The sequence below is a fragment of the Eschrichtius robustus genome, chromosome 10, assembly GCF_028021215.1.
Source record: "Eschrichtius robustus isolate mEscRob2 chromosome 10, mEscRob2.pri, whole genome shotgun sequence".
Classification (NCBI taxonomy): Eukaryota; Metazoa; Chordata; class Mammalia; order Artiodactyla; family Eschrichtiidae; genus Eschrichtius; species Eschrichtius robustus.
The window spans coordinates 30,454,195-30,526,283 of NC_090833.1; positions in this window are offsets into that span (position 1 = coordinate 30,454,195).

Below are 72,089 nucleotides of genomic sequence, written 5' to 3' on the forward strand. Positions count from 1 at the left end.
TCTAACACAGATTGTGGGTTTGCTGGCCTCGTTCCCAATTGAGTGAGGGGCACAGTGTCTGAAAAACAAGCCTTGCAGCTCGGGCTATCCTCTCACAGTGCCACCAGGGTGGCTGGCAAGGTTTCTCCCATCACAGCTGGTATCACCCTGAGTTACTCAACCAGAGGAAAATTGCTTCTTAATGGAAGCTTAAGCCCTCCATTCAATTTTCCCTTAAGGTCTGAAGAGTTCAATCCCAAGGACTCAAGCTAAGCAAGGCCTCTTCAAAAATTATGGTCTGTGTTCATTTAAGAGTCAGAAATTTTCAATTATATAGCCTCCCAGGATACATTTTAGGGAAAAACAAAACACGATTGTTTTTGCTCACTTGTTAAACACTAACCATTTTGCTCCTAACTCCATTACTTTTTCTTACTTTATCCCTTTTATGCAAATAAGCAGCCCATTTTCAATCTTCCTTGAAATAGAAATGTAGGCTCTGTATATGGGAAATACGTGGTTTCGGAGTTTACTTTAAAAATTATCTTTGAGGGACTTCCCTGGTGGCGCAGTGGTTAAGAATCCGCTTGCCAATGCAGGGGACACGGGTTCGAGCCCTGGTCAGGGAAGATCCCACATGCCGCAGAGCAACTAAGCCCGTGCGCCACAACTACTGAGCCTGTGCTCTCGAGCCCGTGCTCTGCAACAAGAGAAGCCACCGTAATGAGAAGCCCACGCACAGCAACGAAGAGCAGCCCCAGCTCTCCACAACTAGAGAAAGCCCACGCACAGCAGTGAAGACTGAACGCAGCCAAAAATAAATAAATTTTTTAAAAAAATTATCTTTGAGAACAACCTGACTTTCTTCAACACTTTAAAGTTTCAAAAGTGCCTTCACATCCATTGCGTCATTCGATTCTCACCACAAGCCTGCAAAGTAGACAGGTGTTATAACCCCCAATTTACAGACTAGAATTCAGAGATCACCTAACTTCTTAAAATCGCGTTGCTGAGAACAAACAGAACTGAGACAAAAACCAGATTTTCTGACTTTAGTCAGATGCTGTGTCTCCTCTTCCATGCTGCTTTTTAACTGTCAGGAATAGGCATTCTCAATTACTTTCTTGATCCCAGGGATATTTGCTGTATTATTATTTTTTCACTCAGGGATCCCATGAACACACAGCAGGACTTAGCGACACCCCATTTAGTGTCATTCAGGGCTAGCACTGCCTTTCCGTACTTCCACATTCTCTAGTAAGGACCCTGCCTTAATTACATAATCCAGACATGTTATTTTACCAGTGTGACTCCACGATGTGCTGGCGAGTCCCCAAACTAGCATATTGGTGCAGTTTATTTGGATTTTATTGTATCACCCTTATGCTTTATTTCTATTGCATTTCAAGACAATCTTTAGCATGCGTAGTATCACTTAAATAAGACATAGCGCTGCAAAATAAGAGTTCTCTAAATATCCTCTGTGCAACCACAAGAGGCCCTTTCCAAACCAAAAAGCTGTGAATCTAATCTGTGCATTCTGTTGTAAATTTTGATCTGGAGGCATAGTTTAATAGCTTTTCAGTGACTATCATATAGGGAATATTTACTTGACATGATGGCTGCTTATATTATTTCTTTGCCAAATTGCTCCCAGCAACTAGAAAATCTGCTTCTACCTCTCCACCAGTATCCTCCCTGGAAAGGAGACATTTTCTTTTGTGTACTGCATGAAGTATTTTATTTTACTTGATGATCTTTAAAGTTCAGCCAGAAGGACAAAGAGCACATCCAATAATTCTCAATCTTTTCACCACTAAGGATATTTTTGTTATTTCACTCCTCGATATGAAATATCTCATCTGCCAAACTTCACATTTACCAAGAAATTCTTTATTTCCCCATTTTTAGTAACAATAAACATATATAATAATAGCAAACACACAGAGTGTTTAATGTGCTGAGTGCTGTTCTAACGATTTAACTTCTTTAACTTTTTTGACATCATAGGAGGTAAGTACTATTATCTTCATCCTACATACAAGGCACAAAAAAGTTAGGCAACTGGCAGCAGGTACTAGCTAAAATTTAGCACAGGCAGCTAAGCTCCAGAGTCAGCGTTCTTAACCTCCACATGTGCTGTTTCGCATTTGTAATACGTATCCAGTTAGCACAGATCAGAGAAAACATGTGGCTCTTTCAATTTCAGAAAGGTAGAACCAGTGAAGGCATGACTCTCTCCAATGGGCAGACACCCCAGGTGGAAAAACCACTCTCTTGGAGTCAGCTGACTAAAATCCAAGCTCCCACTCCTCCCTTTGTCAGCTTTATAACCCTGAATACATCTTTTAAATTCACAAGTCTCCAATTCTTAGTGTGAAAATAAGAATATTAAAATTTATCCTATCTCATTCATTAGCTTAAAAAAAAAATCCTTCATAGCACAACCTCATATGTGCCAGGTACTGCTAATAGATCTGGGCATGCAAAGATGAATGGGGTAAAATCATTTCCCTGAAAGAACTGAGTCTAGATTGGAGGTATAGGAAAGGAACCACATTTACATACAATGTGACAGGTTTATGCCATAGGAGTTATTGAATAAGAGGGGATTGGAGAGGAATAAATGTATCACATTTCTCCAGAGTGGGCAGGAGGGGGAGGCAATGTCAGGAAAACATCATGGAAAAGACAATCCCTAAAAAGAGCCTTGAAAGATCAGGAATAGTTCACAGGGCACATAATGATGGGGAAACAGGATATGTGAAAGCGTGAAGATACAAAGAGAAAAAATATGCCCTAATTTCAAACACTTCCAAAAATGTGGAAGACGTCACTCCTGGACAGTTAGCAGGAGAGGACACTGACACATATATACAGCAGGAAAGATAGGGATTGGGTGACAGAATAAAGCATTTTATAAACTCCGAAGCATGCTATAAATGGACAACAGTATTTAGGATGGTCATTACCAAGGACACCAGTCAGTACTGATGGCTCAGTGTGCTCCTGAATTCCAGACTATCAGCACAGGCACAACTCTGGACAAACCTAGAATACAGGAGCCCCCTAAACTTAACGGAAGCTCTGAAAAGTTACTCCTGAGCACTGCTCCAGAATCATGTGAGGTGCTGAAACCATGACTTCTTTACCCTCTCTCTGCCAGAATTTCAAATGATACATTGTACTTCTCCATCACATGCTTTGTTTTTTGTTGTTGTTTTTTTTTGTTGTTTTAAACATCTTTATTGGAGTATAATTGCTTTACAATGGTGTGTTAGTTTCTGCTTTATAACAAAGTGAATCAGTTATACATATGTCCCCATATCTCTTCCCTCTTGCATCTCCCTCCCTCCCACCCTCCCTATCCCACCCCTCTAGGTGGTCACAAAGCACCGAGCTGATCTCCCTGTGCTATGAGGCTGCTTCCCACTAGCTATCTATTTTACATTTGGTAGTGTATATGTCTATGCCACTCTCTCACCCTGTCACATCTTACCCCTCCCCCTCCCCATATCCTCAAGTCCATTCTCTAGTAGGCCCATCAGGTGCTTTGTATCAGGAAAAGCCAAATCCGTGTTTCTGACAGAGCTTACAGAAATCCAAGAGGCCTAAAGCATCCTAAACACAGAACGTTCAGCTATCCCCTTTTGCAGAGACATGAGGGCCTGAGACGGAAAGCCTGGATTATTTAGATAATTGCTTCAATTTTCTATTTCACTTTGCTTTTGTAAATGAGGGAGGAAATGATGAGCAGAATAATTTAATCCAGCTCTCCTGAAAACACATTCATTCTCCCTTCCCTCATTCACTCTCCATCTTACTTTTTGAGAATTTCAATAAAAAAATCAGAATATGCATTGTCTGGGGAAATCACACTGGCATAATAAGTTGATGAAATTTTCAATGGGGCACAGGTGGGAAGAAGACAGCTGTTGCCCCTTTAGGCAAATGTGCTTTTTTTTTTTAAGGAAATTGTGTATAAATTGACCAAAATAACAGCTTTCCTGAATAACTGAGATTATTGACACCAGTCTCCTTTTTACTTTGTTTATGTAAGCAAAAGTTTTGTGGTCTTTAAAGATGCTGTTATATTTCTATTGCCGTCACTTTCTCAGGTGCACGAGGAGGATATCCTTAACTGCATCTATACAAAACTCACGTGGAATTGACCATTTCATTTAGAAGCCAAATCTTAAAAAAATAATGCAGCTCTAGATTGTTTTGTTATGTGTGTAGGTCTATGTTACCTTGTGTCAAATATCAAAGCCAAAACAACGTTCATGGAGCAGAGATTACCTGTAAGGCACCACATTAGGCTTTGGGTGGCAAAAGAGAAGTCCAACATCATCGAACCAGCTTTCAATTAAAGTGGGGATAAATGTGTAACAAGTTTGCAACACTAACTCATACTTCAACGGGATGTGGAGAAATACATAATTTTTAAGCTAATTTGATGTTTATCTAAATCCCCAATCTGATTAGTGATAATAATAATAATAACTTTTATTCCTATCGAACTTAAACTTTGGTTGGAGCCAATATTATAAAGAGTCCCTATTTTCTAAGTAAAATGTGTTTAACTTTCTCCAGTAGTTTCCACTTCCCAGTTAGTCTTCCCAAGATAGTATCAACTATACAGGGAAGAGGTGTGATAGGACAAGGCTGCCAAGGGTGGGGAGAGGTGGAAAATGCGACCCCTGACCTCATGCCTGTCCTCAGACTTGCACTGACTCTCATATTCCGAGAGGGGCTTACCTTCTGGCATTTTCAGCTGCTGGTATAACTCTTGATATGGATTCTTTCAACTTGGTCAGGCCCAGTGTTAATCACTGGAAGACTGGAAGACCTCCCAGCACCTTCCTCTACCCAACCAGCCCTGCGGTCCACGCCGGCCTTCACTCCAGTGTCCCTCCCCTCCTGTGCCACACAAGCCCTGTGGCAGGCCCATCACCCCTCAGCTTGGAATTAGTAGCACACAGGAACCCCAGAGATCTCCGCAGCCCATGCTCACACCCCACCTGCCCGCCACCTGACAGCACTGTGCTTTCAGTCCTATGTAACTCTCACCTCTCTGAATAAAACACTTCCCTGATGCCTGAGCCTCAGCATGAAAAGAGGAAATCAGAATTCCTCTCTCTCCCAGTACCCATGTATTAAACAGTGTGGAAAGATTCTAACTAGCAGCAAAAGGGTGTTCTTTTATGATCAGTCACCACAACGGAAAGATGTTCCAGGGGCCAGACGTGTAACCCTCAGTCTGCAGGGTGCCCCCTCCTCCCTTCCAAGAGCAAGAGGTCATTGCCCACATTCATTTAATTCACTCAAATCATGCGTGACAGGCACTGGTGTAGGCCTGGCATCTCAGAGATGAAACGCAGTCAGGCCATCAGAGTGTTCCCTCTCTAGGGGAGAAGACAGAGAAACAGAGGCAACCCCAGCACACAGAAATCGGCTGTGATGGAGGAAGCACAGGGCACTGGGGAGCGCAGAGGGGGACACCTAGCCAGGCTGGGGAGGCCAGGGAAACCTGCCTGGTGAACCCGTGCCTGAGCTGAGTCCTGAAAAAGAAACAGGCGCTGCCTAGGAAACCACAGCAAGAACATGTCACGAGAGGAAGCCGCACTGTAGAAAGACAGGGAGCTGCAAGAGACTGTGGTTCATTAGCGGCCCTGCCGAGTTGCTTGGTAAGGCTACCCTGCACATATTACACATTTATCTTTCCTTCCCTCTCCTGAGAGGCTGTGATTTCCCACAGCTATGAACAAAGGCTTAAACGCAAAGCAGAAATGAACAGGGTCATAGGAAATGAAAAACTTGTAGATGGGTAACTTTGGAGATGAAAGCAGAAACATTTTATAATATTCCTTAAAAGAACATGATTTTGCTTCTAAAGACTTCAGGCTGCCTCTTGGTTTCAAACAGCAGAGTAATTGGCTATTGTTGTCGGTTTCCTTGTTTTCCCTATCTAAAAGAATTGCTTTTAATATTCTCTACCAATTACAGAGTGGTAGGAAGGTAAATCACACAGGAAAATTCCAGAATTCATAAATGCCATAGAAACAAAGCAGTCTACCTAAAGAATGCACTGTTTAAACTATAGAATAATTGGAAAAGAATAGCATTGAATAGTCTTTGCTATGGTGGACTATCTGTCTTTGTTCCTACCTTTATGTAAATGAGGATTCTTTAAAATGTACACATCCTACATTTATTTAGGCCATGCAGAAATAAATAATATAAATTACAGAGAATGATACCAGCACAGTGGATAGTCCCAGCACCTCACAAGAAAATGTTGAGGGGATGACAAAGCAGTAAAGGTTGAGTATATTCCTAAGGTACAATTCCTAGGAAATCGTGCTAATTGGAGTCATTTTCCTTGGAATGGATGAAGCTACCTCTAAACTTAGAACTGGAAATATTTATGCAGCTCACTAGAACTACCAAGATTATCTATCTACGCACTATAGTTGAGAGAAAATATTTAGGAAAAAGGTAAACAAATGCTTGCAAAAATATGTTAAATATCATTTCAATTAGACAAGGGAATTCCACCTGCTAGAATAGCATATAAAAAGGTTTAATTTGAAATCTTGGATCTTTCCCTGCCAGCTAATAATAATAATAATAATAATAATAATAATAATAATAATAATATTTATCCACACAAGAATGTATCAGCATTTCTACATTTTGGAGAAAAGAACTCCACCCTTTCCCCTCACCACACTAGTCAACCTCTTTCTTCAAACGAGTACATCTAACAAGTACTACTCATTCTTCTTCTTAAGATGTAATTAGCTGAAGTTTCCTTCAGGGAAGTCCATGAGACATCCCTTCTAACAGAATTAGTCTGGGGTGTTGAGGGGAGACAGGGCATGGAAACCAAGCTGAGTGAGTGTTTATTTATGGAGTGAGAGAGTTTCTTACTAAACTAATGTGATTATTTCAATACCATTACTCCAGAATTCCCAGTGTAGAATATGCTCAGTGTTTCTTAAGGATTGCTGGGGCTAGTGCCAAGAGATTAGTTTACAAGAAGGACTTTGAAATCTCACTCATAAAACTTTATCCTCAAAATAGAGAGGGTTACAATGGCACACAGGTTGGAGACAGGAATGATAGGCCAGTGATAGAGATTGGATGAAGAGGGGAGAGGATTCTAAGGCCAGAACAGTGCCTGTCCCTGAGATCGTTTTCTGACCCAGCCTTGATAGTCCAAAACATGAGTTTTGGGGAAAGGGCCAAAATAGGAGAGCTGGTATCACTATGCTCTCTAAAACACTGAAAATAAAAGTTAGTGTCTACAGGAGCTTGCTCCAGATTTCATTTGCTTCACAGGAAGCTTACAGATGTTTCACTTAAATTAATAGGCTCAGCATGGCATCAGGACCCAACATCCTCACCACCAGTCACCACCGTGGGAATCTGTAGACAGAAATGGAGACAAGGATATAGCAGACAACGTATAACATGGTTGCGTGTTCAGTGACACCTACTGTACTAAGCTCTCCTAAGAGCACTAGTAAGAACTTAAAGAGAAGAGAGACTTGGAACGGGGCTGAAGTTGCTGTCATTATAGAACGATGCAGAGAAGTGTTATTTTTATTGTGAGATTATTATACATAGTTTCACTCCCAGGCTGATGTGAGCTGAGAAGTAAGAATCACATGGTAAGCTTTCTTCTGTGGCATTCAATCATGTCTCAGAAATGAGAGTTTACCGGCTATGCGATCCATTCACACTTCATTATCTCTTTGCCTTCTTGTGAACTGATTCCCAGAAAACAGGAAGAAAAAAAAAAAAATCAGAGGACACAATAAAGATTCCAGTTCCTTCTTCATGAAAAAGACCTAAGTTCCAAGTATACTCATTTTACTGGGACTTTAGAAATAATAGTACACTCCAGGGAAGTGATTCCTCTCTGAGCTGTCATGAGATGTCTCATGAAACCAGAAGACCCAGTTTCCTCTTTTGGCTGTGTTGGGCTCTGCCCATCAGAAAACTGACTGGGCAGTACTTTACATGGACTATGCAGCAGACATGCTCTAGAGGAAGAAAGAGATAGTTGTTGATTCCACATTGAGACTTAACTTCAAACTTAGTGCCCAGAGCTGGGGTTCTCCTACTTGTACTGACCTCAGTTTTCTCACCTCTAGTCCTTCATGGTTTTTTTTCTTAAGGATATAACAGAACATTTGAGGTGATATAACAGAATTCTGTGTGTCATTCCTCACTAAGATGGATGGGACATTTTTGCTTTGTAACTGGAGAAATGTAGGAATTTGCTCCAGGGACAAGCACTGAGAGGAGAATGACAAGGGAAGGAGAAGTCCCCATCTGGCTCCTAGGCCTGTGTTTCAGATCTATTATTAGAGGGATGAAGGACCAACTGTTAGAGACCTGTCTTCATGAGGTTCTAGTCAAGAGGGATGGCTGGAATTTTACTCATCCGCTCAAATGAGACTTTTGGAGACAAGAGAGCTGCTTTGAGGGCACTGATGACAGAGTGGGGCCATAGTCAAGGCGCAAATAGATCTTCCACCTTCCTCAACTTGCATGGAACTCAGAAGTCTGGTCCCCTGAGGACTGGATATCTTAGGAGCAACTGGAGTTGGCATCCTTAACAAGGACACTGGGGTTCTCAGGGGAAGCAACTGGCAACACCTTGGGTTCTCTGAGCCAGGTGATTTAGTGGGTGACAGCTGCAGGAAAGTGGGATCCAGAGCAGGAAAGGACAGGCAGCATGTCTGCTAGGCAGAGGTGACTGCAGCTGATCCACTGCAGGCACAGAGAGGTCCACCTTCCAAAACTCTCAAAATAACTCCCATCAGAAAGAAAACTGTGTAAGAACTTGGATTTGTTCTCTATTCAGTGCCCCCTATTGGGTGCTTGGTAGGTGCTCAATACATCTTTGTTGTGGAATAGATTCAGGATGCTTTTAAGGAGGCTGATTTCCACAAGTTAGTTCACTAGCACTACTTGACTAGCATCCTTTGATCATTAAAATATTTGTGACAGGGGAGACTTTCAAGATGGTGGAAGAGTAAGATGTGGAGATCACCTTCCTCCCCACAAATACATCAGAAATACATCTACATGTGGAACAGCTCCTACAGAACACCTACTGAATGCTGGCAGAAGACCCCAGACCTCCCAAAAGGCAAGAAACTCCCCACATACCTGGGTAGGGCAAGAGAAAAAAGAAAAAAGAGAGACAAAAGAATAGGGACGGGACCTGACCAGTGGGAGGGAGCTTTGAAGGAGGAAAGGTTTCCACACACTAGGAAGCCCCTTCGCGGGCGGAGACTGCGGGGGGCGGAGGGGGGAAGCTTCTGAGCCATGGAGGAGAGCACAGCCACAGGGGTGCGGAGGGCAAAGCGGAGAGATTCCCGCACGGAGGAGCGGTGCCGACCAGCACTCACCAGCCCGAGAGGCTTGTCTGCTCACCCGCCGGGGCGGGCAGGGCCAGGAGCTGAGGCTCGGGCTTCGGTCAGATCGCAGGGAGAGGACTAGGGTTGGCCGTGTGAACACGGCCTGAAGCGGTAGTGCGCCACAGCTAGCCGGGAGGGAGTCCGGGAAAAAGTCTGGAGCTGCCGAACAGGCAAGAGACTTTTTCTTGCCCCTTTGTTTCCTGGTGCGCGAGGAGAGGGGATTAACAGCTCCCCTTAAAGGAGCTCCAGAGACTGGCGCGAGCCACGGCTATCAGCGCAGACACCAGAGACAGGCATGAGATGCTAAGGCTGCTGCTGCAGCCACCAAGAAGCCGGTGTGCAAGCACAGGTCACTACGCACACCTCCCCTCCCGGGAGCCTGTGCAGCCCGCCACTGCCAGGGTCCCGTGATCCGGGGACAACTTCCCCGGGAGAACACACGGCAGGCCTCAGGCTGGTGCAACCTCACGCTGGTCTCTGCTGCCGCAGGCTCGCCCCACATCCGTACCCCTCCCTCCCCACCGCCTGAGTGAGCCAGAGCCCCCGAATCAGCTGCTCCTTTAACCCCGTCCTGTCTGAGCGAAGAACAGACGCCCTCAGGCGACCTACATGCAGAGGCGGGGCCAAATCCAAAGCTGAACAGGAGCTGTGGGAACAAAGAAGAGAAAGGGAAATCTCTCCCAGCAGCCTCAGGAGCAGTGGATTAAATCTCCACATTCAACTTGATGTACCCTGCATCTGTGGAATACCTGAATACACAACGAATCATCCCAAAATTGAGACAGTGGACTTTGGTAGCAACGATACATATTTTTTTCCTTTTTCTCTTTTTGTGAGTGTGTGTGTGTATGCTTCTGTGTGTGATTTTGTCTGTATAGCTTTGCTTTTACCATTTGTCCTAGGGTTCTGTCTGTATTTTTTTTTTTTTTTTTTTTTGTGCTTCTTATCATTGGTGGATTTTTTTGGTTTGGTTGCTCATTTCTTTCTTGTTATTTTTTTTTTTCTTTATTACTTTTTAATTTTTTTATTTTTAATAATTATTTTTTATTTTAATAACTTTATTTAATTTTATTGTTTTCTTTCTTTCTTTCCTTTTTTCTCCCTTTCCTTCTGAGACGTGTGGCTGACAGGGTCTTGGTGCTACGGCCAGGTGTCAGGCCTGAGCCTCTGAGGTGGGAGAGCCGAGTTCAGGACATTGGTCCACCAGAAACCTCCCAGCACCACGTAATATCAAACAGCAAAAGCTCTCCCAGAGACCTCCATCTCAATGCTAAGACCCAGCTCCACTCAATGACCAGCAAGGTACACTGCTGGACACCCTATGCCAAACAACTAGCAAGACAGGAACACAACCCCACCCATTAGCACAGAGGCTGCCAAAAATCATAATAAGGTCACAGACACCCCAAAACACACCACCGGAAACAGACCTAACCACGCGAAAGACAAGATCCAGCCTCATCCACCAGAACACAGGCACCAGTCCCCTCCACCAGGAAGCCTACACAACCCACAGAACCAACCTTAGCCACTGGGGGCAGACACCAAAAACAACGGGAACTATGAACTTGCAGGCTGCGGAAACGAGACCCCAAACACAGTAAGTTAAGCAAAATGAGAAGACAGAGAAACACACAAGAGATGAAGGAGCAAGGTAAAAACCCACCAGACCAAACAAATGAAGAGGAAATAGGCAGTCTACCTGAAAAAGAATTCTGAGTAATGATAGTAAAGATGATCCAAAATCTTGGAAATAGAATGCAGAAAATACAAGAAACGTTTAACAAGGACTTAGAAGAACTAAAGAGCAAACAGTGATGAACAACACAATAAATGAAATTAAAAATTCTCTAGAAGGAATCAATAGCAGAATAACGGAGGCAGAAGAACGGATAAGTGACCTGGAAGAAAAAATAGTGGAAATAACTACTGCAGAGCAGAATAAAGATAAAAGAAAGAAAAGAATTGAGGACAGTCTCAGAGACCTCTGGGACAACATTAAATGCACCAACATTCAAATTACAGGGGTCCCAGAAGAAGAGAAAAAGAAAGGGACTGAGAAAATACTTGAAGATATTATAGTTGAAAACTTCCCTAATATGGGAAAGGAAATAGTTAAGTCCAGGAAGCATAGAGAGTCCCATACAGGATAAATCCAAGAAGAAACACACCAAGACACATATTAATCAAACTGTCAAAAATTAAATACACAGAAAAAATATTAAAAGCAACAAGGGAAAAGCAACAAGTCACATACAAGGGAATCTCCATGAGATTAACAGCTGATCTTTCAGCAGACGCTGCAATCCAGAAGAAAGTGGCAGGACATATTTAAAGTGATTAAAGGGAAAAACCTACAACCAAAATTACTCTACCCAGCAAGGATCTCATTCAGATTCGACAGAGAAATTAAAACCTTTACAGACAAGCAAAAGCTAACAGAATTCAGCACCACCAAACCAGCTATACAACAAATGCTAAAGGAACTTCTCTAGGCAGGAAACACAAGAGAAGGAAAAGACCTACAATAACAAACCCAAAACAATTAAGAAAATGGTAATAGGAACATACATATTGATAATTACCTTAAATGTACATGGATTAAATGCTCCCACCAAAAGACACAGACTAGCTGAATAGATACAAAAACAAGACCCATATATATGCTCTCTACAAGAGACCCACTTCAGACCTAGGGACACATACAGACTGAAGGTGAGGGGATGGAAAAAGACATTCCATACAAACAGAAATCCAAAGAAAGCTGGAGTAGCAATTCTCATATCAGACAAAGTAGACTTTAAAATAAAGACTATTACAAGAGACAAAGAAGGACACTACAGAATGATCAAGGGATGAATCCAAGAAGAAGATGTAACAATTGTAAATATTTATGCACCCAACATAGGAGCACCTCAATACATAAGGCAAATGGTAACAGCCATAAAAGGGGAAATCGGACAGTAACACAATCATAGTAGGGGACTGTAACACCCCACTTTCACCAATGGACAGATCATCCAAAATGAAAATAAATAAGGAAACACAAGCTTGAAATGATACATTAAACAAGATGGACTTAATTGATATTTATAGGACATTCCATCCAAAAACAATAGAATACACTTTCTTCTCAAGTGTTCATGGAACTTTCTCCAGGATAGACCATATCTTGGGTCACAAATCAAGCCTGGGTAAATTTAAGAAAACTGAAATCATATCAAGTATCTTTTCTGACCACAATGCTATGAGACTAGATATCAATTACACCAAAAAATCTGTAAAAAATACAAACACGTGGAGGCTAAGCAATATACTACTAAATAACCAAGAGATCACTGAAAAAATCAAAGAGGAAATTAAAAAATACCTAGAAACAAATGACAATGAAAACACAACAACCCAAAACCTATGGGATGCAGCAAAAGCAGTTCTAAGAGGGAAGCTTATAGCAATACAATCCTACCTCAAGAAACAAGAAACATCTCAAATAAACAATCTAACCTGATACCTAAAGCAATTAGAGAAAGAAGAACAAGAAAACCCCAAATTTAGCAGAAGGAAAGAAAGCATAAAGATAAGATCAGAAATAAATGAAAAAGAAATGAAGGAAATGATAGCAAAGATCAATAAAACTAAAAGCTGGTTCTTTGAGAAGATAAACAAAATTGATAAATCATTAGCCAGACTCATCAAGAAAAAAAGGGAGAAGACTCAAATCAATAGAATTAGAAATGAAAAAGGAAAGTAACAACTGACACTGCAGAAATACAAGGATCATGAGAGATTACTACAAGCAACTATATGCCAATAAAATGGAAAAACTGGAAGAAATGGACAAATCCTTAGAAAAGCACAACTTTCCAAGACTGAACCAGGAAGAAACAGAAAATATAAACAGACCAATCACAAGCACTGAAATTGAGACTGTGATTAAAAATCTTCCAACAAACAGAAGCCCAGGACCAGATGGTTTCACAAGCGAATTCTATCAAATATTTAGAGAAGAGCTAACACCTATCCTTCTCAGTCTTCCAAAATAAGCAGAGAGAGGAACACTCCCAAATTCATTCTATGAGGCCACCATCACCCTGATACTAAAACCGGAATAAGATGTCACAAAGAAAGAAAACTACAGGCCAATATCACTGATGAACATAGATGCAAAAATCCTCAACAAAATACTAGCAAATGGAATCCGACAGCACATTAAAAGGATCATACACCATGATCAAACGGGGTTTATCTCAGGAATGCAAGGATTCTTCAATATACGCAAATAAATCAATGTGCTAAACCATATTAACAATTTGAAGCAGAAAAGCCATGTGATCATCTCAATAGATGCAGAAAAAGCTTTTGACAAAATTCAACAATCATTTATGATAAAAACCCTCCAGAAAGTAGGCATAGAGGGAACTCACCTCAACATAATAAAGGCCGTATATGATAAACCCACAGCCAACATCATTCTCAATGGTGAAAAACTGAAACCATTTCCACTAAGATCAGGAACAAGACAAGGTTGCCCACTCTCACCACTATTATTCAACATAGTTTTGGAAGTGTTAGCCACAGCAATCAGAGAAGAAAAAGAAATAAAAGGAATCCAAATCGGAAAAGAAGAAGTAAAGCTGTCACTGTTTGCTGATGATGTGATACTATACACAGAGAATGCTAAAGACGCTACCAGAAAACTACCAGTGCTAATCAATGAATTTGGTAAAGTAGCATGTTACAAAATTAATGCACAGAAATCTATTGCATTCCTATACACTAGCGACAAAAAATCTGAAAGAGAAATTAAGGAAACACTCCCATTTACCATTGCAACAAGAAGAATAAAATACCTAGGAATAAACCTACCTAAGGAGACAAAAGACCTGTATGCAGAAAACTATAAGACACTGATGAAAGAAATTAAAGGCAATACAAACAGATGGAGAGATATACCATGTTCTTGGATTGGAAGAATCAACATTGTGAAAATGACTATACTACCCAAAGCAATCTACAGATTCACTGTAATCCCTTCAAACTACCAATGGCATTTTTCACAGAACTAGAACAAAAAATTTCACAACTTGTATGGAAACACAAAAGACCCCAAATAGCCAAAGCAATCTTGAGAAAGAAAAATGGAGCTGGAGGAATCAGTCTTCCTGACTTCAGACTATACTACAAATCTACAGTAATCAAGACAGTATGGTACTGGCACAAAAACAGAAATATAGATCAATGGAACAGGATAGAAAGCCCAGAGATAAACCCACACACATATGGTTACCCTGTTTTTGATAAAGGAGGCAAGACTATACAATGGAGAAAAGACAGCCTCTTCAATAAGTGGTGCTGTGAAAACTGGACAGCTACATGTAAGAGAATGAAATTAGAACACTCCCTAAACACCATACACAAAAATAAATTCAAAATGGATTAAAGACCTAAATGTAAGACTGGACACTATAAAACTCTTAGAGGAAAACATAGGAAGAACACTCTATGACATAAATCACAGCAAGATCCTTTTTGACCCACCTCTTAGAGAAATGGAAATAAAAACAAAAATAAACAAATGGGACCTAATGAAACTTAAAAGCTTTTCCACAGCAAAGGAAACCATAAACAAGACGAAAAGACAATCCTCAGAATGGAGAAAATATCTGCAATGAAGCAACTGACAGAGGATTAATCTCCAAAATTTACAAGCAGCTCATGCAGCTCAATATCAAAAAAACCAACAACCCAATCCAAAAATGGGCAGAAGACCTAAGCAGACATTTCTCCAAAGAAGATATACAGATTGCCAACAGACACATGAAAGGATGCTCAACATCACTAATCATTAGAGAAATGCAAATCAAAACTACAATGAGGTATCACCTCACACCAGTCAGAATGGCCATCATCAAAAAATCTACAAACAATAAATGCTGGAGAGGGTGTGGAGAAAAGGGAACCCTCTTACACTATTGGTGGGAATGTAAATTGGTACAGCCACTATGGAGAACAGTATGGAGGTTCCTTACAAAACTAAAAATACAACTACCATACGACCCAGCCATCCCACTACTGGCCATAAACCCTGAGAAAACCATAATTCAAAAAGAGACATGTACCACAAAGTTCACTGCAGCTCTATTTACAATAGCCAGGACATGGAAGCAACCTAAATGTCCATCGACAGATGAATGGATAAAGAAAGTGTGACACATATATACAATGAAATATTACTCAGCCATAAAAAGAAATGAAACTGAGTTATTTGTAGTGAGGTGGCTGGACCTAGAGTCTGTCATACAGAGTGAAGTAAGTCAGAAAGAGAAAAACAAATATCGTATGCTAACACATATATATGGAATCTAAAAAAAAAAAAGGTTATGAAGAACCTAGGGGTAGGACAGGAATAAGGAAATAAAGATGCAGACTTAGAAAATGGAGTTAAAGACATGGGGAGGGGGAAGGGTAAGCTGGGACGAAGTGAGAGAGTGGCATGGACTTACATATTCTACCAAATGTCAAATAGATAGCTAGTGGGAAGCAGCTGCATAGCACAGGGAGATAAGCTCGGTTTTTTGTGACCACCTAAAGGGGTGGAATAGGGAGGTGGGAGGGAGATGACGCAAGAGGGAGGAGATATGGGGATATATGTATATGTATAGCTGATTCACTTTGTTATAAACAGAAACTAACACACCATTGTAAAGCAATTATACTCCAATAAAGATGTTACAAAAAAATTAAAAATTAAAAAAAAATATTTGTGACATAACTTTGCAGACACAGAGTAATGGGTTTTATTTGTTGTATGGACAGATCAATTTGATTTGTGTCACTCTTTGAAAGAGGCTTTTCTCTTCAGGATGGGGCTAGAAGAGAGAGAGGGAATTAGGGTGAAGTGGGCATGACTTCTGCAGTGGCAAATCCAGTGGGTCTGGGTAGTGGTTCTACCTTTACATGAGGAAGGATGTTGTTGTTCTCCTCAGACTCTCTGCAGCCTCATTGATCAGACAGAGAATGGCTGTAGGGAGCCTCAGGGCTCTCCAGAATTATGCTCTCCTTTGTGTGATTGTCAAATACCAAGACATGGTGACTGCAGCAATGCCCAAAGTTTTCTCTGAATCAAAAAATTCCTCACCCTAGTCTGTACCAAGGCTCTGATAATCCCACATCAGGCAGTCTCTCAGCATAAGGTGCCTATTTAAAATGCAAATAGATTACCCTGGAGGGGTAACATATTAATCCACTACCAGCCATTAATACTACAACACAAATTAGTTTATCAGTCAGTGACTGAGAAGGCATTGCCTCAGGGAACAGTACATAGGGCAGATTTGTTCACTTTCCCTTGTCTTAGATTATGATTTATTGTACAAACAAAAATCGCAGCAGCAATAAAGAAATCTAAAACAAGGACTAAATTCCCCCTTGTGGTCCTACTGCAGTAACATATTAATTGTTTTATCTGGGTTCCCTTTCAGCTCCTATTCAAATTCAGAAGCAGCTTCAACACAAATGTTTTCCATTTTTCTGAATAATAATAGCTAACATTTATTAAGTGCTTACTGTGTGCCAGGCACTGTCTCAGAAACACTTAAACGCATTAAATCATGTCATCTTAACAACAGCTCATGAAGCAGGTACTGTTTTATCCTCATTTTACACATGGGGGGATTGCAGTCCAGAGAAGTTAAGGAACTTGCCAGTCAGTAAATAATCTACTGAAACCCAAGCATTTGGCTCCAACGTCCATGCTTTTAACCCCTGAACCAAACATCCTATTTACCAGGAAGGAAACTGAGGCATCATGAGTTAATTAACTTGTCTACAGTTCCATACGTAATATATGGCAGAACCAGAGTCTGAGCAAGCTGCCTGGGCGTGAGCCCACTCTCTTAACTGCACTGTACACATGATAGACATTATCCTAGTTGGTACTCACAGCATCTGCATGAGGTTAATGTCATTATGCCCATTTTACAATGTTGAGGTTCAAGAAGACTGGTTAATTTGCCCACATGCAGATCATAAATGACAAATTCAGGTTATAAATCCAGATTTTCTGACTCTAAGTTCAGTACTTGTTTGTTTATATTCTTTTTCAACTGCCTCTACTGACATTTAAATTTTTCAATACAGTTTAAACAAAACACATGACCTGTCTATTTCCTACTTTATTCATTTCATGTAATTCAAGAACACTTTCCCTTGTTACTAGGTAGTTTCCATAATTATCAGTGTATTGGCAGCCCAACAGGACCCTTCAGTGATAAATCATAATGTATTTAAACACCCCGTTGAATTTTTTTTCTTTTATATTTTTCTGCTATTATAAATAATGTCACAAGAAAGACATCTGTGCAATATCATATTTAGTTTAAAGTGTTTCTTCAGCAATAGTTAAGTGCAGCTTCTCTCATTTTGTTTGATTTTCTAACAACTGATTCAACCTTATGCAGAAAACAGAGCATCACCTCCCAGCAGACAGCAATAGCAGCAGACACTTTCCCAGCACTTTCCCACCCTTTCCCTGTGTGAGCTCCCTGGAGTGATCTACTCTGTGACTGTTTCAGAGGCATTCAGCAAATCGAGTTATGCCACCTACTTGCTGGCAGAATGTCCATTAGCCAGAACATGGCCTTCTGTCTTCTGGTGGCACCTTTCTTATGGCTGCTGCATGCAAGGACCCAAGCCTGAATCTCAAGAATGGTTGTCAAGGTTGGGCTCTGGATTGATGCCACCTATCTGGGAGCTGGAGCATACTTTTTGGAATTGCCTAAACCTCTGAACACCTGTCCCAACTGTGCCTGCCGGTTGGGCTAAAGAGCACAGATGCCCAGTAATTAGTTGGGCATCTCAATATTGTCATCAAGACAAAGTAAATTCTTATCATTCTCACCTCATCTGTCCTCTAGAATATAAATTCCTTGGGAACAGAAACAAACTATGTCTTTGTTGGGTCTCGGTGTGGGTCCTATTCCCAAATGATGCTCAAATATTAATTGATGTCTTCATATGTTGGGTAGGGGCTAGCCTTATGCTTTATAGTTAGTTAAGTCAAACAACAGCTTTCACTAAAATGAAATATTGATGATTATGGGGAGAGTTTGTGTACTTTGGATTGCATTACAGAAGTAATCTATTTATGCTAATTATCATGTCTCATTCCATAACATTTTCACTGCGTGAAATATTGATTTTTAAAAAATAAAAGTCACCTTGAAAAAGTGATGAGTAACATATTCAGCATAGAGTTGATAAAAAAGAATTATTTTTAATTAATCTAATCTCACTACATAAATAGATTTGAGAAAATAAGTATTTTGCAAAGGTTTACTACTATAAATTCTTCTCAGGGTTATATTTCTGGAAGCATTCTGACTTAGAAAGAAAATAAGGTCATCATAATCTCTTCTTTCAAAATAAATTATTGAGTTTAAAAAAACTGGAGTTAAACTATTGATGCCAGGAGAGAGGTAAATATTCACCTATCTCAGCCACAGCTAACAGCTTTCCATTACTAGATGCAAAATATGAGCTTTGCTCTTGAGAAAAACCTATGTCTTAGGGCTATTTATTTCATTGCCACTTTGAACATTTTCAATATTTAATTAAGAACTTTAAATTTGTTTATCTTAAATTCTGTGTAGCAGCTAAATATGAATTGTAACCAGCTGGGAAGTAAGAAATAGAAATATACTGTGGCAACCTCTAAATATAAAAATATTAATACACCAATGTTTATAGTCAATAGCAAAAGTGAATTACAAGCTATTAAATATTACTGTTAGATAATTTTCCAAGTTCTATAATTTTCAAAATCTATAGAGCAAAATTAATGAGTACTTGTGTTTTGATCTAAATTTCAAATTCTGTTTTATAGAAAATAGAAAAGAGAAGGGTTAATTGTAGAAATAATTAAATCATTTCTGAGGCTTGTCTCTGAGATAAAATTTTCTGGAAATTTTCTGTTCTTTTCCAGCTCTGCAATAAGTTGGGTTCCCACTGATAAGTCCATAGAGCATCAGAATAGCTGGTTAATGAAAAAATTCAATGACTTTCAAACTGTTGAGAGAAAGTATAGTGTCCCATGTAGGTACATGACTACCTACTGCAGCAGTGGAGGGAGGCTAAGGACTCAGGGATCCCAGCTCTCCCACTGCTTTCCAACAGAGTGGCGCCATTTTTGTCTGTTTTATAGATTGGCTTTCCATCTAAAAGTTCTTTCCTGGGGAATCACAGGGGATGAGGTGCTCAACTGCTAAAACTATTGATATAATTTAATTGAGATTTCATAGAGTAGGTCTAGTCAGTCATTTTTCTCTTTTTAAGTTCTTTTGGCATTCTAGACAAAACATAATTTTAGTGCAGACTTAACGGATGACTTAAATCAATCCACAAAGTGAAAGAGGGGTTAATAGAGACCAAAAGGAATACATTTGGATCTTTAAGTGATCTAATATACTGAGGAACAGAGCCAAAATTGAAGAGGACTAGAAAAGTAAATCAAGTAGTAGGGAAAGATAAAAGAACTTAAGAGCTAAAAGTCCAGAGGAAAAAATGTAAGAAAATATGCTTTCACTTGAAGCTCTGGTTCAGACATTTGAAGTGGGAAATGTTATTTTTCCAACATTGATTTTGGCTCATCACAGCCAAGATTTTTTACAGATCTTCTTCAGTTGGGATTATAAACTAGAAAAAGAAAGGGCTAGACCAGGAAACAAGACTCAGGGGAGTGCAGAATGTAATAAACTGTGAGGCTTCCCCAGGAACCAAGGTTTTCCTCTGTCTGGTAGAAACTCCGATTTACTCTTTTATCACGTTATTCCTTCAACAAATACTTATTAAGCTTGCCATGTTCCAGGCTATTCTAGGTCCAGTAAAATATGGTGGATGACTTTATTGTCTTCATTAGAAAGGGGGAAATTATACAGTTGGGAACTTTTCAAGCCCCACTCCTATACCACCTTCTTCTGGGTTCCTGTAGTACTTTCTAGTATGCTTAGTACTGTCTGTCACATACTTTTAAAAATATACTTATTTTTGCATGTTATTCCCTGTACTGAGAACACCTTAAGGTACAACTGTGCCAAGTTCCTTGAGTCCTGACATGTTGCCTTCTACACAGCAGGTGCTCAACATGTGTTTAGTGAATTAAATTTTATAAAACCATAAAGGTAGATACCATTTAAATTAGAGCAAACAGAAGGTGAACTTTCTTCTACTTGCTATTATATTAGGACATGCTTAGAGTTACACAGTGCCTTTCCTCAAAGAGCTAGTATATGTTTCATTTATTTCTACCAGTGGCCTTGAAGGTGAGGAAAGACAGGTATATTAACTTTACTTTAAATACAGAGCAGCTGAGTAGCTGAAATCATATTCAATATTTATTTTATAGTAGAGAAACCGAGATCAGGAATGCAGTTCTCCTACTTCACACTTTAGTATCTTTTTAAACAAGTTTCCACTATCTAATTATTAGCCAATGCACTTAGCCAGCCTCTCTCTTCATTTTGATCATTTTGACTGGTTACACAGGGAGAGAAAACTTCACATTTCTGTTCACACATCAGACAGTGCTTGTCAAATACCTATTCAAACAATCATATCTATATGTTGGTGAAGGTCACTTGAGAGTTACTTAATGCTATGTTCAGACATGAGATGCTTATACTGCATACAGATGTTCCAGATGAAGAAGCAAAACATCACCTATGCGTCTGTTTATTAAGTACATATTTTAGAATATTTTAAATATTTACTATGTGCTAGGCACTAGGAAAAACTTAATAAAGTTTACAATGTAGTGGGGAGAAAAAATAATAAGCAAGCAAACCCCACTAATACCAAAAAATTACTAAATACAAAATGCAATAAAAAAATCTAATGTAGTACTATGATAGAGAATAAGGTGGGAAATGAACCTATTTAGAAAGAATAATTAAGCCTCATATCACCCTTAGGAGTTGATAATTAAGCTGAGATGGAACCAGCCATGTGAAATTCCAGAGAAAGAGCATTCCATGAAGAAAGGATAGAACAAACAAATATTCTAAATTGGGTAAAATCTTGGGCGGGAAAGTAAAAGACAGTATGACCAGAGTACAAGTGAAAGATATGAGTTGAGATTCTAGAAATAAGCAGGGGTCATTTCATTTCAGGTCTTTTCCAATATATGAAGTTTGGATTTGATTCAAAGTACAATGGAAATCCACTGAAATATTTTAAAGAGAGCAAGTGGCAAAATCTACTTTTAAAAGATCATTCTGGATGCTATACTATAAGGAGAATAGATTGTGAAGAGAGGATCAGTAAAAGGAGTAGGGACACTCAGAAGACTACTGAAGTAGTTCCAAGTACTACAGCATTATACAGCTTAAATTGGAGTGCTGGTAATGGATGTGGAAAGTGGCGAGATATGAGATGTAATTTATGAGTAAAATGTGCAGGACCGGAAGTAGAGGGATTGGGAGAAGAAAGAATAAAGGCTTTTCCCCAAGTTTCTGGATTAAGCAGCTGAGGAGAAATGTTGTACCGTTTACTGACATGACATGAGGAAGACTATGGATGGAACAGGATTCACAAGACTGATGCTAAAGGTGGGATATACATAAAACAACCAAACAAAGATGTCAAATGAGCAGTCAGTTGTATAAGATTGGAGGTCTAAGGTTGGACCCAGAGATATAAATTGCAAGTCACCAGCATATAGATGGTATTTAAATCTGTGGCAATGTAGGAGATCTACTACTGAATAAAGGCTTTAGGGAGAACAAAGACAGGCCTATTACCAAACACTGAAGAACTCAAAGCACTTAGAGATGAGTTTAGAGGAGAGAATCAACAATAGAGGCTGAGATGAACAAAGGGAGAGGAAGAAAACTAAAAAAAGAGAGATGTTACCAAGCAAAAGAATGTTTCACATAGATTCTCAATGTCAAATATGTTGAGAGGACAAGCAAAAGAAGAACAGAAAGCGTCTATTAGATTTGGAGTCCATACATTTGTTCTCTACATCTGTGTCTCTACATAAACGTGTCAGAGCTCTTAGCAAGAGTGGTTCTGCGGAAATGCTGGAGACAGAAGCCAGATTGGAGTGTGACTGACAAATGAAGAGCATCTGATAGTGCTTAGAGAACTCTTTGGAGAAGGTTGGCAATGTAAGGCCCTTCATTCATTTGCTTCTTTTTTCATGCTCCTAATTCAATTTACTAAACAAAGAATGTCTAATTTTAGCAATGAAATTTTCTGATGATCTCTTCGAGATACATGAGTTGCAAAATGTACCTGCGAGTAATAGAATGACTTGATCTGATACAGAATTGTTGACTGTTAGCCAAATAATTGTAAAGAAATGTCTGTCCAAAAAAAAATGATGACTTTGGTTTTAAAACAGCTGATCTTAAGCCATTTTTCTGACAGTGATTAAAAGACAAGACTGGTTATCTATTGAGATCATTATTATCATATGTTAATAAAACCTTAACATGAGAAGATAAGAGAATTTGTACCTCTTTTATCTCAGTGACAGGAACCTTATATATAATTCAACGAGAAGTTGCTTTGGGTCACTGAGGTGCACAGCAAGTGGTAAGCTTAAATCTCTGTTCTCAAGATGCTTAAACTGAGACATAACATAAGCAGTTTTAAACTATAAAGAAGGATAAGCATGAATGATAGAAATGATAAGAGCTGTGAGAATTTGAAGAAAGATGAAGGTAGATCTCTTATACTTTAATTAAACTTACATATTAAACAACTAACTTTTATGGATCTGAGCTTCCATATAAGTGCATGACAAAATTGTAGAATATACGTAAAATAGGTGCTTCATTGAGCCAGGGATATATTGTGAATATTATAAGAAACCTCACTGTTTTATAGAAAAACATGATTTTCCTGTCAAGCTGTACCTTTCAGAAGCTTGTTGATATACTGTTTTCCAACATTTTATCTTTATCCGAATATAAGTTCTGTGGGGATTGTCATCTCTTAGCATCTATTACAAAAGGAACAAAATTAAGTCACAAATACTGGTAGTTCAGTTACAAGTAACAGAAGACAGAACTCAAAATGGCCAGTGGTAGGAGTAATCCCGCCTGAATCACATGACGAAAATGAGAGATGGAACCTCTGCCAAAGATACTCCTAGAAAGGTGGGAAATGAATATTATGCCATAAATAGATGAGGTCCTTTGCAGCCAAACAGGGTCAAAGACACATCAAGGACCTTTCTAAAAACTTTCATGAGTTATAGAGATAAGAACTAGAGTATGAAAACTATCATTTCACCAGAGTAAGCTACTGCTCTAAGATGCCTTATCTAGGTCCAATTCTTTGAGAATGCCAAATTTTAATTTTCCTTTTTAAAAATTATTTTAGATATCTTTACAGAAATGAAGAGTGATTTCCTACTGCTCTAATTAACTTTTCATATGCCTCCCCAGAGACTTTTTCTGATTTACAAACTAGCGTGATACATGAAAGGTCTACCTACATATTTTTAAATAATCAACATAAATATGAATTTCTATCAGGGAACTAAAACTATATATAAATTCTTCTGACCTATGACTCTTAGATAAGAAATGGGTTATCTACTAATTAGTATCTTTCAGGGTCTTCCCACTTAAAGGTAGAATTCCAAAATCTATGTTATTTCAGGCAGAATACAACACAAATGATATTTCATCTTTATCTGGGAAGGCCTGCGCTAGCTAATCTGAAGAAATGAAAATCTGTCATATTTCTACCATATCAAGTTTATAATATATAAAAGAAAATGCTTATGTGTGAGTGCATATGGTATCTTCTCAACCTGAAAAATATCTTCATATGACTATCTTTGTACTAAATGATGAACGAACAGAGCTACTTTTTTTTTTTTGGCCGCGCCATGCAGCATGCGGGATCTTAGTTCCCGGACCAGGGATTGAACCCGTGCCCCCTGCACTGGGAGAGTGAAGTCAACCACTGGACTGCCAGGGAAGTCCCCAAAGCTACTTTTTAATGTCAACATTGACCATCTTTAGGTTTTAATCCCAGAGATTATGTTCAATTTCTAAAACCAAATACTTCTGAGTAACTAACTCTAGTTTCACAAATAAGTGTCAAAAAATATGCCAAAAAATAATTTAATATTTGTAAAGGAGTGTATGCCAGGATGTATAATTTCTGCTTTTACAGTACATCCTAAAGTTCTATTTTAATTAAAATGCTCTGTGGACTCCAACACAATTTCCTTCACTTTTAAGATCTGTGGGTTCTCAGCAATTGTGCAAGGCTTTCCTATTCTGAGGTATCTGGACTTTCAGAGATCTGCTTGGAATAGTCAAATCAGAGGATAAATTCATCAGGCAGGGTTAGGATATCTGTGGGTGACAGTTTAACTTCTGCCAAATTTAGGGTTATAAAGAGACATCAGAAGCTGGATACGGTCTTTTGGGGGAAGAGGATGGCTAAACATGGTAAGTCAAAAATCCTGAGAAAATAACTGATTTTTTGAGTGAGGAATTGATTTTTTCCGGCTCAGAACAGAGGGTAGACTCTATAAAAATGGCAAGTAGAAAACGGCAGAAATCCTTGGTCAGAAGATGGCAAAAGAAACCGATGTACTATGAAGCAAATGCAATTTAAGGACACTTTTTCTTTCCTTTTCTTTTTTTTTTTTTGCACAACTCCCTTCCAAAGTCTGGGCAAGGCTCCAGCATTGTATTCACATGCTCCTCTATTTTTGTAAACTCGTCCAAGTTGGACATTTTAAGAGTAGTCCCTTATGACCCTGTTTCTCCACTCTGACTTTTTGTCTATTTACCCTCCCGTCTGGTGATATGGAGTAGCTGTGGCCACTTTGGAGATCTAGCTAAAGGGATATTGAGCAGTTGCATTAACTCATATATAAAGGAAACTTGACAAAGGATTTCCCAAATTTCACAGCTACTAAAAATGTACATGACATAATCAATAACAAGTTGTGAAACTGACAGAAACTTTTCAACACTATCAATAAAAACAAAAACACAAAATTCCATGCTTCCGGCCATGGCAGAGTAACAGGTTTCAGGCTTAACCTACCATAAAAAACAACCATATAACTGTATAAAATATATGACATAACTACTTTGAGGCATTAGACTACCAACACGTCTGTAATTCTGGAGAGAAGGAAAGTACATTGGATGAATCCCAGTTTTGCCCTAGCTTTCTATCAGAGAGCAGTTTCCCATCATGAAGCAGGGAGTTGAGGCCCCTGCAAAAAGCAATGGTCTTGCTGAGCTGAGAAGGCAGAGAATGGAGAGCAGGGCACCAGAAAGGTGGGAGCTATAGAAAGAAGTAGGTATGGGTTATTCCCATGGGTCCTTGGAAGAGGCTGGGCTGCACTTGTGTGGCACAAAATTCTGTAAGGCCAAACAGAAAGGAATGGTTCTGAAGTCAAGAACTGAACTGAGATGTCTGATAGTGTACAGTGCTGGGAGACTGAGTTCTGGCCCAAGCAGAGTAGAGAGGCCTTGCTAAGCATCACTGTCATTCAGTTGAGACCCAGAAAAGCTGCATAGGTGAGTCATGCTACAGAAAAAAGGAAAAAATACTGACGAAGAGCAAAAGGATATCAAGCCCCAATCCACATGTGTATGAAGCAGAAAAGCTTCAAAGTGAATCAGCAGAGTATCCCAGTTGGCAAAGTTGGCAAAGCAGAGAGACAACATATCTGGGAGGCCTGGAATCAGTAAATGTCAGGAAAGTCAGAGTTCAGCCACCAGAATGGGCTTTGGGACAGGGTTTTAGTCCTGGGAAAAGCCTGGGAGAGCACGATAGCATCCCAGTACCTGAGGAACATGACATGTCATCAAAACAAAATCCCAGTCATGAGAACAGGACCCCAGTTAAGAAAACTTGGGCTTATGTAAGGATCAGACTAACAGCAAGTAGGACAATTCTGGAGGTAGAACTATTTCAGTACTTCCTGTCTCCGGTCAGATTTAGTTCTAGGAATTATGGGCAGAACCAACACTGCAGGTGGAAGCTAAGTGGTCCTAACCGTGAGGATCTAAACAGAGGGGGAAGATGGGGAAATCATACAGTCGACGAGGGGGGAAAGCTTGGTGACTATAAGTCTGGGTTCAGAGGAGAGCAACACCCATATCTGGACAGAGAGGCCTAAATGGAACAGGGTGGATGGAGAAGAAGCACGATGTGAGCCCAGGTGGGCAGAGGCTGTGAGACCCTCTGATCAGAGAGGACAGGTTGGAACTAGGAAGGCAACTTGCCTCCACTGCAAAATTGCCTTGTGGACCAGCCTGAGTTTTCTTCCTGCTGTTTTAAATGCAGTCTGGTTCCTAATTAGGATCACATGTCACTCACAGACCAGGCTATCAGTGACCATTATATGCTTCTAAAATTACCAACAAGTGTGTATGTGAAAGAAGAGTTGCATTCCCAAGGTGACAGTGACACTTGCTAGACTGACATTGTTAATACAGATCAAAGGACTAATTAACAATCAAAGGGAATAGTTTTGCCACACAGAGCAATCTAAAGCTGACTTCGTTTGTCTGAATACCCTGGCAGTCCTAGGAAATCAAGCATTAGGAATCTGCTATGGATCCTTCATGCCAGAAACAGCCTTGCCAGTGATAATTATGAGACTGATTGGGCCAAACAACAAAGGAAAGAATAAGCCAGGCTTGGTAACTGGGAGCCCTGCTATGCAGGCCTTGTTGGTCATCGCCAGTGGCAACAGCAGGTTTCTGTGTTTGTGTTTCTGCAAAATCTTTACAGAAGCAAAAAGCAGAAGTAAGAGACAAAACTACTGTAAAGGAATAGATACTGTGAAAAATTATCGATGAAATGATTGTGTATATAAAAACACAAGTAAACGAACTTTCTGAGATAATCACCAAGGTCGTTAGAGAAAAAGAAAATGCACACAAAACCCAATATCCTTCTAATGTTAATGCTTCTATTTCTACCAAATTCCCCACTCATTGCCTGATCTAGAATTTCATACCCAGGTTTTTAATATTATATTTTAATAATTTATATTACTAATATTCTCTTTAAAATCTGTTTTGAAATTTATATTTTGATTATGTTGGTAATCATTATAATTACTTATGCTATTCATTTAACTGATTTTACTATAACTGCCAGTACTCATAACTTCACCATTCTCAGTTTCTTCATTATGATTCATCTCTTTGTCTGAGAATATCTTAGTAATATTATCTGGATGGAACTCCTGTACTACATCTCATGAGTTGTGCATATTATACAGTATCTTTCTGTTGCCACTGCACAAAAAAGGCAATATGTCTGAATGTGGGATCTTTAGTCATAACATTGTCATTGTCTTCCCACCACTTTAAACATTGCTTCTAGCATTGCAATCTAGCAATGGAGATGTCCTAGATCCACTTAATTTTTTTTTCTATACAAATAATCTGATTTTTTCCTGGATGTATTATCTGGATGTATTTTTTTTCTTATATGCTTTGAAATTCAGATATCTCAGCAGGAAGTACCTAAATATTGGCTTCATTTCATTAATGCTGCCTGCTTCTCAGTGAGACTATTTACTCCACAGATTCAATGCTTTCTTCAGTTTAGGAAAGTTTTCTATAGTCACAGCTTTGATTACTGAGATTTTACCATTCATTTTGATATCTTGTTCATTTACCTGTTATGTTGGTTCTCCATAATCTTTCATGTTTCATCTTAGCTGTCATTATCTTCATATCTTAATCCTCTCACTCTGTATCCTGGAAAAGTTTCCCAAATGTGCGTCTCACATCACTCATTCCCTTTTCTGTGGTGTCAGTTTTTATCTTTATTATATCTAATGCATATTTTATTTCTCATATGGCAGGTTTTAGTATCATCCTGATATTTACTTACCTTGTCTGGCTCTGTTTTCATCTCGGTCCTTTGCCTTATTTCCTCTTTGTTCTCTTGTTTCACAGTGTTCATGTTTTGAATTATTGAAATTACAAAACAATAGCTTTTAAAATTTATCTCTACGTACTACAATGTATTACCACCATATTTGCACCTGCATTTTAAATTTTCTTCTCCTTGTATGCCACAAAATCTGTACATAGATTTCATGTTAGTACATACTGTTTTCCTACTTATTCATCTTAGAAATCAGACGTAATATCTGCCCTTAATTGGGGGTGAGGGGGGAAGAACTATTCATGATTTCTCTACTATCCACCTGTATGCTCTTAAAATCTCCATCTCAAATATAAATCTGGAAACCCTGGTTGGTCTGCATACCTCCTTGGCTGTGTTCTAGCACTTATAATCATGGAACTAGTCTCTCCACTGACCTGTACGTGGTCAGCCAGACGTCTAGATGGACACATATTCCTGCACAATCATGGGCAGGGGGAGGACCCAGAGCTAGCAAAGGGCAACCAACCCATGGTCACCCTTTCTCACTAACACCTTCAGGTCTCATTTATACTTTTTTTTGCCCCTAATCAAGGTTAAATTACTAAGAATTGTAAACCCTCAATGGATATGAGACTGGTTGGAAAGATTGATATGAGAATGGGGGTAAATTGGCTGCAGCTGCCTCTGATATTTGTTTGACTAGGATCTTATACCTTTGTGATAGATGTATTCAATGAGGAGAATGAAATCACTCAATTTTCCTGTCTGACTTACATTGTGCCCTAGATCTCTAAGATCCCAAAGTAACTGGAAATTTCTCCAAGGATCTGGCAAAGCATTGGCCAAATAGTCCAAATTCCACGTTATTATGAATGCATATGTTTCTGTGACTATAATAACATTTAATTGGAATTTGTGCCTGTATCTGCATTTAATCAAAAACTGTAGGCCATTAAGGATAGGACACACTCAAGACTCCTTCCTCCCTTACATTCTTTCCCCTTCTCACTCCAGCCTGCAAATACTGGAAGGAAAAATTTTATTAATCTGATCGATGAGATTCAAAAAGAATGATCAGACCGCCATTGCTAGTGGAAGAAGTAACTGTATATTTAAAAGTCTTATACATGGGTAAAGCTCTCTTCCTCTGCTGGGAAAGTAAGGTCCCCTAGGGTCTGCCATCCCTGAACAGACCCTATCACTTTTCTCCTTCTCCTGCCCTTTCTTAAAAGTAGCCAGAGGGTAGTAAGGTCCAAGATATGGGTCTGAGGAGAAGTACTGTCAGTAGGAAGCTGAAAAGTCCACGTTCTAGCTCAGCCGTCCACTTGGGACACAATCCCAGTTGATGATAAAGTGACAGTTCATTATGTCTCTATCTCTTTGGAACTGTATGAAGAGGAGAAGCAATGATTTGAGGCAGGATAGAGTTGTTCCTTGGTCTCTGGCCTAATTTTATCTAATATACCTTAATTTGTTTCAAATGTAATGGAGAGTAAGCCAGTAGTCATTTGTCAGTTGCTTAATCTAGCTTGCATTTGTACTAATTTAACTCATATTTAAAATATTGGAAAGAAGTATATAATATAAAAGGTGACCAAGAATAACTCCTATAAGGAGCACTCTATGGAAGGCAACAAAAAACCTGGTATTGATTAGTTTTTCATTGTTTGAATCTTCAGAGAAGATAATTGTTTATTGACCAAGTGGTACTAAATTCTTCAAATTCCATCTCAAACCTCTGCTAGCACAATAACAATACTGTCTTAATTATTCAAATAGTATATTTAATTTATTCTTACCTTTCCTAATGATTTTTAATTAACACAGCTCCTCCCACTCAGAACTACCAACTATATCAATTATATGTAATATATAATTATTAAATATTATAATTACATGTAATATATATATACACACCCCACCAATTATATTACAAAGTTATTAAGAGAAGTGTATACAATGCCCAGACACAGTTTCAAGTGTATCTAATACATACATACAAACAATAAGAACTCCCAATCAATTTCAGTTTGCAAACGCCAAGTTCCTTTACCCACACTTATTCAAAATATATCTTCTGTATGACTCTTTCTTAAACACTTGGGGCATAAATAAGACAGAAAGAGTTCCTAGTATATACCATTGTTTTAATTCCTTTTTTTTTAAATGGGCAGGCAAGGCATTGGTTACACCTCCTTGCTTGTTTAAACTTGCAATAATTTAGAACTCTTCCACATACACAGAATTTTTTTTTTTTTTGTCTGCGCTGGGTCTTAGTTGCGGCACACGGGATCTTTGTTGTGGCATGCGGGATCTTCAGTTGCAGCGTGCGGGTCTTTTTTTTTTTTTTTTTAGTTGTGGCATGCAGGCTTCTTAGTTGCAGCATGCATGCAGGATCTAGTTCCCTGCCCAAGGATCAAACCCAGGCCTCCCACATTGGGAGTGCAGAGTCTTACCCACTGGACCACCAGGGAAGCCCCACATGCACAGAACTTTAGAAAGGACCATGAATTTGTTCTCAGCTTGATATCAAATAGATTATCAGTTCCTATTTCTGCAAGTACTGGAACAACCTTCTTAGTTACAAACAGATTGTGATAGGCTCATATTCCAGAAGGCACAGGCCATGCCTAAATTACTGTAGGTGATCACTATGTCACTTTTCTTCTTTCCTTCCCAGATTTTCCTGAATCCCCAGAGTCACTTCTTAGCACCAGTTGTATTTTTCCAAGGGTTCTTCAGTTTCCATCCCTCACTACAGTTTATCACTTTATTATTATCTTACTATATTTGCCACAGTAGAATTACAATATATTTTCATTTCATATAGAGGGTCTGCATTTACCTGAATAGAATTTGTGGGTTAGCAAAGTTGTCAGAGCTGTCACAATTACATTTCATCACCCTCAAGCCTCTTGTTGGTTAAAACACTGCATTGGTTACAGGTGTCGAAATGTTCAGTAAGTTTTTGTTCCTTTTGAATTCCAGCAGTCATTTATTACAGTGATTTAGGGTGAAGTTAGCCTAGAGTAGGTATCTGTGGCAATAAAGCACTGTCCTCTAGAAGATCTGCTAGTTCCTTACCTGTTTATTCCTGCCTTCAAAATGAGTACTGCAATGCAATCACTCTGTATCAGAACAATTGTTCTCCCATTTATGAGCTAGTCTTTTACAGGATATGACAGAGCCTACGTGAAAATTTCTAGTAGGCAGAGTTTTAGACAGCTACAATCTTAAAAGATTTCCCAAAAATCTTTCCAAGAAACCCAAAGTTTCTGGCTATAACATTTGTACTTTTGAACTCTGCATTGTTGGTACATTCACAGTAAGTGACACACTATGAAATCTGTCTTTTCTGCTGAAGAGTGAAGCATGCTATAGTAATTCAAGAGTTATGCTTTAAGGTTTAACACACACACACACACACACACACACACACACACTTCTGTCTGTCGTGGCACTTACATTCTGTGCTTCAGATTTTCCTTGACTTCCAATGGGGTTAGGTCCTGATAAACCCATCACAAGTTGAAAATATTGTAAGTCAAAAATACATTTAATACACCTAACCTTCCAAACATCATAGTTTAGCCTAGCCTACCTTAAATGTGCTCAGAACACTTACATTAGCTTCCAGTTGGGCAAAATCATCTAACACAAAGCCTGTTTTGTAATAAAGTGTTGAAAATCTCAGGTAATTTATTGAATACTGTACTGAAAGTGAACAACAGAATAGTTGTATGAGTTCAGAATGGTTGTAAGGGTATCACGTGGCTGACTGGGAGCTGTGGCCGCTGCGCTGCCCTGCCCTGCATCATGAGAGAGAATCATAGCCCAGGATACTCCATATTGCTGACCCGGGAAAAGATGAAAATTCAAACTCCAAAGTGTGGTCTACTGAATGCGTATCCCTCTCACACCATCATAAAGTCCGAAACTCAGCAGTCAAACCATCCTAAGCTGGGGACAATCTACTTGAAATCCAGTCACCAGGAACTGCCCACATTCCAAAGTAAGAGAAAATGAGGTAGTATGTTATTAAAGAGATAAAGGTAGAGAGATGTTAGATATAGTCTTATATCTAAGTTTCTCACTAGTCAGCTGATGATCCTTCTGTGACCAGATAAATATCCTGGAAGACATTCACCAATAAAGATTTGTGAATGCATGCTGTCTTACTCCTAGCTCTTTAAGCTGTTTGTTGCCTTTTTGTTTCTTCAGAGAAAAAGCCACCAACCCTAGACTTCCCAATATGCCTGTTTTCACACAGTACCTGACTTTATCACCTCTTTCTCATGCATCTTGTTATTAAAGGCTTGACCCTATTTCCACCTCAGACTAGCAGCTTTAAAAGGCAGTTCCCAAATTTGCAGGACTATGAAACTGGATCTGGTAAAATCTTTTTAATGGGCGAGAGGAAAAATATCCACGTGACAGCCAGCCAGCAAAGACTTCTCTTCTGATCTTTTATTTGACTGTGCTCTGTGGAATGGACCAGATTGACCCAGGGACCCAGGCACCATTGGGTATCAGGGACAGATATGGAAAGCCAGAGATTCCAACTAACCTGAAATGTCTGCTCTGCTCTGATAAATCTAACTTCTTCCTGTCTCAATAGCCAATATTGAGTTCCTCACTTTATTTTTGTGGGTAGGGGGAAAAATAGGGTCAAATTACTTCTTTCAACAGCCCCACCCTAGAGTGCATGCTCACTAGAAAATGAAAGGTTTAACCGTCTTTCCGCTCCACATTTTTATACTCTATGCCTTAGATTTACAAAATACCAGCAGATTATCAGAAATTCTCTTCTCTTCACAAAGCCTTGAAAGAAGCAGTTCCTTGATGGGTATATGAGGATTTAATTTTCAGTGATTTGGACTTCAGACAGTGTGGTGTGATAGCAAGATGCCTGCTATAAAAATGAGTCTGGGGTTTGAATATTTTTATATAATTTGGTGACCTCATCATGACATCTCTTTGAGCTTCAGATTTTCCTTTCTAAAATGAGGAGAGAAAGCTAACTATCCTGTTGGCTTTTTTGTTTGTGTTTTAATGTAAATGGTTTGTTGACCAGAGGGGAGGAAAGAAACAGGGAGAAACCAAAAATGATTCAGAGCTTAGATTCTGCATACATGCATGAATTGAAAATTTATTTGGTTGAGTTTTTTTTTTCTTTTTTTGAAAAATGAGCCGTTTGGACGAATTTCCAGTGTGATTTGCAATGAACAAACTCAGTGCAATTACCCACCATGTTTGTGGAAAAGCCTAATACTCTGAAAATGACTAAACAATAAAAACTCAACAGAAGTCTCATAGAACAGGGAAGAAAATCACTTAAGTATGGTTTATCTCCTTTTAAACACAAGAAGAAATGCAATTTAACAATGAATTAGCAAAATTTGGATAGCTAAAGAAGATACAGGAAATAACCGTTAGATGAAGTCAACAGTTAGCAAAAGCACAAAATTGGCAAAGTGAAGAATGGTTCAGTGGGAATAAAAAGTCAGAAATAGATAGCTTCAAAGGATCATGCATAGGAAGAGACAATAGACTTTTTATGATGGATCAATTATAGAGGGAGGTACAAAGAAGTATCAATCCCATAGCCATCACTATAGTTCAGGTCTTCATTAATTCACATATGAATTTATGTCCTATGCTTGTGTGGTAGACAGAATAATGGTCCCCCAAAGATGTCCGTGTCCTAATCTCTGGAACCTGTGAATATGTTATAGTACATGGCAAAAGGGGACTCTGCAGATGTGATTAAATTAAGCATTTTGACATGGGGAGATTATCCTGGATTATACTGTTGGGTCTAATGTAACCAGAGGTGTCCTGATAAGAGGGTGATAAAAGGGTCACAATCAGAGAAAATGTGATTATGAAAGCAGATGTTCATAGTCAGAAAAATATACAAAAATATTATCCTATTAGCTTTGAAGACAGAGGCAGGGGGTCACGAGCTAAGGAACACAGGTATCCTCTGGAAGCTGAAAAAGTCAAGGAAACAGATCCTCCCCAGAGCTCCAGACAAAGCACAGCCTGACCTACACCTTAATTTCAGTCCAGTGAAATCCATTTCTAACTTTTGACCTCCAGAATTGTAGATAATAAATTTGTGTTGTTTTAAGCTACTAAGTTTGTGGTAATTCCCTATAGCAATAGGAAACTAATACACCTGGTTTCCCCAATCCTCACTCATTCCTGTTTCCAACTGATCCAATACATAGCAACAAGTTATCTTATCTAAAAAGTCATTTTTATCATAGCACTTCTCTGTTCAAAACCTTCAGTGGTCCCTCAATTCTCAACTGAAAAAAAATCATTCCTGAGCTGGAAGTCATAACACACCCCTCCCTTTTTCTGAAGCATTTCCATTTCTTAAAAATTTTCATTGAGATAAGGACACAACAAATTTTAAGAGTACCATACATTATTGTTGACTATGTGTACAATATTGTACATCACATCTTCAGAGTTTATCTTATTTAACTGAAACTTTGTGTTGATTAATAATTCCACATTTCCTTCTCCCCACAGCCTCTGAGAACCACCATTCCAGCCTCTGAGTTTATAAATTTGACTATTTTAAATACCTAATATAAGTGGAATCATGCAGTATTTGTTTTTCTGTGTCTGGCTATTTCACTTAGAATAATGTCCTCAAGGTCCATTCATATTGTCAAATATTGCAAAATATTAGAAAGAAATTAAAGGCATCCAAATTGAAAGGAAAGAATTAAAATTATACCTGTTTGCACATGACATGATCTTATACATAGAAATCCTTAAACACATCATTAAGAAAAACTGTGACAACTAACAAATGAATTCAGTAAAGTTGCAGGATACAAAATCAACATACAAAAAAATCCATTCTTTCTACACACTAACAACAAACTATCTGAAAAGGAAATTTGGGAAAAAAATCCCATTTACAACAGCACCAAAAAGAATGAAATACTTAGGAATAAACTTAACTAAGGAGGTGACAGATTTATATACTGAAAACTACAAAACCTTGATGAAAGAAATTAAACAAAACACAAATGGAAAAACATCCAGTGCTCATAAATTAGAAGACTTAATGTTGTTAAAATGTCCAAGCTACCCAAAGAAATCTACAAATTCAATTCAATCCCTATCAAAATCCCAAAGACATTTTTTACAGAAATGGAAGTCAGATCTCTTAACTCTATCACCAACCACCTTCCCAAATTTAGGCATCAGTACTGATTTGCACAAATCTTGATTCCAACTAAACTAGTCTTTCACCCATTCACAGTCTTTGATGCCACTTGTCTCTTGAAAGGCAATGTCTGTATCTATGCACAATAAAATTCTCCTGTCTGAGAGCATTTCTAAACTTTATTTAAATAAAAAATAAATTGACAGATAAAAATACATAAAATATTCACTGTTTAGAAAATAAATTGGGAAAATATTTAAGACAAACATAACAGAAGAATACTGTTCCTAGTTTAATATCTAATATATAAGGAATTAATATAAATGATTAGAAACACATAGATGACATTAGGCAAATGCATAGAAATGTCAAAAATGTATTTCACATAAAAAATTTCAACTGATTGGAAAGTAAATGGATAAAATATTCAACCAAATAAATTCAACTTAAATAATTGCATATTATTTTAATCCATAAATGAGTAAATACTAAAAATTATAATTATAATGCCAAGTGTATGGTGAAACACATCCTTAACAACGGCTTTAAAAAGTTAAAATCCTAGAATACAGCATTAAAACTGTAACCTCAACTTTTGATTAATCTATTCCTAGAAATTCAGAGTTCAAATTGTCTGAGTGGAGAATTGCTTAAATTATGGTACATGTATTTTATGGAATCCATATATTCTAGAAGTTTTTAAGAATTTAGGAAAATACAATTTAGAGAATTGTATGTAGAGTATGTAAAACAACATAAGGCATGTAAGGCCTTATGCATGAAAATGTTATCAGTACTCGTGAAAAAGTGATGAAATTGTTTCACATATTTCTTGGAACATTTTGGAAATATTTTGAGTACATATTAGTTTGCGTAAAAATAAACTTTATTTTAAAAAAACATTTCTACCCATCTTTCAAGTCTCACCTTAACTTTGATTCCCCTACATATTTTTTTTCTTTTATCAGACCAATGGAATATTTTGCTTCTTCACTTCCAAAGCAAGCACACAAAGTAGTTTTCATGAAACTCTCGTCATACTATTTTGTTTGCAATTATTTATGAGCATAGAAAAGGGGACAGTCATGCATATTTCTTTATAGGACTCTTAAACACATAGTTCAATGCCAAAAATATAGTAGCTGATCAACTAGTGTTTGTTGTAACATTAACCTAACTCATTTTAGTACAGTTTCTGTGTTCCAAACAAGAATGGATGTTTTCCCCCCATACAATTGACAGATATTTTTAAAGACTGAAATTCTAAGAGGAAAAATTTTGCTTAACATGTTTTGCATCACTGATATAATAAAAGAAAATCTCAACGATAGGGCAGGGGTATCCCCATTCAGTTATTTTTAAAAGATAAAACAAATTAGTTTCTGATAAAACCTGGACACTCAAAACTCTCCCTAAGAATCTCTGTCCCTTAGCTGCTAGAATCATTCAATCCCCAATGGTTTAGCTCTACCAGTGTTTCCTGCTGGGTGAGAAGCACTGTCTCTGATGCCATATGAAACACCTCTGTGACCACACCCAGGACAGGACTTCTCCATTTTACCAGAGCCACTGAATTAATAATTCATTGTCAAGGTACTGCTACCTTCCTGAGTTTGGAAATCACCGCTACCACTGATGTTTACTCCCAAAGATATAAGTGCCAACCCTAAATTATGTGTGAGCTCACCATATCTTTTTGGATAGTATCTGACCATTCCCCCTATGGGCCAGTTATAGAGCTATGTCAATTTCCCTAGCCCAGTCCAGCCTCTTTTCCTTTGCCAGAGACCCATGCCACTAACGTCCCGGCATACTTCATGGTAAGGACTGTCCCACTGCTGACATGTCCTCTGCAGAAAAAAAGAAATAGCTATTTGATGTTTTCTCTTTACCTGATACAATATCAAGACTATAAACCCTGTAACCATTGGCTTCTTTCTGAAATAAATATTAATATACTTTTAAAAGAAAAGGAAATTTAGTCAAGTATTGAATATTCACTGTACTTAGCAAACAGAGGTAAATTACAAAGACTCAAGCCTCCATGTTTAAACTGATCTCCAATGAGGAGCAGAAAAATCTGCAGCATGTGGTGTACAGCCTAATATTAAGGATCAATATTATGTGCTGCCTTGACATCTGTTGAAATAGGAGAGCCTTGAATGCTCTAACTGCAAGGTTGCCTCTCAACTCTCCTCCCTTAGATGAGGTCTCCTAGCCAAACTGTCATCCTTATCAAAGGGGTCAGGCACAATTCCCGCTCAGGCCTGAGTAGCTGGTTTTAACTTCCTACCAACCTGCAAAATTATTCAAACAAGCCAAGCACATCCTCCTATGGGTGCCAGGGAGCATCTTACCCTCTTACTATGACAGAGCTTTTCACTCTGTTCCCAAGTCCAACACCTGAATGAGCCTGTATAGCATACAATATCCTCCTCCTCCAGGCTAGGAGTATATATGACTAACGAACTACCATCAAACTCATCTGCCCAGTGTCAAGTCTCAGGTGTTTGACCATCCTCATAACCCTAGGATGGGAATCCCTCCCTCACCAACAGGGCAAATAGGAAGCAATTAAAACATATCAATAAAGGAGCTTCTTGAAAATGTACAGCATGCTCACAAATATGAATTTGGTTTTGTTATTTTTTCTCCTCAGACTAGAGTTCTTGGGAAGATACAGTTTCTTCTTATAAAATCTTCACAATTGGACTCGGTTGAGTGGCGGATCTGCATCAGCATCTGTATATTCAGTGTTACTCTGTTCCTCTCAAGCACACCAAACATACTCAGCAATATCCAGGACCACAGATCTCTATTTTCTTCCCCTAAAGGCTTTAAGCCGCATACTCTGAAAATATTATCATTATTAAAATCAGCATCCCAGTCCAGGTCAAGGATTTCTGTGAGGGTAGGACCAGAGGATGCTGATTTTTTAGTATACTGACGGAAGAAATTTGTTCCTAGCAAGTGTTTTCAAATGTTCATAAGCCAAAATCAAAGTAATTTTAAATGATAGCTTGAGTGAACATTTTATATTTTCCATCTGTTTCTTTGTGTTCTTGTGCTTTTGCTACCTTCCCTAAGGAAACAGGAAAATGAATTAAGGGGTGGTATGGAAAAGTGCAAGTTGTCTCTACCACCCAGCCTTTAGCTATCATCTTAATTATGGCTTAGAAATATAGCATCCCAGTTTGGAGACTAAATTTTCCAGCTTCCCTTGCTCTTATATGTGACTGTGTAGTAAAGTACTAGACAAAGAGATATAAAGAAAAATGTTGTGTGGGACTTCTAGGAAGTCTTCTAAAAGGAAGGCACCGCACCTTTCTTCCCTCCATTTGCGCACCTTCCTGCTGGCTGGGGTATGGCGTGATGACTAGATTTTGAGTAGCAGCTTTTGAACCACAGGACAGAATGCCAGTATAACAGAGCATCAAAGAGAAGAGAAGGAACATAGATTCCTAGAGACTATCAAGTTACCATAGCAGCCCTGAACTGCCCATCTCCAGACTCTCTTACATAAAAAAGAAAAATAAACATCTCTCTTGTTTAAGCTAACTGTGATATGCAGCAGAACTTCATCCTAACTGACACAGCTGGCATACCTAGAGCTGCTTTTCAACTAGTTCATACCAGCATAGCCATGCTGAATATTAAATTAGGAAATTCTGTTATACGGGTTATTGAGACAAATTCCACCTAAAAATGCTGTACAGCAGCTGCAGAGGCAGGAAATTCACCCTGTGAATCTTGCTAGTACAAACCTGGGCAACCCCTGGTGGACTGCTGGGTGGACAAAGCTAGTAACAGTAACAGTGTCAGTGGCATGTTCTGGGCCCACCTACTATTTTGGAGGAGCACAACATTTGCAGGGGCAAGGTAGCAGAGCAGATGACAGGAATTGTAGCATTGGTGGCAATATTATCATGACTATTATTAAAAATTCAGGCACTCCACACATATAGGCAGAGCAGCCAACCACCTCCAAGATGCTAAAGGTTCAGGTACCAGGAATATTCACTATCCTTTGAATAAAAAAGTAACTTAAATAGTATACAAGCTTCCCAATATCAAATAATGGCTCAGACCACAGCAACGTTTCGACAGTAAAATCCACGACAAACAAAACACCAAGCTATTCATTTCTAAATAATTCAACACCTCATTAAAATTATTAAATTAGATGAACGATTTATCTGATTAAATAAGCAGTTGTATGATTTTATACACATACATATTTAACTTAGAGAATAAAAGGAGAGGGACCTTCAAGATGGTGGAGGAGTAAGATGTGGAGATCACCTTCCTCCCAACAAATACATAAAAATACATCTACATGTGGAACAGCTCTCACAGAACACCCACTGAACGCTGGTAGAAGACCTCAGACTTCCCAAAAGACAAGAAAATCCCCATGTACCTGGCTGTGTGGCTGACAGGGTCTTGGTGCTCTGGCCTGGTGTGAGGCCTGAGATTCTGAGGTGGGAGAGCCGAGTTCAGGACACTGGAACACCAGAGACCTCCTGGCCGCACATAATATCAACTGGCAAGAGCTCTCCCAGAGATCTCCATCTCAACGTTAAGACCCAGCTTCCACACAACGGCCAGCAAGTACCAGTGCTAGATGCCCCATGCCAAACAACTACCAAGACAGGAACACAACCCCACCCATTAGCACAGAGGCTGCCTAAAATCATAATAAGTTCACAGACACCCCAAGACACACCACTAGACGCGGTCCTGCCCACCAGAAAGACAAGATCCAGCTTCACCCACCAGAACACAGGCACCAGTCCCCTCCACCAGGAAGCCTACACAAGCCACTGAACCAACCTCACCCACCTGGGGCAGATACCAAAAACAACAGGAACTACGAACTTGCAGCCAGCGAAAAGGAGACCCCAAATACAGTAAGTTAAACAAAATGAGAAGACAGAAAAATACACAGCAGATGAAGAACCAAGGTAAAAACCCACCAGAACAAACCAATGAAGAGGAAATAGGCAGTCTACCTGAAAATGAATTCTGAGTAATGATAGGAAAGATAATCCAAAATCTTGGAAATAGAATGGAGAAAATACAAGAAACGTTTCACAAGGACCTAGAAGAACTAAAGAGCAAACAAACAATGATGAACAACACAATAAATGAAATGAAAAATTCTCTAGAAGGAATCAATAGCAGAATAACTGAGGCAGAAGAATGGATAAGTGACCTCCAAGATAAAATAGTGGAAATAACTACCTCAGAGAAGAATAAAAATAAAAGAATGAAAAGAATTGAGGACAGTCTCAGAGACTTCTGGGACAACATTAAATGCACCAACATTCGCATTATAGGGGTCCAAGAAGGAGAAGAGAGAGAGAAAGGACCTGAGAAAATATTACAATAGATTGTACTCGAAAACTTCCCTACCATAGGAAAGGAAATAATCAAGTCCAGAAAGCGCAGAGAGTCCCATACAGGATAAATCCAAGGGAAACATGCCAAGAAACATATTAATCAAACATTCAAAAATTAAATACAAAGGAAAAATAATAAAAGCAGGAAGGGAAAATCAACAAATGACATACAAGGGAATCCCCATAACGTTAACAGCTGATCTTTCAGCAGAAACTCTGCAAGTCAGAAGGGTGGGGCAGGACATATTTACAGTGATGAAAGGGAAAAACCTAAAACCAAGATTACTCTAGCCAGCAAGGATCTCATTCAGATTTGACAAAGAAATTAAAACCTTTACAGACAAGGAAAAGCTAAGAGAATTCAGCACCACCAAACCAGCTTTACGACAAATGCTAAAGGAACTTCTTTAAGAAGGAAACACAAGAGAAGGAAAAGACCTACAAAAACAAAACCAAAACAATTAAGAAAATGGTAATAAGAACATAGATATCGAAAATTACCTTAAATGTAAATGGATTAACTGCTCCAACCAAAAGACATAGACTGGTGGAATGGATACAAAACAAGACCTGTATATATGCTGTTTACAAGAGACCCACTTCAGACCTAGGGAGACATACAGAATGAAAGTGAGGGGATGGCAAAAGATATTCCATGCAAATGGAAATCAGAAGAAAGCTGGAGTAGCAATTCTCATATCAGACAAAATAGACTTTAAAATAAAGACTATTACAAGAGACAAAGAAGCACACTACATAATGATCAAAGCATCAATCCAAGAAAAAGATATAACAATTGTAAATATTTATGCACCCAACACAGGAGCACCTCAATACTTAAGGGAAATGCTAACAGGCATAAAAGGGGAAATCAACAGTAACACAATAAGAGTAGGGGACTTTAACACCTCACTTTCACCAATGGACAGATCATCCAAAATGAAAATAAATAAGGAAACAAAACCTTTAAATGACACATAAAATAAGATGGACTTAATTGATATTTATAAGACATTCCAACCAAAAACAACAGAATACACTTCTCAAGTGCTCATGGAACACTCTCCAGGATAGATCATATCTTGGGTCACAAATCAAGCCTTTGTAAATTTAAGAAAACTGAAATCATATCAAGTATCTTTACCGACCACAATGCTATGAGACTTGATATCAATTACAGGAAAAACTATGTAAAAAATACAAACACATGGATCCAACAGAGGGCAGACAGCAGGAGCAAGAAAAACTAGAGTCCTGCAGCCTGTGGAACAAAAACCACATTCATAGAAAGATAGACAAGATGAAAAGGCAGAGGGCTATGTACCAGATGAAGGAACAAGATAAAACCCTAGAAAAACAACTACATGAAGTGGAGATAGGCAACCTTCCAGAAAAAGAATTCAGAATAATGATAGGGAAGATGATCCAGGACCTTGGAAAAAGAATGGAGGCAAAGATCGAGAAGATGCAAGAAATGTTTAACAAACATCTAGAAGAATTAAAGAACAAACAAACAGAAATGAACAATACAATAATTGAAATGAAAAATATACTAGAAGGAATCAATAGCAGAATAACTGAGGCAGAAGAACGGATAAGTGACCTGGAAGACAGAATGGTGGAATTCACTGCTGAAGAACAGAATAAAGAAAAAAGAATGAAAAGAAATGAAGACAGCCTAAGAGACCGCTGGGACAACATTAAACGCAACAACATTCGCATTATAGGGGTCCCAGAAGGAGAAGAGAGAGAGAAAGGACCCGAGAAAATATTTGAAGAGATTATAGTTGAAATCTTCCCTAACATGGGAAAGGAAATAGCCACCCAAGTCCAGGAAACACAGAGAGTCCCATACAGGATAAACCCAAGGAGAAACACACTGAGACACATAATAATCAAACCGGCAAAAATTAAAGACAAAGAAAAATTATTGAAAGCAGCAAGGGAAAAATGACAAATAATATACAAGGGAACTCCCATAAGGTTAACAGCTGATTTCTCAGCAGAAACTCTACAAGCCAGAAGGGAGTGGCATGATATACTTAAAGTGATGAAAGGGAAAAACCTACAACCAAGATTACTCTACCCAGCAAGGATCTCATTCAGATTCGATGGAGAAATCAAAAGATTTACAGACAAGCAAAGCTAAGAGAATTCTGCACCACCAAACCAACTCTACAACAAATGCTAAAGGAACTTCTCTAAGTGGGAAACACAAGAGCAGAAAAGGACCTACAAAAAACAAACCCAAAACGATTAAGAAAATGGTAATAGGAACATACATATCAATAATTACCTTAAACGTGAATGGCTTAACTGCTCCAACCAAAAGACACAGGCTTGCTGAATGGATACATAAACAAGACCCATATATATGCTGTCTATAAGAGACCCACTTCAGACCTAGGGACACATACAGACTGAAAGTGAGGGGATGGAAAAAGATATTACATGCAAATGGAAATCAAAAGGAAGCTGGAGTAGCTATACTCATATCAGATAAAATAGACTTTCAAATAAAGAATGTTACAAGAGACAAGGAAAGACACTACATAATGATCAAGGGATCAATCCAAGAAGAAGATATAACAATTATTAATATATATGCACCCAACATAGAAGCACCTCAATACATAAGACAACTGCTAACAGCTATCAAAGAGGAAACTGACAGTGACACAGTAATAGTGGGGGACTTTAACACCTCACTTGCACCAACGGACAGATCATCCAAACAGAAAATTAATAAGGAGACACAAGCTTTAAATGATACAATAGACCAGATAGATTTAACTGATACTTATAGGACATTCCATCCAAAAACAGCAGATTACACGTTCTTCTCAAGTGCGCACAGAACATTCTCCAGAATAGATGACATCCTGGGTCACAAATCAAGCCTCAGTAAATTTAAGAAAATTGGAATCATACCAAGCATCTTTTCTGACCACAACACTATGAGATTAGAAATGAATTACAGGGAAATAAACGTAAAAAACACAAACACATGGAGGCTAAACAATACGATACTAAATAACCAAGTGATCACTGCAGAAATCAAAGAGGAAATCAAAATATACCTAGAGACAAATGACAATGAAAACACGACGATCCAAAACCTATGGGATGCAGCAAAAGCAGTTCTAAGAGAGAAGTTTATAGCTATACAAGCCTACCTCAAGAAACAAGAAAAATCTCAAATAAACAACCTAACCTTATACCAAAAGGAACTAGAGAAAGAAGAACAAACAAAACCCAAAGTTAGCAGAAGGAAAGAAATCATAAAGATCAGAGCAGAAATAAATGAAATAGAAACACAGAAAACAATAGCAAAGATCAATAAAACTAAAAGCTGGTTCTTTGAGAAGATAAAATTGATAAACCATTAGCCAAACTCATCAAGAAAAAGGGAGAGAGGACTCAAATCAATAAAATTAGAAATGAAAAAGGAGAAGTTATAACAGACACTGCAGAAACACAAACCATCCTAAGAGACTACTACAAGCAACTCTATGCCAATAAAATGGACAACCTGGAAGAAATGGACAAATTCTTAGAAAGGTATAACCTCCCAAGACTGAACCAGGAAGAAATAGAAAACATGAACAGACAAATCGCAAGTAATGAAATTGAAACTGTGATTAAAAAATCTTCCAAAAAACAAATATCCAGGACCACATGACTTCACAGGTGAATTCTATCAAACATTTAGAGAAGAGCTAACACCCATCCTTCTCAAACTCTTCCAAAAAACTGCAGAGGAAAGAACACTCCCAAACTCATCCTATGAGGCCACCATCACCCTGAGACCAAAACCAGACAAAGATACTACAAAAAAAGACAATTACAGACCAATAAAACTGATGAATATAGATGAAAAATCCTCAACAAAATACTAGCAAACAGAATCCAACAACACATGAAAAGGATCATACAACATGATCAAGTGGGATTTATCCCAGGGATGCAAGGATTCTTCAATATATGCAAATCAATCAATATGATACACCATATTAACAAAGTGAAGGATAAAAACCATATGATCATCTCAATAGATGCAGAAAAAGCTTTTGACAAAATTCAACACCCATTTATGATAAAAACTCTGCAGAAAGTGGGCATAGAGGGAACCTACCTCAACATAATAGAGGCCATAATCGACAAACCCACAGCAAACATCATTCTCAATGGTGAAAAACTGAAAGCATTTCCTCTAAGATCAGGAATAAGAAAAGGATGTACACTCTCAGCACTATTATTCAACACAGTTTTGGAAGTCCTAGCCACGGAAATCAGAGAAGAAAAAGAAATAAAAGGAATATAAACTGGAAAAGAAGAAGTAAAACTGTCACTGTTTGCAGATGACATGATACTATACATAGAGAATCCTAAAGATGCCACCAGAAAACTACTAGAGCAAATCAGTGAATTTGGTAAAGTTGCAGGATACAAAATTAATGCACAGAAATCTCCTGCATTCCTATACACTAATGATGAAAAATCTGAAGGAGAAATTAAGGAAACACTCCAACTTACCACTGCAACAAAAAGAATAAAATACCTAGGAATAAACCTACCTAGGGAGACAAAAGACCTGTATGCAGAAAACTAAAAGACACTGATGAAAGAAATTAAAGATGATACCAACAGATGGAGAGATATACCATGTTCTTGGATTGGAAGAATCAATATTCTGAAAATGACTATACTACCCAAAGCAATCTACAGATTCAATGCAATCCCTAACAAACTACCAATGGCATTTTTTACCGAACTAGAACAAAAAATCTTAAAAATTTGTATGGAGACACAAAAGACCCCGAATAGCCAAAGCAGTCTTGAGGGGAAAAAATGGAGCTGGAGGAATCAGACTCCCTGACTTCAGACTCTACTACAAAGCTCCAGTCATCAAGACAATATGGTACTGGCACAAAAACAGAAATTTAGATCAATGGAACAGAATAGAAAGCCCAGAGATAAACCCACGCACCTATGGTCAACTAATCTATGACATAGGAGGCAAGGATATACAATGGAGAAAAGACAGTCTCTTCAATAAGTGGTGCTGGGAAAACTGGACAGCTACATGTAAAAGAATGAAATTAGAACACTCCCTAACACCATACACAAAAATAAACTCAAAATGGATTAGAGACCTAAATGTAGGACCAGACACTATAAAACTCTTAGAGAAAAACATAGGAAGAACACTCTTTGACATAAATCACAGCAAGATATTTTTTGATCCACCTCCTAGAGTAATGGAAATAAAAACAAAAATAAACAAATGGGACCTAATGAAACTTCAAAGCTTTTGCACAGCAAAGGAAACCATAAACTAGATGAAAAGGCAACCCTCAGAATGGGAGAAAATATATGCAAATGAATCAACAGACAAAGGATTAATCTCCAAAATATATAAACAGCTCATGCAGCTCAATATTAAAGAAACAAACAACCCAATCCAAAAATGGGTAGAAGACCTAAATAGACATTTCTCGAAAGAACACATACAGATGGCCAAGAGGCACATGAAAAGATGCTCAACATCACCAATTATTAGAGAAATGCAAATCAAAACTACAATGAGGTATCACCTCACACCAGTTAGAATGGGCCTCATGAGAAAATCTACAAACAACAAATGCTGGAGAGGGTGTGGAGAAAAGGGAACCCTCTTGCACTGTTGGTGGGAATGTCAATTGATACAGCCACTATGGAGAACAGTATGGAGGTTCCTTAAAAAACTAAAAATAGAATTACCATATGACCCAGCAATCCCACTACTGGGCATATACCCAGAGAAAACCATAATTCAAAAAGACACATACACCCCAATGTTCATTGCAGCACTATTTACAATAGCCAGGTCATGGAAGCAACCTAAATGCCCATCGACAGACAAATGGATAAAGAAGATATGGTACATATATACAATGGAGTATTACTCAGCCATAAAAATGAACGAAACTGGTCCATTTGTAGAGACGTGGATGGATCTAGAGACTGTGATACAGAGTGAAGTAAGTCAGAAAGAGAAAAACAAATATCGTATATTAACGCATATATGTAGAACCTAGAAAAATGGTACAGATGAACAGGTTTGCAGGACAGAAATTGAGACACAGATGTAGAGAACAAACGTATGGACACTAAGGGGGGAAAGCAGTGGGGGATGGGGGTGAGGGTGTGATGAATTGGGAGATTGGGATTGACATGTATACACTGATGTGGATACAATGGATGACTAATAAGAACTCGCTGTATAAAAAAATAAATAAAATTAACCCCCCCCAAAAAAATACAAACACATGGAGGCTAAACAATACACTACTAAATAATCGAGAGATCACTGAAGAAAACAAACGAGGAAATAAAATACACCTAGAAACAAATGACAATGAAAACACAACCCAAAACCAATGGGATGTAGCAAAAGCAGTTCTAAGAAGGAAGTTTATAGAAATACAATCCTACCTCAAGAAACAAGAAAAATCTCAAATAAACAACCTAATCTTTCATCTAAAGCAATTAGAGAAAGAACAACAACAACAAAAAAACCCTAAGTTAGCAGATGAAAAGAAATCATAAAGATCAGATCAGAAATAAATGAAAAAGAAATGAAGGACACAATAGCAATGATCAATAAAATTAAACGCTGGCTCTTTGAGAAGAAAAACAAAATTGAGAAACCACTAGACAGATTCATCAAGGAGAAAAGGGAGGAGACTCAAATCCACAGAATTAGAAATAAAAAAGGAGAAGTAACAACTGACACTGCAGAAATACAAAGAATCATGAGAGATTAATACAAGCAACTATATGCCAATAAAATGGACAACCGGGAAGAAATGGACAAATTCTTAGAAAAGCACAACCTTCTGAGACTGAACCAGGAAGAAATAGAAAATATAAACAGACCAATAAATCAATCACCAGCACTGAAATTGAAACTGTGATTAAAAATCTTCCAACAAACAAAAGCCCAGGACCAGATGGCTTCACAGGCGAATTCTATCAAAGATTTAGAGAAGAGCTAACACCTATCCCTCTCAAACTCTTCCAAAATATAGCAGAGGGAGGAACACTCCCAAACTCATTCTATGAGGCCACCATCACCCTGAGACCAAAACCAGACAAGATGCCACAAAGAAAGAAAACTACAGGCCAATATCAGTGATGAACATAGATGCAAAAATCCTCAACAAAATACTAGCAAACAGAATCCAACAGCACATTAAAAGGATCATACACCATGATCAAATGGGGTTTATCCCAGGAATGCTAGGATTCTTCAATATTCGCAAATCAAGCAATGTGATACACCATGTTAACAAACTGAAGAATGAAAACCATACGATAATCTCAATAGATGCAGAAAAAGCTTCTGACAAAATTCAACACCGATTTATGCTAAAAACCCTCCAGAAAGTAGGCATAGAGGGAACTTACCTCAACATAATAAAGAGCATATATGACAAACCCAGAGCAAACATCATTCTCAATGGTGAAAAACTGAAACCATTTCCTCTAAAATCAGAAACAAGACAAGGATGCCCACTCCCACCACTATTATTCAATATAGTTTTGGAAGTTTTAGCTACAGCAATCAGAGAAGAAAAAGAAATAAAAGGAATCCAAATCAAAAAGAAGTAAAACTGTCACTGTTTGCAGGTGACATGATACTATACATAAAGAATCACATTTACCACTGCAACAAAAAGAATAAAATACCTAGGAATAAACCTACCTAAGGAGACAAAAGACCTGTATGCAGAAAACTATAAGACACTGATGAAAGAAATTAAATATGATACAAACAGATGGAGACATATACCATGTTCTTGGACTGGAAGAATCAACATTGTGAAAATGACTCTACTACCCAAAGCAATCTACAGATTCCCTGTAATCCCTTCAAACTACCAATGGTATTTTTCACAGAACTAGAACAAAAAATTTCACAATTTGTATGGAAACACAAAAGACCCCAAATAGCCAAAGCAATCTTGAGAAAGAACAACGGAGCAGGAGGAATCAGGCTCCCTAACTTCAGACTATACTACAAAGCTACAGTAATCAAGACAGTATGGTACTGCCACAAAAACAGAAATATAGATCAATGAACAGGATAGAAAGCCCAGAGATAAACCTGCACACATATGGTCACCTTATTTTTGATAAAAGGGCCAAGAACATAAAATGGAGAAAAGACAGCCTCTTCAATAAGTGGTGCTGGGAAAACTGGACAGCTACATGTAAAAGAATGAAATTAGAACACTCCCTAACACCATATACAAAAATAAACTCAAAATGGATTAAAGACCTAAATGTAAGACCAGACACTACAAAACTTGTAGAGGAAAACATCAGCAGAACACTCTATGACATAAATCACAAGATCCTTTTTGACCCACCTCTTAGAAAAGGAAATAAAAACAAAAATAAACAATTGGGACCTAATGAAACTTAAAAGCTTTTGCCCAGCAAAGGCAAACATAAGCAAGATGAAAAGACAACTCTTAGAATAGGAGAAAATATTTGCAAACGAAGCAACTGACAAAGGATTAATCTCTAAAATATACAAGCAGTTCATGCAGCTCAATATCAAAAAAACAAACAACCCAATCCAAAAATGGGCAGAAGATCTAAAAAGACATTTCTCCAAAGAAGATATACAGATTGTCAACAAACACATGAAAGGATGCTCAATACCACTTATCATTAGAGAAATGCAAATCAAAACTACAATGAGGTATCACCTCACACCGGTCAGAATGGCCATCATCAAAAAAACTACAGACAATAAATGCTGGAGAGGGTGTGGGGAAAAGGGAACCCTCTTGCACTGTTGGTGGGAATGTCAACTGCTACAGCCACTGTGGAGAACAGTATGGAGGTACCTTAGAAAACTAAAAATAGAACTACCATATGACCCAGCAATCCCACTACTGGGCATATACCCTGAGAAAACCATAATTCAAAAAGAGTCATGTACCACAATGTTCATTGCAGCACTATTTACAACAGTCAGGACATGGAAGCAACCTAATTGTCCATTGACAGATGAATGGATAAAGAAGATGTGGCACATATATACAATGAAATATTACTCAGCCATAAAAAGAAACGAAGTTGAGTTATCTGTAGTGAGATGGATGGACCTAGAGTCTGTCATACAGAGTCTAGGAATAAAGACACAGATGTAGAGAGTGGAGTTGAGGACACGGGGAGGGGGAAGGATAAGCTGGGATGAAGTGAGAGAGTAGCACTGACATATATACACTACCAAATGTAAAACAGATAGCTAGTAGGAAGCAGCTGCATCACACAGGGAGATCAGCTCAGTGCTTTGTGACCACCTAGAGGGGTTGGATAGGGAGGTTGGGAGGGAGACGCAAGAAGGAGGGGATATGGGGATATATGTATACATATAGCTGATTCACTTTGTTATATAGCAGAAACTAACACAACATTGTAAAGCAGTTATACTCCAATAAAGATGTTTAAAAAAAAGGAATTTTAAATGTATTTCTTTTATTAATTTATACTGCCATATTAGCTGTAACATATTTTGAATCTTACCCCTGATCATTCTCAGATAGAAGCAAATCCTATTAAGTTAGAATTTTGTAAAAGGAACTGCTTTTCTACTTTTTACACTCTGGACACCAAATTCTTGACTGTGATTACCACTTAGTACCTACCCAGTGATGATTTACCTATCTATAAAAATAGTTGAGGGATATTTTACTTTGGGAATTCATATTTTTTAAAAGAAGATACTCATGGGGAAATAACACAATTAACTAAGAATGATGAAACATGCAATGATGAAAGAACTATAAAGATGTCAAAATAAACGTATACTATAAAACACTGTGATCAACATTAACTCATAATCCATCTTTAGCAGGAAACTGGTGAAATCATTACATTAGCTATCTGTTGGTAAGGGGAGTATGTCTCTTTTAGTCTGTCTACTATTTTGACTTCACCATAATGATTCACCGATCTTCTTTTTTCACATTTTAAACTCTAATAATTAATTTTGGAGGTTGTTCAACTTCTTGTATCAAGTACTTAATAATAAATGCAGAGAATTCTGTCTCCTCTCAATTACTCTTTTGTCAAACTTAGTTAAATATACAGTCTGTGTCAATTGTGTCTTAAGATTTTTCTTTCTCTCAATTATGATCTGCATAATTGTTACCCTCAGTTGCTAAGAGTAGTGGTTCTCAAATACTGGCCTACTGCCTCAGAATCACTAGAGAATTTGTTTAAAGTTCAGATTTCCAGACCAAACTCTCATAAAATGTTCTAGGTGGGACCTAGGAAACAGTAGTTCAGTAAGATGTCCAGACTCAAAATCAAAAGCACAGCCAGATTTGGGAAATTGATTAGAGAAAGGTTGCCCTTGCTACCTGGTGAGGCTGAAGCACTGCTCTTTTTGCCTCTCCTAAGTTCTTTGGGATATTCCTGTTACTAAAACTTTCGGGTGGGGAATGGAAAAGGGTTCAAAACCTCACTCGGAATTTTGATAAATGTATTTTTTAGATTTAAACACGGTATCAACTCAATGTGAAAAAGTTCAGTCCCTAAAAGGCAGAAATTTTTATTATATGTTTCTTCCTCAGAAACATCGTCATACCTCCTGTGGTTGCAATCACTTCGGTTTTTACTGTATATTTCACATTCATTCTCAGGTAACTAACTTAGATAACTCAGGGACAGGACAATGAAAAACTATTAGGAAAACTGTAGAATAACCAAATTAAAGCATGAAGTATCACGCCCAAGCATTGATGAGGGTGGTGATCATCAGACAGAAGCAAAAGGAAGAGTTTTGAATTCCTACCAGATTTGAGCAAACAGATGTGAATCTGAGGTCAGAGGAGGCAACGGGTCATGAATCCGACAAGTCCTGCAAAGTGGGTCTTAAAACAGGAGTCTAAGGTCAGCAGAAAGCAGGAAAGGGTTAAGTCCATGGTTTTGGGCAAGGCTGGAGAGATCAGCAGAATCTTGAAGGTCGAAACAAATACAGAATCCAACAGCTTAGAGAATTTGAAGCAGTGGCATTCCTGAGTAGAACCAGAAAAGAAGCTCTGGGCCTAAGGCAGTGAGTGATTTTCTCTGCTTGTGTCATTTTCTACCTCCTGTTGGATACACATGGCACTGAGACCACAGGTGTATAATCACTGACAGAGGATGTTTGGAGACTTGAAAGGTACAATATATACCTGACTGAAGTAAAAGCAGAAGTGTGACAGCTCCTGGTCGCTCTCAAACATTAAAAGTGCCCCCGCAGGCAATTCATTCTACCGTGTTTATTAATTCCTTCCCTGTACCTCACAATGTACAAATGCAAGTTCTGGTCCCTGCCTCCTGTATGTTTATAATATATAAAAGACCTGGAGAAATCTTTCAGCTCAAGTCTTTTCGGCAGCTTAATTCCTCATTAGCTTTCATAAAGGTCAATTCAGTAGGTCAAACTCTGTTGTTGAAATTAAAATAGTCTAACCAGTAAAAGGTTCTAAGCATCCACTTGAATAAGAAAATGGAAGTTGTTAGTGGGAGGCATGGCGTTCTCAGCCCTCACAACAATGTAGGATAAAAAACAAAAACTAAACTGTGACCTTGCGTAAGTCGTTGAATATCTCTAGGCCTCAGTGTCCTCCACTGCAAAATCAAGAGGATAGCACTGCCCAGAATATTTCATGAGATTGTGATGAGGTCAAAGCAAGTTAACATACAACAAAACACCTGGGAAGAAAAGCACTATTAATATTGTTAATTATATTCATTGTATGTCTTTGGCCAGTACTTTCTTTTAATTAAATGCGTATCTAATTCCATGAGTATCTAGTTCCAAATACTCATATTTTGATGACACAGAGAGCAAAAACATTCATAAAAATGGACAAAATTTTAACAGTTATGTAGTTTTTAAAAAGAGTAAATAAGAACCAGGACTGGAGAAAATACAGTCAAAATTTCTCCAAAGAAGATATACATACAGATTGCCAACAAACACATGAAAGAATGCTCAACATCATTAATCATTAGAGAAATGCAAATCTTTTTGTAATATGTATTTTCTTCTTTCTAGTTGCACAAAAACATTAGAGAAATTATAAGTAGTGTTAAATTTGATACCAATTGATATTTGTATCTAAGTACAGGGTCAGTTCTGCTTTTGATAAGCAAATTCCCAAAGAACATATGGATATAGAAGTAAAACACGGCAAAGAACCATATCACTCCTGCCTAGACGTCTATTCCACACTCCAACTAAGGACTCTATTGAACTAGTGTGAGCCTTGATAAGAACCTCAGATATCTGCCTTATCCAAATGATTCTGAGAGGCTTGGAACCAAAGGTAGTTGAAAGGCTTTGCTTATTTCTATATCCATGGTCAACGAAATCTCTATATTCTTACCTTCCTACCTCTCCAATGCAAGTAAAGACCAATAAATAGCACATGACCAAGTGAAAATAGAGAAGCTAGAGAATTAGTGCCAGTGCCTTGAGTATAGCAGGCGTAGTCTACACACTTAGACATACTCAGTGCTTTCACAGGCAGAAATGTAGCTCACATGTAGGAAAAAGAAAAATTATACTGAGAAATGACAGCTGAAAGCGTTCAACCCTTAGCCCTTTCAGAACTCTACTTGCTGAAAATGTTCCCCAATAGAGTATCTCAGAACGATAATTATTGGAAACATAGTCAACAAATTTATTCCTAGTTAATAATTATTTGTATTTAATTTCTGTTGAAATGACTGGTGTGATTTGTCTCCTGATTGGACCCTGACTGATAGAGTATAGATGGTATTTAAGCAATGAGGCTAGGTGGCATCACTAAAAGAGTATAGGTAAAGAAGCCAAGAGTTCCAAAGAGCGAGCTTTGGAGCACTCCAACTAACTGACAGGTTTCAGGAAATGAGAATCAAAAAACAGCAAAAAAAAAAAAAAAAAAAAAAAAAAAAAGACAGGAAAACATCAGCAACTAGTGAAGTAGAAGGAAAACTAGACGATGTGATACTCTAGAAGACAAGTGAAAACAGTCTTTCAAGGAAGACAGATTGATCAATGTAGGCAAAGTGGAGATCATTGGTAACCTACAAATGATGGAGGAAAAGGCTTGATTAGTACATGTTTAAAAGATATCAGAAATCATGATATTAAGGCCAGATATTGTTGAATTCAGAGGAAATGTATAAAATTAGGAAAACAGAGTGCTTTAAAATTTTTAAATGCTCAATTTATAATGAAGGATTAACAGTTATTAATATTTACACCAAATAACATTAAAAAAGCAAAAATTACAGAAGATAAAAAGATTAACAGAAATATTTAAAATAATGGGCCTCAGCTCATGGTAGCTTAACTAGACAAAATGTATTGTTTAAAACTAAATGTCATAAATGAAAAGTATATGTAATTGATATATATATAAAATTCTATACCTTGGATATAAGTAATATACCTTCTTCAAGCGTTCATGAAAGTCACAAAAATGATTATATATTCAACCACCAAAAAACTTCAATAAATTCCAAAATTTAGAAAGAGTACAGGTAACATTCTCTGATCATGACAAAACCAAGAACAAAAAGTCCTCCAACTGACATGCTACACTAGTGCTTCTCATCAATATTTCTAGTATTTCTACTTTTTGTCACTCCATGATGCAATAGGACTGTATTTCTCTACACCCTTGAATGTAGGCATGGTGTTGTGACTTGAATTAGCCAATAAAATGTGAGCAGAAGTATTTAAGGTGCTATTCTCTATTTCTCTCCAACCTGTGCTGCAGTGACTGGCAACATTTCAGATGGTTCTGAGTAAGCGTTAATGGAGCACAGCCCTTGACTGACCCTAATGACCATGAAGTTAGTGCTAATCTATTCTGAATTGACTGAAACAAACACTTGAATTAAACTAAAAAGTCAAATTGAAATTATAGAATATATGCAGAAAAAAGATAACAAAAACGCTGTATATCAAAAGCTATGAAAATACACTTTGTTAAAAGTTATGCTTTAAGTACACATAAAAATGTTCAAGAAGAGCCTTTCTTCTAGAGTGTTGCCATTAATATGACCCAGTTTCAAAACTCGAAGTATCCCTTCCTCTTCCAAAATTCACATTTCCAGGAATTAAAATCCAATTGGCCCAGCTTGGGATTCAATAACACAGGCATGGCCTCTTAAGCTTTTGAAGCCCTCCATTGTGTTTTTAGGCCATTTCCAGAGGGGAAAAGTTATTATTTTATTACATTTTACCACTTGACTACCTGCTACCTACAGTGACTCAACTGTCTAGATTCTAGACTCGGCAAACAGTGTCACCAAGACAAAGTTGCTAAATGGAAGATTACTACATGATGTTCAGTTGTCTCCCATGAGAAAGTACTTGGCATTAGTTATACATGGCAGGGTTATCAGCTGAATAGGAAAATAAATAACATACATGGAAAAGTGTATGTTCTATGCCAGTTTCTACCAGAATTGTCATGAATTCTAAACTAAGAGTCTATAAACTGATCAAGCTTTTTTATAATGCTAATTTCCTGTGTACATTCTATGGGAAGAGAAATTGTGTTTGTGGAGATAAGTATGAGGAGAAGCAAGCTGCAATTCTTTGAATTAATCAGGTAGGTCATATTGTCCCAACTTTGTTTTGGCACTGTTGTATGTCATAACTCCTACAACCACTACAAATGTCTGGCGCAGGTTTTCCAAGCTTTCTCTCTTGTCTTCTCCATCCAGACAGAGGATTTTCATCTGACTTGATTCTTGCCTTTAATGGGACAAAAGCCAATTTAATTCAGCAAGGCCCACTCTTTAAGCAGCTTCCAGAGCAGAATACGTACTCCAAAAGGAGTCATGGACATCACTAAACCCTCTTCAGTGGCAAGAGCAGGGGGTAAAAAAAGCATCCAGATGGCTACGCTGGAAGTCTTTTCTCTCTTCTGGAACTACCCAGGGATGGATTTCTGATCAAATGAATGCTACTGGACTCCTTTCAAGGCATTAAATGTAATTAGTTGTTAATTGTTATCGTTAAACGACTCTGCTGAGTGGCTATCAGGGCACCATCTGGAGAGCTCATCACATTCACTGGGGAAACCCTGAAATCTCCATCCAAAAATGTGTGTCACTTGAAGACATTTACAATACTTGTCAAAAACCCTTGTATCCACTGGGAAACTTGTTCACAGATGGCTGATATTAAAGACAGAAATGCTCTTTTTGGGGTCAAAATTCCACTTTATAGTAATATTTGTACTTCTTTAAAACAATCAGTTTGGAATGAGGATGAAGAGTAACATGTTTTCTCACATCTTTAACAACACTATCTGTATCATCTGTTGCATGTGGTTGCAAACAATAGAAAATTACATAATAATCTGAAGCAAAAAGAGAATTTATTGGAATGTTATTAGAAGATTGGAGGACCAGGCTTGAAAACTTGACAGGTACCAAGTGAGTTCTGGAGGGCTACGCAGAAGATAACCAGGGAAGGTCACACAATGCTAACAATCATTGTATTGTGCTATCACTTGCAAAAGATTCAAAGTTCTACAAGATAATACCTGTTGGCCAAGCCTGTGTCTTAGCTTTACCATCTGATTTTACTGGTATGAGAAGAGAAAGGAGACATATCTCCTTTAGTTCATACAGTAGAATATAAGTACTGCCTTCAAGCAAAAGGTCTCCAAATTAATGAGTACAACTAAGAAGCTTGCCTAGAAGGTGAACATCCCAAAGGTGGCTAAACTATTTTACCACAAATCAAACCCCTCCATGACAGCTTTAAAAAAAAACTGTCTTCCAATTATATTTGGAAAACCATGTATGATCCAGTCATTAACCAAATTTATATGCACATTCTGTTAAGAGGGTCATTATAGGGAAATCGTGGGAATTGTAGATGAAGTGGTACTTTCCTTGGCTTTTGAGACTAATATCATAAACGGAAAAAAAAAAATGCCCTTCTCCACGATAGAATACTGGTTTAAGTGGACCATTTTTTGACACCTAATGGTGTTTTTAAAGTTCCATTAATTATTTATTCCACAGGCATCTATTAAGTTATTTACGTGTCACTGTGTAAGGTGACGGTGGGTGTACACAAAATAGTATTTAGCACTGTCTCTACTTAGTCTAATTGGGAAACTAACATATATCTACCCAAAACAATTAGTAAATAAGATAATGTAAATAATATACTTTGGAAAGTCAGTTAAAATTCTATATATCCTTAAACAACAAGGTTCTACTGTATAGCACAGGGAACTATATTCAATATCTTATAACTTACAATGGAAAAGAAACTACTATATATATATTTGAATCACTTTGTACACCTGAAACATCATAAATCAACTATACTTCAATAAATAAAAAAACTGAAGACCAAAATAAAAAAATTCTATATATCCTGATGTTTACTTAATATTCAATTCTCAACAAGTGTTCTTGGGCCTAGAAAATAGATATGGCAGGAAAGCCAATTTTGTCCTTCCCATCTGCTATGTAATATGCCCAAATATTACAAATTTGCTCCTTTTACCCAGATATTTAGATATATCTTATCTAGTTCTAGCAACCTATATGCTCCTCCCTTTTCCTCTTGTTAACTCCAGTTCTTCCTTCAAGATTCAACTCAGATGTACCTCCTGTAGGAAGCATTTCCTTATACACACTCCACAGATCCTTAATCTGTGTTCTGAACATCCTGTTGCATGTGGTCTTAATGGCACCATACCTTAATCACTCAGGAAATGTATTCCCGCCCCTGCTCCCCTACTTCACTTCACTTCACCTACCCTTTGAAAAGGAGGAAGAGTACCAAATGGGGGTCAAGGAAAAAATGAAATTCTCAGGGACATACATGTAAACCAGAAAACCATGGAATGACATTTACATTTGGGGGGTGGGTGGTGAATAAAAGGATTATAAAAAGAATTTGATGAGAAAATATTGACCTTTGGAGACTTGGCAGGACCCAGAAGTTCTGAACAAGTTAAATAATGACTCCTCAGCAGAATCCAACATTTCCCTTCTTTAGCATGCTTAGCTGATTATCAGCCGCACTATGGCAAGACTTGTGAATTAACATTATTATTGTATCTCAGTGCGGAATAGATAGGAAAAGATTCGGGCTCTGCACTTCTACGGTAACAGAGTAACACTGGGGCCTACAGTAAACATTCCTGCAAAATAGATGTATCAGTCACAGTCACACTCATGAGTGATTTTAACAGAGATTTAATAGAAAGAATTAATAAATAGGATAAAAGAGGTAAAAAGACAAAAAGTAAACAGAGAGGTATCACAGCAACTAAAAGTAGTTATTGCCCTACGGTTCTAAGAAATTAGAAGCTTAGAAGAAAGATCCTGAAGAACTGGATGTACATCTCCAAGAAGGAGCCACTGCCAGATGGCACTGGTACCTCAGGAATTCAGAGGAGGACCTGGCAGAGCCAGGACTCAGACTTACAGGAGGGACACCAGCTGGCTAGTGCTGGTAATCTGGAAAGATCCAATGATGCTGGTACAGGGAGTACGAAAAAGAAAACGGAACTCGGAACCACCTGCTGCTACTGGAACCAAATGCCACATTCTAAATGAAGTACCATTGCTAGGATGACTCTGATGGGATCAGAAAACAAAAAAAAGAAAGAACAAGCCCCCATTTCCTCCTTCAGCCTTCCAATTTCTCTCTAGTTCCCCATCTTTATAGTGCCTAATAGGAGTCAGCAGCCAAAAGGGACTGTAGTTTACAGGGTCCCAACCACAGTATTACAAAGCCGAAGCTGGGAGATAAGCACTTGGCAATCAGTAGGGAAGGCAGTGGGCAGGAAAGGAATCTCTCCAGGTAAAGTTAGGTGTCAATTCCTCTCCTTTCTGTCCCTTTTTAGATTTTAGACTCTCTTAAGGTTTTCAAGACTTCTGAGGATCATACCGTCATGATCCTTACGGTTATACTTTTTCATCAGAACTCTGACATGAACCAACTTGCCCATCCATCAGAGGATGGCCTCTAAATTGCTTCTAAATTGTCAACTTGTCCATTCTCTATGTTGCCTTGCTGATTAAAAAAAAAGTTCATAGAAAGTGACTAATTTTTTGCTTCTTTTACCACCCTAACTTCTGATCCAATTAGAAAAACTTTTTAAAAAATGTCAATTTCCCTTTAATTCTCAGGAACAGGGCTTTCTTGATCTTGTCTGGAAATGTAGGGACCCATTCCACTCTGAAAAATGTCTGACCTTCTAGGTAAAAAATTAACACACTATACAGGGAATAATGAGTCCCATCTCTAGGCAACCATGAGCCGTCAGTCACATTTAGCTTTCAGATACATTTATCAACCTTTATTCTTAAAAAGTTTTTTTTTTTTTTTAAATCTCTGCATACCCTTTCTAAGCAGCGTTAACCAATACAGACAAAAATGAAAGGTAAGTTTTCCAAGAGCCTCATAAGGCTGCACTCCAGCTGAGTACCAAGCACAGTTTTATCAGGGAAATAATGATGAATGGTTTTTTACATACCTAAGCATAACATTGACTTAAAATCAACACTGCATGACTCACTTTTAAAACTCTTCTGACAGTTCTACCCTGTAGCTTGGCCTTAAGCCTGTCTTGTCTTTATGGGCTATCAGGTTTGTTTAGGGATCTCCAACAAGCAGCAGCCCCCAGTACCTGCAGCTTAGTGGCTCATGATGGAGGAAACATTCTTTCCTGCCTTTGAATCTACTAAAGCAATTGCTCCTCCTCTGATTTTTATAGCTCATGTCCAGTTGGTCAGTCATATCTGCAATGAAAGGAAAATTGCTTTGGGGAAGTGACATGGACTGCTTAGAGTGAAACAATCAATATAAGAAAGATCCTATATAGTTTATTCTCTATCAATTTTTGGAAAACATCTTTCACACTTCCCCTCAAAAATTGAACAATATAAAATTAACTTTTACAATGACAACCTTAGGCACTGTGTTAGACACAGTAAAATAAATAGTCTTAAAATTCAAAGACTTCTGACAATCAAGTAGGAATAACACACTTTTTCTTTCTCATTCAACATTTTAATTTAACCAAGGAGAGATAAATGTCTATAACCCTTCCCCTTAATTTTGTAAGTGCTCTGTGATTGCTTTAATGAACAGAATACCGCAGAATTGACACTGTACCTGTTTCTCAGCCCAGACATTATGAAACTGACAGATCTACTATCTCTCTCTTGGAACACTCACTCCTTTTTATTGAGATATAATTTACATAAAACATTGTGTAAGTTGCAGGCACACGAGTTGTGTTGATTTGATATATTTATATATTGCAATATGATTACCACCTTAGCATTAGCTAACACCTCTATCACATCATATAATTATCATTTCTTTTTTGTAGTGAGAACATTTAAGATCTAGTCTGTTAGCAATTTTGAAGTACATAATACAGTATTGCAGACTACAATCACAATGCTGTGCTCCAGAACTTATTCATCCTCTAGTTGCCAATTTGTACCCTTTAACAACATCTTCCCAATTCCCCGCACCCCCCAGTCTCTGGTAACCACCATTCTACTCTCTGTTTCTATGAGTTCAACTTTTTTAGATTTCACATATAAATGAGAATATATAATACTGAAATGCTCACTCTTAAAAACTAGATACCATGCTGTGAGGAAGCTCAAGTGACCCCATGTAGAAGCCCACAAAGAGAAACTGATAATCCAAAAATCTATATGGAACCACAAAAGACCCAGAATTCCCAAAGCAATCCTGAGGAAAAAGAACAAAGCTGGAGGCATAACCCTCCCGGATGTCAAACAATACTACAAAGCTACAGTAATCAAAACAGTGTGGTACTGGCACAAAAACAGACATGTGGATCAATGGAACAGAACAGAGAGCCCAGAAATAAAGCCACACACCTATGGTCAATTAATCTTCTACAAATGAGGCAAGAATGTACAATGGAGAAAAGGCAGTCTCTTCAGCAAGCAGTGTTGGGAAAGCTGGACAGCTGCATGTAAATCAATGAAATTAGAACAACACTCTCATATCATACACAAAAATAAACTCAAAATGGCTTAAAGACTTAAATATAAAACATGACACCATAAAATTCCTAGAAGAGGACATAGGCAAAACATTCGCTGACATAAATCATAGCAATGTTATCTTAGCTCAGTCTCTCCAGGCAACAGAAATAAAAGCAAAAATAAACAGATCAGACCTAATCAAACTTATAAGCTTTTGCACAGCAAAAGAAACCAAAAAAGAAAAAAAACCCTGAAAGACAACCTACAGACTGGGAGAAAATATTCACAAACAATGCTACTGACAAGGGCTTCATTTCCAAAATATACAAACAGCTCATACAACTCAATTACACAAAAACAAACAACCCAATCAAAAAATAGGCAGAACACCTAAACAGACATTTCTCCAAAGAAGACATATAGGTGGTCAATAGACCTATGAAAAAATGCTCAACATCGCTAATTATTAGAGAAATGCAAATCAAAACTACAATGAGGTACCACATACCACCAGTCAGAATGGCCATCATCAAAAAGTCTACAAATAACAAGTTCTGGAGAGGGTGTGGAGAAAAGGGAACCTTCCTAATTTGTTGGTGGGAATGTAAATTGGTACAGTCACTATGGAAAACAGTATGGAGGTTCCTTAAAAAACTAGAGTTGCCGTATGATCCTGCAATCCCACTCCTGGGCGTATATTCAGAGAAAACTATAACTCAAAAAGATACATGCACCCCATGTTCATAGCAGCAATATTTACAATAGTCAAGACATGGAAGCAACGTAAATGTCCATTGACAGATGAATGGATAAAGAAGATGTGGTATATGTATATACACAATGGAATATTACTCAGCCATAAAAAAGAATGAAATAATGCCATTTGCAGCAACATGGATGGATCTAGAGATTATCATACTAAGTGAAGGAAATCAGACAGAGAAGACAAATATATGATATCACTTATATGTGGAATCTAAAAAATGATACAAATGAACTTATTTACAAAACAGAAATAGACTCACAGCCATAGAAAACAAACTATAGTTACCAAAGCGGAAAGGGGGGGAGGGATAAATTAGGAATTTGGGATTAACAGATACAAACTACTATATGTAAACTAGATAAACAACAAGGACCTACTGTACAGCAAGGGAACTATATCTGATATCTTGTAATAACCTATAATGGAAAAGAATCTGAAACTATATATATCTGAATCACATTGCTGTATACCAGAAACTAATACAACATTGTAAATCAATTATACTTCAATAAAGAAAAAGGAGAACTGAGGTCCCAGACTGAAGTCCTGCTGAGTTCCCAGATAATAGTTGGCACCAACTTCCCAGTCATGAGTGAGCTATCTTATATGTGGATCTTCTGGCCCCAAGGGAACTTGATTCCTGACCTACAAAATCATGAGCAAAATAAAATTTCTGTTTTGAGAGAGTATATTTTGGGATAGTTTAACAGTCAGTAGGCACCCACTGTAACGGGTTCTACTGTCTCATATGAAATAACATTCTCACGACTGAGGTTCTTAGTCCAGCACACTAATAACCCCCTTTACTTTTTGCCCCACTGCACACATAGTCCCCCCTCTGAGTAACATATATTCTTAAACGGGGAAAAGACGTTGATATACAGAAGTACATTATAAGATAGAAAATTCTAAGTTCCACCTCTGATGATTTACCCCTATGTGAGCAGCTATCTCTGGAAGGGGGCCTGGCAGCCATTGCCTTATGTTTCTTCTCTTCTTTCTTCCTCTTCTCCCTAAGCCATTGTGCCCTTCTCACGCTATCCCACCTCATCTCTATATTTTATCCCAACAAATACAGAATGAAAACTATGGCCTCACAGAGGGAGGATAGAGCAGGAAAACGAAGGCCAAACCACCAGAAATAATCCTTCATTAGAAACAAAGCATTGTTCTCTTTGTCTGTGTTCACAGCTCCTGGCCCACTTCTTCAGCCACTGTAGTGAAAACCACCTAAGTAAAAGTTGCAACCCTACTGACACACTCCATATCCCCCTTCCTGATTTGTTTTCCTACATAGCACTTATTGACAGATAACATACTGCTTACTTACCTATGTGTCTTGCTTATTTTTGACGCCCTAATAAAATGCAAGTTCCATGAGAATAGGAATAGTTGTCTGTTTTAGTCACTAATATATCTCTATCCCTTAGAACAGAGCTAGGCCTATGTAAGTTTCCCAATAAAATTTGTTAAATGATTACTGTTAAATGGGCTTAAACAGATTACCCTCAGAACATATCATTGTTGATATTGGAAAAATGTGCTCAAAAATCCAAGGGTCTACTTTTAAAATTTAGCTTTCAGAGAACACTCTACTTAGAAATAGTAGATTCATTTTCTATTTATATTTGCAGCATCTAATTTTTAAAAAGTCAGTAGTGTAAAACTATTCCATAAATTAGTGTTAAATAATTTTCTTCCTGGATTTTTCTCTGCCCTGACTTTGGTCAAGCCAAACTATTAATAATTTGCTAAGGAAAAAAATATTGTCTGCTTGCTAATGAAAATTTTATGTAGTTAAATGATTTAAGTGAACACAATCATGTGACTTTTTCCCATATCTACGTTTTAGAATTGGGCTTTTCTCTACCGTATCTATCCATTTACCTATCTATATATCTGGCTGCACCAGGTCTTAGTTGCGGCACGCAGGATCTTTAGCTGCGGCATGCAGGATCTTTTAGTTGCGGCATGCGGGCTCTTACTTGGGGCATGCGGGATCTAGCTCCCTGACCAGGGATCAAACTTGGAACCCCTGCAGTGGGAGTACAGAGTCTTAACCACTGGACCACCAGGGAAGTCCCCTACTGTATCCTTTTAAAATAATTATTTATAAGTGATAGGAACTTCTGAGCCATTGGACAAATAAATAGGTGACCACAATAAATTTATATCAGTTTGAACAACAACAAAAATTGACAGAATGACTTGGACACTTGGATGGACACTAGAAATAACTAACATCTACATCTCATCACTCTCTATGTCCTCATCTTCAATAAACCATTGATCTTAAAAAAGTTTTAACTCATATTTGTATATTGCTTCACAGTTTGCAAAACTCATTCACATGCACTGTCCTATTCAATCCCCACAGTAACAATGAAGTATTTTATCAGTTAGCTACTGCTGTGTAACAATCGAACAGCAAACCTCAGTGACATAAAACAATAATCACTTATCTTTGCTTAAGAGTTGATGGCACTGGTTGCACAGTTCACCTGAGTTCAGCGCGGCTCATTCATGCATCTGCAATCAGTGGCAGGTCACCTAAACAACTATGATTACCTTATCTTGGTTCTCTCACAAGCCTTGGGCCTTAGCTGGACAAAGTGAGCTGTCTTAACCCTGCTCTACATGACTCATGCCCTAGTTTTGGGCGTGTTCTCATGATAAAGGGAGAGGAGCAAGAGCAAAGAAAGAGAAAATATGTTCTCATATTGCTTCCTTTGCTACTGTCCCATTGGCCAATGAAAGTCACATGGCTGACCCTGGTGTTATAGTATGAGGGAAAAGGTATTACAGGGATGCCATTAATTATGGTCATTAATGAGATCAGCCAACTACAAGCATGTGCTATTATTTTTATTATTTTACACTTGAGGGGGTTAGATAATTCACCCAAGGTAAATCAGCCATGTGGATGAGCCAGAAGCTCAGGTCTTCTGATTCCAAATATGTTCTTTCCTCTAACCATGTCTGGCCTATATATATATACTCATAGAAGCTGAATTTATTGCCTGTGGAAAGATAGAACCATTTCAAATTACTATGATGCCTCAGGTATTCCAAAAACAAAAGTTAGGATGTCAATCAGATTACTTACTTTTTTTGTAAACTGGATAAATGCAAATTCCATTAGTTCACACTAGTCTCTATTGTTTTTAATTACCAAATTGTTATTGAAACTTTGGGTGTGCATTGCTTGTCCCTCCAGCTAAATTGCCACCTCCTTCCAGACAGAAATTCCATGTTATACATGTTGTACGTCTTTGTATTTCTCCCAGTGCCTGACACAGTGCTGATACAGATAGTAGGTATATCACTTGATTCATAAAGCTAGAAGAACATGATGTCAGCTTGATTGAGTTCTCTGTTACAGAAATTAAAATTAAAAGGAGAAATCAGGGATTTCCCTGGTGGCGCAGTGGTTGGGAGTCCGCCTGCCAATGCAGGGGACATGGGTTTGGGCCCTGGTCCAGGAGGATCCCACATGCCGCGGAGCGGCTGGGCCCAAGAGCTGCAGCTGCTGGGCCTGCGCTCTGGGGCCCGTGAGCCCCAACTGCTGAGCCCACGTGCCTCATCTGCTGAGGCCCGCGTGCCTGGAGCCCGTGCTCCGCAGCAGGGGAGGCTGCTGCGGTGAGAGGCCTGCACGCCGCGATGAGGAGTGGTCCCCGCTCGACGCGGCTGGAGGAGGCCCACGCACAGTGACGGGGACCAGGTGCAGCCAAAAATAAATAAATAAATTTTAAAATAAAAAAGAGCAATCAAAATTGATTTGGGATTGACAAAAGGTAAGAGATGATTTACAACTGAGCTTACATAAGAAAAAAGGAGTACATTTATGTTTTATTTTCAAACCTTTCATTCCAGTTAACATATTTACTTGCTCTGCCTCAAAGTTATATTTACTTGCTCTGCCTCAAAGCTGAAAATCAATTGAGGTGAACTGCCAAGAGCTAATTAGTGAACTAATTCTTTTATTCAGTGTAATAGTCATCACAAATATTGGGTTCAATGAGGTACTCATTTTTCCCTTACAAAAATCGAATCCAGATTTTCTTTACTGCACTCTGAGAGATAACTGGATTAATGTCATTCCGTATGCTCTACAGCTCTTTAATTCAGTTACTTTATCAGACCTGGGAAAGGTAACTGTTTAAAGAAATGTGAGGTTTTGTCAAATATTTTTGCCTATGGGTAAGTCAGTCAGGGCGCCCCTTTTCCCATGTTGAGTTGCCCTCAGGAAATGGAAGAAGGGAACAAGGAGGGAACGTAATAATTTTCTGTGAAAACTCTGAACATGCCATTTTCTGTTAGCAGTGTAAGTTTTAGAGGAAAACACCAGATGATGCATGTTGTTTAGTTTCCATTGGCAAGACTCTCTAAAGAGAAAGGTAATGGAAAAACTCTACAGTGCTAAAATATATGGTAATCAATTTCCACATTTCATTAAAAACTAAAATCCTTTCTTTAATGCTGAGTTTTAGATCTTCTGTTAGGAGCAAGTTAAAGCCAAATCAAAGTATACTGGCACCTCAGAATTCTTGAAAAGAGGAACTTGTCTTCTTCATAAATAAGCCTCTCAAAAGGATCCAGTTCATAGTCAAGGCTAACTTCACTATTGAAGTAACAATTAAGTGGCTATAAATGTGAAGAATGTTTCACATCACCTGTAAATAGATTTATACTTTTTGAAACATATTGCAATAATGCCTGGGGGTAATACTATTTCCTTCTGACTTAGAATGACATTGGCTGAATCGTTGCAGATATGAAAACGTTGATTGATAGTGTGACAAGCAAACCAAACTGCTACACAAAATTTGAGATAAGGGTGGATTCATTGGTAGATTATTTTTCAACTATAGGACAATGTAGACACTAGAATTTTGAGTTCAGAGTTATACTCAATCAATGTCAGTTTCTGAAAATAAAAAGCATAACCTCGCTGATGGTCATTTTACGTGCCAACTTGACAGGGCTAAGGGATTCCCAGGTAGGTGATAAGACATTGTTTCTGGGTGCTGTCTGTGACAACGTTTCTAGAAAAGATTAATTAGCATTTGAATCAGTAGAGTGAGTAAAGGAGATCTGTCCTCACCAGGGTGGGCTGGCATCATCCAATCCACTGAGTGCCCAAATAGAACAAAAAGGCAGAGGAAGAGCAAATTCTCTCTCTGTTTTCTAGAACTGGGATGTCCATCTCCTCTTGCTCTTGGGCTTCAGAGCTCCTTATTCTCAGCCTTTGGACTCCAGGATTGAATTATACCACCAGCTTTCCTAGTTCTCCAGATAACAGATGGCAGATTGTGGGACTTCTTCCCCTCAATAACCTTGTGAACCAATTTCCATAATAAATCCTTTTTTTAAAATATCTATATGCATCCTGTTGCTTCTGTTTCTCGGGAGAACCCTAATACAACCACTAAGAAGAGTCTTTTCCGACACGCAGATTGACAGTAAATGACTCCTCCCTCTTTATAATAATGACGACACTCACGCGAAATGCAGGAGCAGCTTCACTATGGAATAACACGGGCAACAGCACAGCGCTAAAATGTTTTCCTTCGGGACAAATTGTAATAACAAGCATTTGTGTATGTGAAAATCAGGCAAGGCTTAAAGGAAGGAAGATTTCCTCTAAGAATTTTTTTATGTATAACAGCGAGGTATATTTTAAGTGACTGAAGTTCACTGTCACCAGATATATTTCACGGTAATAATGATGAGGCTGAAAAAGACGCCAAAAATTTGGTGGCATAATGATTACAACCAGCATGGTTTAATAAACTCTTAAGACTGGAAGTTAGAAGAACTGCGTGCTGCATCCCTACGTGCCAACAATAAGCCTTAGGAAACTCACGTATACTATTTTGTTGTGGTTTTCTCTCCAGCACAGTGGGTGGTTGGATTATACGATCCCTAAGTCCCTTCTGCCACTAGGACTCATTGAACTTGCTCTCTATGGATTTTGGGAAACCATACAGTGAACCTCATTATTACCTTGTCTAATTTTCATCATGCTATATTCTTTATGCTAGTTTTCATAAGTTATTTAATACCAGGGAATATTACCTCCTATTTGATTCACAATGATGATGTGGTTTTTAAGTCTCTAGCATTCATTTTAATTCCTTGGAGGAGAGCAATAGAAAAAGGACATTTCATATTTCAAATGCTATTATATAAGGATTGTGGTGGTTTTTTTTACAAAATCACAATTCTTACAAAGACAAATTACCCTTTGTAATGCAATATTAATATTCTTACAAAGACAAATTACCCTTTTAATGAAATATTAAAATACCTTTCAAATGATATTTTATTGCTAAAGATTATGTAACAAAAGTAGTACTTTCATAAACTGTTGGTGGATGATATAGATTAGTACAAGCCTAGCAGGATGAAATTTGATAATCTGACCAATAGTCAGGAAAATGTTCAATATTTTATTTCAATGTGGGCTATAGAGTTCAAGCAGTTCAGTCCTACAGATATAAGCAACTTAGAGCTCAAATATGTATTACTGTATCATAATTTTTAAATGTGTTGAGAAGACAGAAAATGGGATCAAGGGTGAAATCGCAAACTCAGCACTTTGGCTCATGGATCTTAAAAGATGTTTCCCAGGGTTTCAGATCCAGGAGCTCAGGTTGTTTAAACGGTTCTATTCAAAACAAGTCACTACACCTTAAGTCCAGTTCCAAAAAAGAAAAGGAAGGAACAAGAATAAATCACTATGTGGAAAAGGATATCTATTATTGTCTAAGTCTGAAGAAATGATATCAATTTATCAGCAATAAAATTCATTTGATTATACCAAAAAATAATGGTTTCTATGCTTATTTTGTTGTTGTTGTTGTTGTTGATGATTATGATGCTAAGGGAAGAGTTCACCAAAAATTATTATAGCTGGCAGCTGGAAAGTGGGGTGCTGTTAGTAGTCTAATGCCCAGGAATACGATAACAGGTGTTTACCTAGTCCACCAGATGCCATCTCAGGATGAAGGATTATGCCTATAGGAACTTTTTAAGATTTCAGACATGTATGTCTTCTTCATGTGTTACTTTTTTATTTTCCCTTTTTCAGTATGATCAGCAAGCAGCTAAGATATTAAAGCCAGCAGTTTCTAGTTGCCATCTTGGTACATGACAAGAAAATAAGTTGAGTGGAGAGGACTACTGGGAAGGTTAGGGAGACAGTTTCACTTCATGGCCAATTCCTGGGGAGGCAGATACCCAAGGGGTAGAATGGATGACAGGCCAACTGCAAAGAAGAAAAGGGGATAATGGGTTCGAATCTGAAAAGTAGGAGGATTTAGCTGGAGAAAAGTTGGGGGAAGGGGATATGCAGAGGAGATTGGGAAGCCAAAAACGGCCATAGTGATTTTAGAAATTGATTTGAGATGAGTCCAGAAAATCAGTTTGCTAGAAAAGTGAAGTAGTTGTTTCTCTGCCAAGGTTTACGACTCTATTATTTGCACACATCCATATTAATATTCTTCCATTGCCATATTCCCGCCAGGGACTCTTCCATTGTATCACACCTCCAGCACACACTGCTGAAAGTCAATTCCAGATTTAACCTCAAATGAAAATGCTCACAATTTGAATCTGCAAAGCACTTGGGAGTGAGAATCATGAGGTTAATGCAACATAAACTAGATAACCAACACTAACCTAATCTACATTTAGTACTTTAAATCTACTTCCCTTCCTTTTACTGACAACTAAGAAGAAACTCTTGCTATAAGATAAATATCTTAGTGATAAACACCAAAAAAGTCTGTATTCTTAAAAATATCCAGTTTCCCTTAATTATGTCATTTTTCAATATTCTTGTTAAATGTCATCAATTCTTTAAGCAGTTGTATGATATGTCCCCTGCATAAATGCACTTGGCCAAGAGGGTATGAAAACAGAAAAATCCAGCCCTTGATCTCTTCAAGTCATGCTCCCTGATGAGTGGCTGCCTCTACCAGGAAGAGGGGGCACTTTTCTTTACATTCACTTATAGGCGTCCTATGGGCAAACATCAGGTCTCTTCCACCCTCCTACAATGATAGCTCAACTTTCATTCATCTTCTTTCTCTAGCCACCTCCAAAATCCTCTTCTCTTCTAAGGCAGACTCTCTTGGTTGTCACATATTTTCTTGACCCCTGCTGACTCCATTGCCTCAGGGTTTGACTTTACCCAGAAGTGTCTTATTTTGGTGTTGGCCATTATCATGATTTATCTTAATCCCACTATTTTGCTTCTGCTTCTGTGGCAGCATGGCTTATGAGCCATAGCTCTTGCAGCAGTGGGACACAGACTTGGCTTTGATGACAGGTATCACATGCAGCAAGCAGAAGACTGCATTCTCAGGGCAGGAACCAGGCCAGTGACATCAAACAGGGGCAGCTGCACTGTCTGCATTGCTGGGCACCTCCAGGAGTGCAGCACTTCCTTTGTGGGCATCAGGCTGCTTGAAAGTGCAATGCCTTCCAGGGACTTCAGAAAGTAGTTGCAAGGAGACTTAATGGAAAACTCACATAGTGAGTGCAAGTAAACTAAAAAATGTAGATATGACCATATTGGGGAACCTAGTTTGACCCCTAGACTGATTTGATCTAGAAAACATAATTTATGCTTTTGTAGCAAGTTAATATAAAGCATATAGTGAAATACTTCAGAAGGTTGAGTTCAAAACATCTACTTAGGCAAAAACTTATACAATTGTGACCAGTGAAGAAATGAGATTATACAAGTATATTCAGTGCTAGAGTATGGAACACTAAAATAACATTAGAAATGTTTAAAAAGGTTAAAAATATGATATGGAATTTTGAAGGTAGACATAACAGCCTAGAGAAAGCAATTGGCTAAGAGAGAGACAAGCTCTAAAACACAGCAAGTGCATATTCAAGGGATGGAAATTGTAGGCCAATAGATTCAATAGGTGTCTATCCTCTAGAGGGTAAGACTATCCTTATAATCTTAATTTAGTCTATCCTTAATTTAGGAGAGGCACTCCTTAAAATTAAACAAATCTATTTTCATCAAATGAGCCTTCTGATTAAACGTTGTAGCCTTTGTCTATTGCCCACAGGGAAAGAATATGCTCATTTGCTAGCAAGAGTGATTCAGTCTTAGCTAGTTATATTTCTCATTACAAGTGAGTAAATTGATATTCTAGTTTATACATCTCTCTCTGTTTTTATTGAAATGAAGCAATTTCCTAGGGTCTAATTATCTCAGAGTTCTGACAAGACCAAATTTCTGGCCTTGTAAAACTGAAGACTAAACCCTGGAACGTGATGAATCAACCACTGGACTGTATCCCTAAATGGCTCTCCTAAACTACAGCCAGGATCCCTAGTGTATATAGCAACGTTGTAAACCTAGAAAATCAACATACCTTATTCTCTGAATTTCATATGAATTTCATTTGTTTGTTTTCTTAATATTTTCATTTGATATATTTAGTAAAAGATGTTCACCACATTAGCAATCAGGGGACATATGTAGCTTATACATAGTGAAAAATTTAAGTAAGAGTAATTAATAGGCATGCATAATTTAAGTTAAATTCCAAGTATTTCTAAGGTTGAGGATGATATTTAATAACATAAAATAGAAAGGAATATGGAGCCAATACCTTTTGCATCAGATGCAAAACATTTTCCAGTACTCAACTAGAAGTCGTTCTCATTTAATCAAAAGCTAGTGCAGTCTACAAAGTCCTGTTATATTACGGTAGAAGAGACAGAAACCATTCTGGATTAAAGGTTGCTTCAGCAAGAACTTTTCAAAGTTTGTATCACAGGAAAATTGATCTCCTCAATTCTAATTAAAAGAGCTAAGGGGTTAAATAAAGAATTAATGAGGACATCACTTAAAATCTTATAGTTGAGAAATCATAGCTAAGACCGGGCATTTTTTGCAATTAGTACAATATTGAAGATCTAATATCCCACCACCCACCCCCCAAAAAAATGCCTATTGTGATACTGTGACTTATAAAAAAATACTTATTCGGTCTTCCTCTCCTTTCTTGGCAGAGCTCCAAAACCCTTAGAATCTCCTAATGTTGAGAGTTGTAAAGGTATCTTTTGTTATGCTAACGAAGTGACTTTTGGAAAGCACCTAAGCATAGGAGCTGTTTGCCAGAAGAGCCAACGCTGTGAATAGAGGGTTGGGCTTTCAGCACTATCCCTCTGACTGGGGAAAGGAGATGGGGGCTGGAGGTTGGATTAATCGACAATGGCCAATTATTTAATTAATCATGCTTATGTAACAAAGCTTTCATAAAAACCCAAAAGGACAGGGTTTGGGGAGCTTCTGTGTTGGTGAATACACGGAGATT